The sequence below is a fragment of the Phoenix dactylifera genome, chromosome 13, assembly GCF_051530095.1.
Source record: "Phoenix dactylifera cultivar Ajwa chromosome 13, Ajwa_hap1_PhDact_Kaust_v1.1, whole genome shotgun sequence".
In the NCBI taxonomy this organism is placed as follows: domain Eukaryota; kingdom Viridiplantae; phylum Streptophyta; class Magnoliopsida; order Arecales; family Arecaceae; genus Phoenix; species Phoenix dactylifera.
Genome location: NC_143202.1, coordinates 2,572,071 through 2,644,159, shown reverse-complemented (window position 1 = coordinate 2,644,159; position 72,089 = coordinate 2,572,071). Strand labels below are relative to the sequence as shown.

Here is a 72,089-nt window from a genome sequence, read left to right as displayed (position 1 = left end):
TTCCATTTCAATACGGCCCAGCCATCTATTTATACTCTAATACTAGTAACGAAATGTGGAAAATAACTAAAATATCCTAAATCTTCTATCAAAATTACTAATAGAAGAAAACTATTTCACTGTGATTTTTGTTGAGAAAGATGTTAGATTTTTAGTTTTTACTCTGCTCTTTTTTTTAAAGGCATAAAGATATTATTAAAAAAAGATCTAGGACTAAAAGGCGGGGTACCCTATGGACTGGAGATGGATAAGTGCCCTTGGCACTCAGAGGTATCCTATTTTTTAATTTTATTGGGTGTATTCGTATCCATCAGGTATGATCCATCCGTCCTAGCAAAAAAAAAAAAAAAAAAAAAAAAAAAGACGACGACCATGACTAAGAGGCGGGGTTCATGTTGTAGATGGAGTGGGAAGGGAAAAGTCTGTCAATATATCGCTCTTGCTGATGCGGGCCAACTCCTCTTGAGGAATTGGAAGTATGAGACTAGACTCACTCTCCACAATTGGATGAATCGAGAGGAGGAATCTAATCGATCCAGACGCTTTCTTCCACTCATCTCCTCCTTTTTCCCACTCTCGTTCCGCCGCACCACTCGCCGCCTCCTTTCCGGCACCTCTCACCGTCCGCCGCCTCCTCCTCTTCTACCATATCCCTCTCACTCTCGGTCTCTCTCACGCACCCTCTTTCTCTCGCACCTTTCCCATTTCACACGTCCATGCTCTCCCTCTGTTCTCCTCTTCTTCTTCCTCTCCTTCTTCCCTTCTTCTTCTTCCACCTCTCTTCTCCACTCCCGGGGACTCGAGCGAGGCAGTAAAAAAAAAAAAAAACAAAAAAGAAAAGAGAGAAAAGAAAGAACAAAGAGAACTGAGAAGGGAAGGTTCTCTTTCTCTCTCTCCCATCCGGGTATTGGTATGGGTGCAAGGGTGTGTCACAGGGTGAAAAGGGGTTCTCTCACTTCAGCCAAAAAATAAAAAATAAAATAAAATCTCTTCTCCTTTTCCTTTTCTAACTAGACTTAGAGAAGCCTATATCGTGCCAACTCTCATCTCCCACCTACAATGGAATATAAAAAAAAAGATTAGTGGCTCAAATTCTCTGTTATTATGATAATTAGTGTAGAGATTGAGATTTTAGAATTTTAAAATTTTTTTAAAAAAATTTGGAAATTTTGGGAATTTTTATAAATTTATTCTAAAATATTATCGTGCCATTAATTTTATACCTTCATGTAATTTTGGACTACTAGGGCCCAAGGAACTTTAGTGAGGTGCTTAGATTATCGAATGGTTGATATTTTTGAGATAAGTAACATTTCCGCTTAATGTTAATTAATTAAAATTAATTAAATTTTTTTGTCATTAAATGATGCAAATTTATGATGGAAATTCAAATTTAGTAGTGAATAAAACCCGGTAAATATGATTAATTAATTGATGATGGCCATTCTATTATTAATTTGTATGATGATACCTGTTATGCTTGGATCAGATATGTAAAAGCCTGAACATTGCATATTTGATTGTACATTCTAAGTAGTTTAATAAAGGAAAGAAATGCTAAATATATATTTATATGTATCACATGACTCCCAGTCCTACCGTGTATGGGTCCAGACTTGATTGTATAGTGATCCCCGCCGCGGGGGTGATCGTGGTGATACCCTGCCACAAGGATATAGTGTGGCGACTCCAGCATGGGGGACATTGTGGTGACCTCACCATGGGGGTAATCATGGTAATACCTGAGTAGCAGAGGGATAAATGTGCCATAGTGAGGGTTGTAGAGTTAAAAAATTTAGGAACCCAAGTTCAAGTATATAAATATGAGTATGATCATAATATTAGACACGTATGGACTCTGATATGCTGTATTGATTTTTTTATGTCGATATGGATGGAAAAAATGGCATGTAATTTTGGTATGTGAGTAATATTGATAATAAATGCTATAAATTTTATTTGTAAAGATGTATCATATGTTATGTGATTTAATTGAATTGCATTATTAATATGGCTTAAACTAGTTTTATAAAGTGGAATTGTTACTTACTGAGTCATGAAGCTCATAATCTTCATTTGTGTTTTTCAGATTCAGGAATCTAATTTTGGGATCGAGTATCGGCATTTTGGGATATATATATAGAGGCAAGACCAGCTAGTAGTTGGTGGATTTACTCTTTGGATTGGTTGATATAATAATGTATTATATGTGGATTATGTATGAATGGTTTAAACACTGTAAGTTTTGGGATGTAAGCATAATAGTTATTTTTGATAAGCATCACTATAGGGGGTATGGAATATATTATTTCTTAAGTTATATTGAGTTGATTGATAGGTGGAATGCCTTGCATGCTTATACAGTCATAATTTTCTGTAAGTACGCAGTGACTATTCACACACCTCGAATTATGATTCTCGGGTTGGGGGCATAACAATTAGAGTGGTATCAGAGCATAGGTTTAATTTACAAAAAAATATTTAGGTCTTAGGAGATGACACATGTTAAGTGTGATGGGGTAGTCACTAGATGCTAGAATATAAGTTTTATCTATTATATTATAAGTGGTTAATAACTTTAAATCTTAGCTTATTGGAATCATGATAGGGAACTTTTGGTTGTTGTTTTAGTGTGGATTGGAAAATGGCACCCCATCGTGTTCAGAAGGTTGCCCATTGTTGCTGGAAATTGGACCCGGGGGTGACCGTGGACCGAGGAGGAGGAGCTTTGGCAGGTGGTACGGCGGCGGACGTCTTTCTCCGGAGGACCTGCAAGAAGCCGGTGGCCGGGGGTTCCAGCGCCGGCCCTCCGATGCTTAGGTTCGAGAGGGGTTTGGTTGTAGAGAAAAGTAGTAAAGAGAGTGAGTACCTAGAAAACTCTGGAGGAGGGAGAAGAAGAAGCCCCCTTGCCTCGAGATCTTCCTCCCTTTTTATAGGAGGGGGTGCAGGGGTTACCTGTGACTGGACGTATCCATGCGAATTAATGAGTTACCGTAGTGATTGGACATGATCGTGCGAATTAATGAGTTACCGTAGACGGTCCGAGATTTTGGGCTGGCTGGCGACCCATTAAGATTGTGTGTATTTAAAAGTTGACAGTCGTTGAGGCGAAGATCGTGGGATTTGACCCCGGATGAGGAGGAGGAGGACTTGATTTTTGGTGGAGTGGGTAGGCTTGCTTCTCTCTTTGATTGGGTCTTTCTTGGCCTTGAGGTCGTTCGGGCTTAACTTAGCCGAGATCAAGGTTGTGAACTCTGGGGTTGTTGGTGTTGGGATCGAGTGTTTTGAGGTCGGGCGCTTTGAGATCGGGTGCCTTGAGGTCGGGCGTGCTTCGAGGTCGGGCGCGCCTTGAGGTCGGGCGTGCCTCGTGGTCGGGCGCGCCTCGTGGTCGGGCGCGCCTTGAGGTCATGGGGATCCCGACCTTGGAGTACTGGTCCATCTGGAAGGAATGCCGACTGGACCTGAATCTGCGGAGGTGATACAGGAGGGGCCTCCACTCGTTGCAAACCTTGGACTGCTGCCGTTAGGGCTTGGACTTGTTGCACCAGTGTATTGAATTGCTCCGGTTGGACCTGAGGAGCTTGATCCGCCGGAGGCCTTAGTGGCGGGTTCTGGACTGAGTGACTAGGACTCGGTGCGCGATGCCGAGAGCCATTAGAGTTTTCTTTACTCCTTAGCCTCATGGTCATGACTCGGGCCCTTCCTCTAGCGCCAACTATTGCTGAAAATTAGACCCGGAGGTGACCGCAGACCGAGGAGGAGGAGCTCCGACAGGTGGTGCAGCGGTAGACGTCTTTCTCCGGGGGACCTGCAAGAAGCCGATGGTCGGGGGTTCCGACGCCGACCCTCCAATGCTTAAGTCAGAGGGAGGTTTGCTTGTGGAGAAAAGTAGTAAAGAGAGTGAGTACCCAGAGAACTCTGGAGGAGGGAGAAGAAGAAGCCCCCTTGCCTCGAGATCTTCCCCCCTTTTTATAGGAGGGGGTGTAGGGGTTACCTGTGACTGGACGTATCCATGCGAATTAATGAGTTACCATAGTGATTGGATGTGATCGTGCGAATTAATGAGTTACCGTAGACGGTCCGAGATTTTGGGCTGGCTGGTGACCCATTGAGATCATGTGCATTTAAACGTTGATAGTCATTGAGGCGGAGATCGCGGGATTTGACCCCGGATGAGGAGGAGGATGACTTGATTTTCGGTGGAGTGGGGAGGCCTGCTTCTCTCTTTGACTGGGTCTTCCTTGGCCTTGAGGTCGGTCGGGCTTAATTTAGTCGAGATCGAGGTTGTGAGCTTTGGGGTTGTTGGTGTTGTGATCGAGTGTTTTGAGGTCGGGTGCTCTGAGATCAGGCGCCTTGAGGTCGGGCGTGCTTCGAGGTCGGGCGTGCCTTGAGGTCGGGCGCCCTAAGGTCAGGCGCCGAGAGAGTATGCTCGTTGTCGTCACGTTCGTCATCAAGTACCGGCGATTTATCCACGTGCTTTGAGCGATCCATTTTTCCCCCAACACCCACATTGTTGATGACTCTTATATGGAGGAACCTTCAAATCAACAGGCTGATAGCACTAGTTAGCAAGAGGGTGTTGTAACCTCCACAGAAATATCTAGGCTGATCAAAAATAACAACCTACAATGCTCTGTTTTATGGACATTGTAGTTGGAATAATGCAACAGCAGTTACAATTTCGACAACATATGCAATAATAATTTTTGTAGCAACTACAACAGTTATTGCAACAAAAAGAATAGCAATCGGCTTGTGTAGATGCCCATCCTGTGAGGTGGGGAGGTATTTTCGAATTTAAGAAGGTGGCTCCACCAGCTTTTCGAGGTACTACTGAACCTTTGGAGGCTAAGATTTGGCTAGAGGAGATGGAGAAATCCTTGGCAATTATAAACTTTCTAGAAGAAGATAAAATATCCTATGCCTCCTACATGCTATAGGGAGAAATCTATGATTGGTGGAGGATGGTACAAACTAAACATGCCTATGAGATGGAACTCTTCACTTGAGAAAAAATCTGTAAGGTATTTTATGAAAATTATTTTCTTGCTAGTGTTAGAGCTCAGAAGGAACAAGAATCCATTGCACCGAACTAGAAGAATATGACTATAGCATAATATAAAGCTAAATTTAATGAACTTGCTAAGTTTGGCTCTAAGCTGGTAGAGAATAAGTAGACCTGAGCCTGCAAGTTCCAAACAGCCTTAAGAGTAGAGATCAGGTAAGGCTTGCACCTCTCTAGTTGGCTACCTATAGAGAAGTTGTAAATACATCTCTGATAGTAGAAAGAGAAATTGAGTAGAAATAGAGAGAAAGAGAAGGTAAGAGAAAGAAGTTTAGGCCAATGACTTTACAATGGGGACAAAGTTCAGCCAGTCAAGAAAAGTTATCCAAAAAATATAACTAATCAGTAGCAAAGGAGTTCTGACCGATGTTCACGATGTGGGAAAAGTCATTCAAAAATTTGTTGTCCTTGGAATACCTGTGCATATTTTAGATGTGGACAGAAGGGTCATAAAGTAGTGACCTATCCAATAATAACTCAGAGTGGGGCTGCTTTGATACCTTTTGTAGCCCAGTCAGCTCAAGCACCTATGAGCAGAACTACTTCTACTGTATAAAGTAGAAGAGAAAAATATTGAAGAAAGAAGCTTACGATACTAGTTATGTAGTCCATCTTAATAGCACCAAGCTATATCATAATGTAAACTTTTGTTGTATAGAAATATATATATATATATATATATATATATATATATATATATATATATATATATATATATATATATATATATTTCTATATGTTGTGGCTAACTCATTTCTCATATCTAAATTAGTTGGACAGTGGGAAAAAAGAAAGAAGAAGAATTGTTCTGCACACAAATAGTTTAGATGTGATATTGACATGTATGGTGTGAGCATTTTGGAACAAGAATGATTTTGGGATGTTCCAGTACTTAGTAGAATAGTTAATCAGAGTTGCATAGCAGAAGAGTGGTGAAATTATAACTCACAGGTTATATAAAAATTTTTGATACATACTTCTCTGATGTTAGCCCTAGAAGAAGATATTTATTCTGTATATGTTTATAATCCAGTTAGATTTTATCTTCGAAGTATATATATTGATGGTAATTTTGTATAGATAATTAATCTTCCTGTGGTGGTAATTGTAGAGGAATGTAGGTCATGGAGATATTATCAAAAGTTATTTTAACAGAAATAGCAGAAAAACTAAGACCATCTGAACCTATTTATGGACAAGAACGGCACAATGGGCAATATATAAGATCATTTGTTGATACTATGGTAAGCCAAGAGGAAGAACTCTATGAAGTTGTATAATTGTAGGGGCCTAGAGGGGTAGAACATCAGGAGTCTGAGAAAAAAACAACTACTTATGGTATTAAGAAACTTAAGAGACAATTCAATTTAGAAATTAAAAATGTGAATTTTAAGGACAAGAAATATTACATGTATATCAATGAGTTTATGCCGGTTATGAGGACCTACGATCAGAACATCAATAGCTAAGATGAGAATATGACATACTAATGAATAGATACTGAAATCAAATAAATGAGTGTACCCAATTACAACGAGAAGTAGAAAGATATAAAAAGATAAATGTTGAGTCCTCTCTTGGGGAGAATTTCATAAAGAAAGGGAGAGAAAGTGCACCGGGTGAAGGTATAACCTATTTTTATATAAATTAGGTAGTTATTTCACATGCATTATCTAAGTTATTAGTTTTGAGTTGTATGGAGATTTATATACTAAATGATTTAGTAGTATGATATATTTTGAATTATACTATTGAGAGCTCTTATAAGTTATCTAAATATCTTGAATAAAAGTTAATAAAGGTTCGAAACTATGACTTAACTCAAGGGTTTGACATATTAAAATTTATCTTTAATACACAGAACAACATTTTTAAGATAATATTTCGGATAGCATCTTATAGGATAGTCCAAAATGAGGTTAAACCCCTTGTTTTGGGAAGGTAATCGGAAAAAGAAGTGATAAGTAGATCCAATGGTACATCGATAGGGGAATGGATTTGGAAAATTCAGGTATTGTGATGTCTTCATTTTTGGAAGCTACAAGATTAAAAGAGACATAGTTTGTTTTGGCTATTTTTGATCTTCCGAATATAAATTTTGAGAATGAAATTCAATTAAGGAGAGAAAATGAGGCCCAGGCTCGGCAAGGCACACTATATGGCAGTGCCTTGCACGGGGAGTGAGAGAGGGACCACGTGGCCCTCTCCCTGGGCCAAGAGATGGGGCTCTCCATTTCCTCTTCCCTCCTGTGCCCACAGTCCTTACCTTCCGCCCGCGCCTTCTTCCACTCATCGCCTCCTTTCTCCCACCTCTCATTCCGCCGCACCACTCGCATCCTCGAGCACCTCTCCCCCTCGAGCTCCTTTCCAGCACCTCTCGCCATCCGCCGCCGCCTCCTCCTCTTCTACCATCTCCCTCTCACTCTCTGTCTCACTCACACTCCCTCTTTTGTCTTTTGCTCGCCCTTTTCCCATTTCCCATGTCCACGCTCTCCCTCTCTTATCTTCTTCTTCTTCCTCACCTTCTTACCTTCTTCTTCTTCTACCTCTCCTATCCACTCCCTCAAACTTAAGCAAGGTAGAAAAAAAAGGGGAAAAGAGAGAAAAGAAAGAAAAAAAGAGAAAAGAGAGGGGAAGGCTCTCTTTCTCTCTTTCTTCTCCATCCGGGTATTGGTATGGGTGTGAGGGTGTGTTAGAAGGTGAAAAAGGGATTCACTCTTTGAGCTCGACCTGCAGGGTTCTATATGGTGCCAGCTCTCATCTCCCACCTTGTGACAAGATATAGAAAAAGGTCAGTGACCCAAATCTCTTGTAATTATGATAATTAGTGTAGAGATTAGGAATTTAATATCAAAGTATTTCTCATCTAAATTTGAAATTTGAAAAGATGTCGTTATAATTTTATTTTTATTTTTTTACTCATGAAAATATTGGTCAATTTTTTTTGTCTGAACACAATTATTATAGAATTTACGGGACCATCGTACTCCCATCCTTAAATTGGTTATGGATATATAAATTTAGCTCGATAAGTGCACAAATAATGCAAGTTGATGCACATGCAAAAAGATTTTTTAAAATAACCACAAGGGTGCCATAGATATGACTTATATCATAGGTCTAGTCATATAAATAGTTTCTTGCCAAGAAAAGAAGAAAGAAAGAAAGAAATGAAAGAGAGAAAAAGGTGATCTACTTTGGTGAAAAATAAGAATAAAACGATTATTCTTGGAGAATTAATCCCTCATTCAAATACTTCAAGACCCTTGAATTGGAGCTTTTCCTAGTGGTCATGCTCCTCTTCTTAGCAACCAGAGGTTGTAGATTTAAATTGGGACCTACATAAATATAATTTAGGTGTAGCTTCCTCCCTTTCTTTCTGTTCATGCCTTCTCCTTCTCCGTCGGGGTCATAAGAGGGATGATAAGTCTATGGTTGGGCAAGTGATCGCGTAGGCATGCTGCATGTATTGGATAGCCAAAAAGGAGACAAAGAAAGAAAATAGTGATAGTAGTGTGAGTCTAGATGCCTTAACCTTCAACAACTTTTGCTACCTTAATATCCTTTGCTTGGAAAAGGAGGAGGTAGGATGTAGTTGGGGCTATGCTGCTCCAAGTAAACTAGAGTTCTATTAGGAAACTAAGGCATGGAATTTTGGAACTAGAGCATAGAATTTAAAGAGTAAAAGCAATGACCATTAAAGATAAAGATAAAGTCTGGTTGTTTGGCTAGCAAAAGGTCCTCCTTCACATTACATTCTACTATTTATATAAGATGACAAACAATATAGCAACCACCTACTTCCAGCGATAGCAGCTTACATCTGGTTTCTACTTCTAATGGTTTTAGTAACTGACACCAATTGCCCTCTACTACTCACATTGTCATAACGGCTAGATCCTGAATCATCTATCAGATCGATAGGGGGTTTCTGTATAGTTATGCTCAATTAATCTCAAGCCTATCATAGCTAGTTTTCATTCGACCTACCCATAATAGTTTACTATGGCTATCTCTTTCTTTACTGAGCTTATGGAATGATGTCTCATGTTAAGGTACTTTCCAGCCAACTAGGTCAGCTTCCCTATACTTTATTTGCTGTTTTACAATTGGTTATCCTTCGAGCGTTCACTTGAAGCCCAATCATCATTATTTTGCCCTAATCTTAGCACATGGCTGAATGTGCATGCATCCCTTAAATGTCACTATGAGTTCAGATGAGGTGTAAACACTCTATCATGTAAAAAACTAAAATAAAATTCAAGACCCAAGGCAAACTCTTACACCTAACTCAAGCTTCAACCTTTTGGGCGTAAAGGTGGATCACATGCCCACATTTGGAAAGGCTCTTTCCTAAGAAAAAATTGAGAGTTGTACTAGGAGAACCTCCATTTTTTTTCTAGATAGAGAGAAAAATAATTATATTAAATGATAATTTTGCACATCAAATACTTAGAAAACTGTCACAGATTCAATGGCCCAATCCGAGCACGTGGCAGAATTTTGTACTATTCTATTTTATTCTATTCTATTCTATTTTATCATCTATTTTATTATATGTATGCTATATTAAATTTTTTGAATAGTTAGAAAAGGAGAAAAAATTGTATTCCACGCATAGAGAGAGTTATATGCATATTGTTTGCTATTATAAAGCAGCAATGGAGATGGTTTTAGCCATGGATGTTAAAAGCACGACTGCTCTATTGAAGATAATGCACGTCTCTTTATCAATCTGTCATGAATTTTGGAGGTAGACACCGGTTGCCTTAAACTTGGTGCATGCATGGTAAACTAATTTTACTTTAATAGGAAATAATTATTTTCATGCTCATTAAAAACTGGCTTTCTTTGTAATATGTAATTGATTAGGCAATTAGTTGGCACGACCTCCAACTATATATATATATATATTTCGTACTTCCCTCCAGTATCTTCCAACGAGCTAATGAGCCTGTAGCCAAAATAGGTACAGCTTTTGGTTCTAATAGCATTCACGCATCTCAAAGTCTGCAAAGCAGCCATTCTCCTCCGCGCTCATCTTGATTGGTTCAATATCGCAGGCCAAGAAATCTCAGCCGTTCATCTATGCCACCTGCTCTATATATATAGAGGCGCCCTAGCCGCCTCGACGCCACGACTCTATTCTCGCCTTCGTCGCCGCTCCCGATGGGGCTCGCCGCGCTACCTCTTCTCGTTTCTTGCGCTTCTTCGCCTCCGCGAAGGGCGACGTCTTCCTCGGTCTCCCCTTGGGTGGATGGAATCCTCCACCACGTCTCGACATCAGGGTACGATCTCTCCTCCGATCGGTATTTATAAGGTAGGGTTAGGTTTGTATTAGGATTTCGATCTCTCTCTGTTTTTTCCCCCCTTACGTTTGATTTTGTTTTTTGGGTAGTGTACGCTACCTTCGGTTTTTTTTCTTTTTCTTGGAGGATGGATTCCTATAGAGATCTACTTGGATTTAAGTGATCCAGTTTCTTTTTCAGTGAAATTAATGTGGATTTTAGGGCTTCGTCAGCTCCGTACAGGGACGAGCGATGCTTTTTTCTTTTATTTTTTCATTGATGAGAGCTCGTCTAGGGTTATTACCTTTCCGTGGGTGAGTTTCTTTCTTTTAGAAGTCTCCTGTGTTTTTTAGGGTTATTTTGAAGTCGGTTGCTTGGTTTTAATTTGTAAGAGTGGAAATAATTTGGCTTTCTTCATGGATTAGGTAGATGTTCTGCATTGGGCGTTTGGGCAATGCACTGAAGCTCCACGTTGATACGGTTCTGAGATAGTGGTCCTGTTGCTCTCCTCCTTCAAGAAGCCATTATGCGGGAATTATTAATCTGTCCTAGGTACATCTTTTCTTAAGTTTCTAGACAATAATTTATAAGCACTTACGCTGGTGCAATTGATAGTTGAAATACACAAATGATTTGCATACTTTGGCATTCCTCTTTTCCGATTTATTTATATTACTAAAGTTTATAATTGTTTTAGATGTTCTGTTTTGCAATTGTTATTATGATGGTAGTTTCGAATGTTTTCAAACTTTAAAAGTGCATAAAAGTTGTGCACCAAGCATAGTGCTTGTGCAGTGAGGTTGTCATTTGCTAATTTGGTTGGTCTCCTTTTCACGACCATGCTACCTCCAGATTACTTGCATCTTTAAAATTTCCTTTGTAGACACTATACCATGTGTTTTTCATTGTTTTGATTTTACATTTGCTTGATGATGTGATGTGATTGGCGAATAAAAATTTGTGCATGTGCATATCTGGATCAAATGGTTTGGAGTAAATGAGCCACTGTCATATTTCATTCTGTTGTGAAAATGTTAGAGGAGGATGAGGGCATTTTTAATATGCCAATGTTTTGTTTCTATGTTTTGAACTTTTAATGCTGCTGTTTATGGGTTAGATAAACATTGAAGGGCATATATATGGCTAGAGGAAATGACATCATTTAGAGGCTTAGATTTTTTGATATCTCGTATTTCGAAGAGTGACAAGTTGCCCATGTGATGATACTTGCTTTGTCATATCATGATTCTTTCTATATAAGTTTTTCTTTCTTACACAAAAGACTAATAGTGGCATAATGTTCTTGTTTTAAATGTCTTAATTATATGTGATCACCTCGGGGGATTGCACCCTATCAATTACTAGCAAAAATAATATATATATATATATATATTTTGAATTTTTTTTTAATTTAATCAACTTTTTTTTTTAAATTTCAAATTTCGAATCACAGAATTCAAATTTTGAATTTAAAATTTTGAATTTAAATTCTGTTCGTCCCTTTCCTGTCTACCTAAAAATATGCTAGACAGATCGTTGTTAGAACCGACAAACAAAGTTTAAATTTAATTCTACTCTTACCTTTCCTACTCGAAGAATAGTGGTTGTAAGAGGTCGATCCACAGGGAGGCGATTTGAGTTGCTTAAAAATAAGAACGTTCACTCGGATTCAAAAGCGATTTTTGAATAATAGAAGAAAAACATTATATCGGGGATGATGATGGAATCTCTAGTCTACCGGAGAATGATTTTTAATTGAAATTAACTAGACGACATGTACTCAGATTCAAAAAGCATTTTTAATGAAAAATAAAGCTCTGGCATAAAATTAAAATGGATGAAACTAAGAGGATTGAAGCAAACATAAATTTCATAAAAGAAGATTTAATGTATTGCATAAAAGAAATTAAAATTTCAGCATAAATAAAATCTTAAAAGTAAAACACTCCACCAAAATAAAATTTTCTAAAGTTAAAACTTAAAACATTATTCTCAATTAAAACTTAAACTCAAAACACATTGCTCTTAATTAAAATAACAATAAACATAAAACATTGCCCTTAAAAATAAAACTAAACATGAAAAGAAAAAGAAAAAAAGAATAAAAAAAACAAAACAAAGCACTGGCTCTGTTTGAAAACAGAGCATCAACACTTCTTCTTCCTCCAACCGAGCCGAGCACCCCCTGTTCCTCCTCTGTTTCTTTGGCTCAACACCCCGCCGAGAGCTCCCTCCTCCCTTCTTCTTCTTTGGACTCCGCCGGCTCCTCCTACTCCCAGCTCTCCCCCTTCTCCTTGCCGACCTCCTTCCTTCTTATAGCCCGAAGGCTGGGAGAATCGCGGATCCGTGGACCGAGATCGACGGGATGATGGCATGGAAGCGGAAGGTGGGCGCTTGCTTCTTTGGGCCACGGATGCGGGATCGCCGGTGATTGCAGAAGAGGGGGCTGGGGCTTCCTTCTTCGGGTGCTTGACTGGAAGCGGGAGCTTGGATGCTAACGGCTTGGTGGATCGCGAAAGAGTAGATTCACGGAAGAGCTGGGATTTGGGACGGATGCCACGGGATGCTTGAAGATGGCGGCCTGATGCGGAAGGAAGGATCACGGGCTCGCTGGGAATCCGGAATGGGCGCACGTCTTGATGCATCGTGGGATCTTGGACACTTGGTTGAGAGGCGGGCTGGTGCGAGGAGCCGGACGCGATCGCTGGGATTCCGTTGCTGTGGCCGGAAGAGGAGGAAATGGGGATGCTGTGGCGTTGATGGGAGGCGGATCATCCGGGATCGTACGCGGAAGAGGAAGGATGCTGGGATCTTCCTTGCTTTGAGGGAGATGAATGCGGTGATCACGGCTTGCAAAGGGGGAAGGAGCTGGGGTGAATCGTGGTGATGGCTTGCTGATTTGGGAAGCTTGCAGACGTGGATGAGAGGTGGGGATGGCTGCTGATGGCGGCATACTCGGGCTGTTGGGCGGCGGAGGATTTGGAAGGGATGCACGGCATGGATGCGGTGGAGACGCGGTGAGGTTGCGGTACAGGATCGCTGGGATTTCCTTTGCCCTCGTGAGATGGAGCTGGGATACACCAATTTCCATCCAATTAGTCATCTAGGTAATAATAAAAAAATAGTGTGATATGAAATTTGGCTTGTGGACGGACGATTTTGGTTCGTCGCGGGTCATCTGTTCTGACTGGAGGTCAATTGCAAGTCTTTCAAATCATGGGTTATCCAGCACCTCATAGTTATGATATGGCCAAATTAGATTTGCCCAAAATTCTTTCCCAAAAGCACAAAGAATTTGGACCCGATTCGGATCCGAACCCGACTCGGACCCGACCCGATCTTCAACCGGGTCAGATCTGGGAAGGGATCCTTTTTTAGTCAAATTTGTACTTAATGTGCATTTTATCTCTAATTTATGAAAATCTGTGCCAAACCCAAATATAATATTAATCCAGTGAATTCATCATTATCGGTTAGCAATAATACTAATTTAGGTGACATGTAGGTCGCACTTTTGTGCTCTCATCACACCCCCCAACTAGCTTATTGCTAGTCTCTAGCAATTTAGTGTGAAAATGATAAAATGAGAGTGCAAAAGTGTAATTTATTATTTAAAAATAGTAAGATAAATACTCATTTTCGTAGAGCATTACGATTGCACTTAGCACGTGCAACAAGCCTTTAAACCCCTAGGTTACCCTAGTGGACGAGTGTTGTCTCGTGAGGGTTTGCAGTGAAGTTACCCACAAACTTCAATCCCATAATAAAATTTATTTTATGAAATGAAAGTCTAATTTCAAGTACATAACTGATAAGAATTTCAAAAGCACACAAGGTTTTAATTACTAAGTAGCCCAAATTCTAGGTTAGTATGCAATTTAAGTTGAAGTCATTAAGTTTTCCGTTAGGGAGTTGTAAAACTTATTTATACTTGAGTGCTCAGTGAAGTTTGGACCATGCACCAGCTAAGGTTTCGGATCTCCAAAATATCGCTAATATTAGTAGTTTCCAAGAATTGGTCGGACAAGACCTATTTGCTGATTCAAAATCATCTTTTCTGCAGGATTTCGAGAGTTGTGGATGTTTACTTTAATACCTCATGGGCTTTATCTGTAATATTCCAGTTTACTCGAATTTTTACAACGACGGCTTTCACACTATTGTCTTTCTTAAGGCCAATATACATTTTTTTTTCATCATTTTTTTTTTGTTTTTTTTGTTTTTTTTTGTTTTTGTTTTTTTTTTTCATTAAAGAGAAATGATAGTGTATATATTGTGCACTTTTACTCCTGTGATGATTCCTCCATGTAGCGAGCAATTAGTCGACAATTCTCATACCAGTTGGCATGAGGTGTCGGGCATCAAGACTCCCCTACGGACCTATGCTCAGGTTCCTCATCACAAGCCCGCTAACCTTTGACAATAGGTAGCCCTTTTCGATGTACCTGACTAAATCCACCATTTTTTTTTTTTTGGATCAGAAAAAAATGGTTCATCAGGATTCGAGGTTGCTACCATATTCTCAACACAATGTCGAACCTATACCTTAGAAAATGCAGGCCAGATGTGTTGTGAAATTCAAAGCACTAATTAGCTTACAACTCACTAAAAGGAACTTAATAAAAAGAACTCACTTTGCACTACTTCCAACTAGTCATTGGGCTCTTAGATTTTATATACCTTGTGTGTTGTATATATATTTTTTTTTTCAAAAATTTTAACTAAAAACTTTTTTTTTCTCTTTATAAAATGCGTAAAAATACCCCAAAACCTAAATCTAACATTGTCCTCAATGTTAAAAAAAATTTAAAGCAGTAAGAGGACAGAGGAGAGGTTACCTGATATGGGTGGGTAAATTGAAAATTGGAACAAAATCCCCCAAACCTGCATGTTAGTAATTTATTGAAATTTTTTTTTTCAAAAATATTTACATGTTGGGTTGCCTCCCAAAGAGCGCTAAGTTTTATGTCTTCAGCCAGACAAAATGTAAATCTCCTTTTTTTTTCAACCATTATCTAAGAATGGTTTTGGAAGAGTCCGATGAAGAACAGTCGGCTGATGACGATCTATGCTCCTAAGGGGAACAGAACTAAGAGGCGCATGCTTGACCCCTTCCTCGGAATGGGCAAGGTAAGCTTCTAAAGGGTCCTTATTATAAGTTTGTAAGAAAGTCTCCTGAACCAGACTTTCAATCATGTCAACTTCATTGATTTCTTTGTCATCTGGTGGTTGTTTACTTATGTTGAAGACATTAAGCTCGACTTTCATGTTGCCAAAAGATAACTTCAGCATCCCATTTCGACAGTTGATCACAGCATTTGCTGTGGCTAAGAAAGGTCTACCTAAAATTATAGGTGTGTGACTGTCTGGATGTATTGCAGGTTCAGTCTCAAGGATAACGAAGTCCACAGGATAGTAAAACTCATTTACTTTTACTATTACATCCTCTACAATCCCCTTGGGGTACTTCACTGTCCTATCTGCTAAGGAAAGGGTAATATTTGTAGGCTTTAATTCTCCCAAACCTAATTTTTGGTACACATAGTAGGGAAGTAGGTTTACACTGGCTCCTAAATCTAATAGAGCTCTTTGGATGATCGTCTCTCCTATTTTTATTTCAATAGTTGGGCAACCAGGGTCTTTGAATTTCAGGGCAATCTGTTGTTGAATGAGAGATGAGGCTTGTGCAGCCATAACAGCTTGCCTAGGAATACTTGTTTTTCTTTTGACCGTGGTGAGGTCTTTCAAGAATTTTGTATAGGAGGGAATTTGTCTTATGGCATCGAGAAAAGGTATATTTATTTGAACAGTTTTAAAGACTTCCATGATTTCATCAAAGTTAGATTGTTTCTTGGAGTCCTGAAGTCTACTGGGAAAGGGAACCTTGGGTTTGTATGTTTCTATAGGTTCTTCCCTTTTTTCCGGTTTGTCCTGTTCTTGACCCCTCTTCTGAATAGGGTTCTTATCGGATTCAGATTTATTTTCTTTTTCATTTTCAGTAAGTTGGACTTTATTGTCCACTTGCTTGCCAGACCTTAAAGTGGTAATTGCCTGGACTTCATAGGTCGGATTTCCATTAGAATTGATTTGATATTGACCTATCTGACCTTGATTTTGTTGTCTACTAGGGTTAGGCACTGGTTGACTAGGTAGTTCACCTTTCTTCCTATCCCCTAGAGAGTTAGCTATTTGGCTCAGACTAACCTCAAGTTTTGCAATTGCTTGCGCATGGAATTGGTTAGTCTGGGCTTGGGCTGTATTGGTCTGTTGTTGTTGTTTGATAAAATCTTGTTGTTGTTTCATCATATTAGCCATCATGGTTTCTAATTGTGAAGGTTGCTGTGGGATAGGGGCATTATAAGGCGGTACAGATGGAACCAAAGGTTGGTTCATTTGTGGTGGACCTATCCTGGGGAAGTTGTTTTGAAAACCTGGTGGACCACTTTGATGCTGAATAGGTTCATTTTGCTTGTATGAGAAATTTGGGTGGAACCTATTATCAGGGTGGTAAACTGGGCTGAACGAGTTGGGAGTGGGCTTCTTAAAGGCACTATATGAATTTAGAGCATTTGCTTGCTCGGCCTTTATGATGGGCAGATTAGAGCAGCACTCCACTAGATGCTCCGGACTGTTACACAAGACACACAAACTATATGACTCGTGTTCCACTTTCATGATGGGATTTGACTCTTTGTATGAACTCGAACTAGTAGAAACAGTAAAAGCATCAAACTTTTTACTTAAATTGTTCATCCCATTCACTAGGTTGGACATAACATTTTTGAGTTCTGGGTCTGTTTTCATTTTATAATTACCTGGTTTTCTAGACCCAAACTCATCTCTATTTACTTCCTCACCATAGCTACTCCAATTTTGGGCATTCTCGGCTAAGTCAACAAGAAATTCATAGGCTTGATCCGGGGTTTGGTTCATGAACCTACCCTTGTGCATGGACTCAATCATGTTTCTATGTGCCGGAGTTAGTCCTTTATAAAAGAAATGTACTAAATCAGCCTTGTCAAGCCCATGGTGCGGGCACTTGACTAACAGATCATGGAATCTTTCCCAAAGTTGGGAAAATTCCTCCTCAGATTTTCCTCTAAAAGTTCTGATGGCATCCTTAATTTTTTCAGTTTTTACCATGGGATAGAACTTAGCCATGAACTTCCTAGACAACTGTTCCCATGATGTGATGGAATTTGAAGCAAGGGAATACAGCCATGCAGCAGCACGATCTTCTAAAGTCATGGGAAACAATCTTAATTTAATACCCTCTTCATCTAAGTTTTGATTTCTAAATGTTTGACAGATTGTCAAAAACTTGTTTAGATGAATATAGGGTTGTTCACTCTCGAACCCATGAAACTTGGGTAACATGTTTATTGTTGCAGCCCGAATTTCAAATTGGGCTGCATTATTTATTGGCAATACTATACATGTAGGTGGACTAGCGGATGCAGGAGCGAATAATTCATTCAGGGTTCTAATATGTTCACCCATTGTAGAGATCGACGGTTGGTTTACAGTTCGCAGGTTATGATGAAAAGTTCTGTCAATCTCGGATCAAATGGGGTTAACTTATCCCTTAATGACCTTCTACCATGCATACATTTTCCACAACTTAATTAGACTCAATTTTTTTTTTTTTTTTAAACGAAATCCTAAAAGATAAGAAGAAGGGCTAGACCAAGATGACCACAATCAACACCACACAATAATTTGACCCTACTATTTTTAGAGCTAAGTGAGGTTTAGTAGCTTCTTATATCTAGTTGCATAGAGACTTATCAGGTTAAAAAAGTTCCTGAAATTCTCTCTAGATTAGACAGCTCCTAATCTCCCTTTCAGATTAAGCTTGAGCTTACCAGTTAAGTGATCCAGTAACCAGTGACCAGGAAAGTCCCGGGGTGTGCAGTGGTGCCAGAAGGGATACACCGATACCACAATATCCGTAACAGTTCTCACTGTTGTAAAACTTTCCTAGACATCACCAATTACTAAATCCTCACTGGAGTGGCTTTCAGCCGCTTCTTTCCAAGAGCCTAATTGAGCTCGAAAACCCTAAGGCCAACGTCTAATTTGATTTTAATTTAATTTGGCTTAGGATAAGTATGCAAGGTGGTGATTTTTGGGCTAAGGACATGTAATGACTTCCCGACCTTATCTTTTTAATGGGTTTTGCCCTTAATTACTTTATGCAAATGCTTAATACTAAATGCAGCAAATAATCAATGGTTTTTTTTTTTAAAAGTTTATGCAATGTCATTAGGTTGTACTGATTAAATGAGCAAGCAATTTTTTTTTATTTTTTTAATTTTTTTTTAATTTTATGTTGTTTTTTTTTTAATTTTTAATATAGGAATAACTTGAATGTAAACTAAAACTAATCCTTATGCGTCAGTCAATCTCCGAATGCCCGTTGAATAAGCTCTGGAGATTACTCCGTGAGGAGTCCCAATAGAGGTATGATCACCTCGGGGGATTGCACCCTATCAATTACTAGCAAAAATAATATATATATATATATATATTTTGAATTTTTTTTAATTTAATTAACTTTTCTTTTTAACTTTTTTTTTAAATTTCAAATTTCGAATCACAGAATTCAAATTTTGAATTTAAATTTTTGAATTTTTGAATTTTGGAAATTTTTTTCAATTTTTTTTACTTTTTTAGAAAACTTTAAATTTCGAATTTCAAATTTCAGAATAACTAATAAAAAAAACTTATAATAACTAATAATAACTACGAAATTACTAACTAAAAATAATCAAAATAAGAAAAATTAATAAAAATAAAAAACTTACTACCGGAGTGCGTTCACTCCGGGTATCCAAAATCCGATTTGATCTTCGTGATCGTTCTTGCTTCTCGATTTGCCTCCCCGGCAACGGCGCCAAAATTCTGTTCGTCCCTTTCCTGTCTACCTAAAAATATGCTAGACAGATCGTTGTTAGAACCGACAAACAAAGTTTAAATTTAATTCTACTCTTACCTTTCCTACTCGAAGAATAGTGGTTGTAAGAGGTCGATCCACAGGGAGGCGATTTGAGTTGCTTAAAAATAAGAACGTTCACTCGGATTCAAAAGCGATTTTTGAATAATAGAAGAAAAACATTATATCGGGGATGATGATGGAATCTCTAGTCTACCGGAGAATGATTTTTAATTGAAATTAACTAGACGACATGTACTCAGATTCAAAAAGCATTTTTAATGAAAAATAAAGCTCTGGCATAAAATTAAAATGGATGAAACTAAGAGGATTGAAGCAAACATAAATTTCATAAAAGAAGATTTAATGTATTGCATAAAAGAAATTAAAATTTCAGCATAAATAAAATCTTAAAAGTAAAACACTCCACCAAAATAAAATTTTCTAAAGTTAAAACTTAAAACATTATTCTCAATTAAAACTTAAACTCAAAACACATTGCTCTTAATTAAAATAACAATAAACATAAAACATTGCCCTTAAAAATAAAACTAAACATGAAAAGAAAAAGAAAAAAAGAATAAAAAAAACAAAACAAAGCACTGGCTCTGTTTGAAAACAGAGCATCAACACTTCTTCTTCCTCCAACCGAGCCGAGCACCCCCTGTTCCTCCTCTGTTTCTTTGGCTCAACACCCCGCCGAGAGCTCCCTCCTCCCTTCTTCTTCTTTGGACTCCGCCGGCTCCTCCTACTCCCAGCTCTCCCCCTTCTCCTTGCCGACCTCCTTCCTTCTTATAGCCCGAAGGCTGGGAGAATCGCGGATCCGTGGACCGAGATCGACGGGATGATGGCATGGAAGCGGAAGGTGGGCGCTTGCTTCTTTGGGCCACGGATGCGGGATCGCCGGTGATTGCGGAAGAGGGGGCTGGGGCTTCCTTCTTCGGGTGCTTGACTGGAAGCGGGAGCTTGGATGCTAACGGCTTGGTGGATCGCGAAAGAGTAGATTCACGGAAGAGCTGGGATTTGGGACGGATGCCACGGGATGCTTGAAGATGGCGGCCTGATGCGGAAGGAAGGATCACGGGCTCGCTGGGAATCCGGAATGGGCGCACGTCTTGATGCATCGTGGGATCTTGGACACTTGGTTGAGAGGCGGGCTGGTGCGAGGAGCCGGACGCGATCGCTGGGATTCCGTTGCTGTGGCCGGAAGAGGAGGAAATGGGGATGCTGTGGCGTTGATGGGAGGCGGATCATCCGGGATCGTACGCGGAAGAGGAAGGATGCTGGGATCTTCCTTGCTTTGAGGGAGATGAATGCGGTGATCACGGCTTGCAAAGGGGGAAGGAGCTGGGGTGAATCGTGGTGATGGCTTGCTGATTTGGGAAGCTTGCAGATGTGGATGAGAGGTGGGGATGGCTGCTGATGGCGGCATACTCGGGCTGTTGGGCGGCGGAGGATTTGGAAGGGATGCACGGCATGGATGCGGTGGAGACGCGGTGAGGTTGCGGTACAGGATCGCTGGGATTTCCTTTGCCCTCGTGAGATGGAGCTGGGATACACCAATTTCCATCCAATTAGTCATCTAGGTAATAATAAAAAAATAGTGTGATATGAAATTTGGCTTGTGGACGGACGATTTTGGTTCGTCGCGGGTCATCTGTTCTGACTGGAGGTCAATTGCAAGTCTTTCAAATCATGGGTTACCCAGCACCTCATAGTTATGATATGGCCAAATTAGATTTGCCCAAAATTCTTTCCCAAAAGCACAAAGAATTTGGACCCGATTCGGATCCGAACCCGACTCGGACCCGATCTTCAACCGGGTCAGATCTGGGAAGGGATCCTTTTTTAGTCAAATTTGTACTTAATGTGCATTTTATCTCTAATTTATGAAAATCTGTGCCAAACCCAAATATAATATTAATCCAGTGAATTTATCATTATCGGTTAGCAATAATACTAATTTAGGTGACATGTAGGTCGCACTTTTGTGCTCTCATCAATATGCATCCATGATGAATGAAAAAATAGGATTCGCTGAGAACTGACTCCTAAATGGTTTCATCAGTTGTGTATAAGGCTTAGTGTTGATTGGACATTGTAAATTTATCAAAATCCTGAGATGGATGGACATTGGGAAATTAAGGCACTAAATAATCTACCATAGATGAGCATAATTTTTTGAGTGATGTTAGACAAAAATTAGAAAGATTGCCTCTATTAGTTGAACTAATGAAGGATAACTTGTTTTATTTAAGATCAAGGCTATATGATCTCTTTCACATAGATTAAGGAGGCTATGTAAAGATAGGTGTGATAACTGTAGGGATGGGTGAAAAAGGAACTTGTTGGTATCGAGAAGTATGATGATTGTCTTTAGTTGGATAGATGCTAAGTTCTATTAGATATTGAAGACAAAGATAGTGATAAGTGACCCCAACTATGGATGGTTTGTTCATACAGGCTATAAGCATGGAAAGCATTTCTTTTAAAAATTGTAGCTTATAGTAGAAGTGTCATTTTCTTTCTTATTCTAGTCATGATTGAAATTAGTTTTGATCTCCTATTTCTCTGCAATATTCTTGTTTTTAGTTGAAAAATGGTATGCAGATTTGAACTCCTTTTTTAAATCAATGTATAAAGGGAGATGCCTATCTTTTTGTAGCATGAATTTCTTAATCAACTGTTCATCCAAATTGCATTTGAGACATCAAGATTTGTTGAGGATTTGCCTTCATCATCATCATCATCATCTTCTTCTTCTTCTTCTTCTTCTTCTTCTTCTTTCGCTTTGTTAGAGTTCACATTTTACATGCTAGAACTTTTATATTATTTGATTTGATGAGGATGAAGTTTACTTATAATGAAGCTCAATAGTGTGTGAAGCAACACTTGATAACATCCTCATATACCGTTGTTCATACGAGCAACACTTGAAGCATTTAGAAGAGGTGTTCTTTATACTAACAGAGAATCGGTTGTTTGTGAAGAAAGAAAAATGCCATTTTGGACAATTCAGGGTGCATTATCTTGGCCATGTGATCTCGGAGAATAGTGTGAAGGTTGATCCAAAAAAAGTTACTACTATGATCCAATGGCCTAAGCCACATTGTCTTAAGGCTTTAAGGGGATTCTTTGGACTTACAGGATATTACCGTAAGTTCATTCAAAAGTATGGTAAAATTGTTGCACCACTAACTCGTAGATCCATAGACATTCAGAAAACCCTTCTTGGAGGCATCAAGGCAAACATAATGCCTCTGGAGAATAGATTGCACACTCCTAACCTCTGTACTTCCATCTTCATCGTGCTTGAAAGGATAGTTGTCTTGATAACTTCACATTAATCGGAAGATGAGCAGACTGCTCTTTTTGGGACCCCTAAATCATTTTGTAGTGGTTTTCTTTTAGCCCTGTAGCACATTGACCTTGAGACAAAGTCTTCTACATCTCGTGACCTTGTCTCTGAATATTTTTAAGCTCTACTGACTTTCAGACCTGATGTCCTTTACGAATCTCTCAGCTAACTATGTTGAGGTCACATTGTGGTTGTGGAACTACTTTCCACAGCTATTCTTAGGGTTGAAGGTTTTTATTTGAAATATTTTCTCTTTTTGCATGATAGATGCATGTATCCATCCACAACCCTACTTGTAAACAGCTGTAACCATCTGTTTGTTATTCTTCTTGTAGGTGAAGTGAAAGCTCTCTTGAATATTATAGGCCCTGAGAACTTTCCTAAATACATTAGGAGTGCTAAATTCCATCCTAACTTCAAGCTTTATGACCCATTAAGTTTGCATTTTCATTGAATTCATGGTATCTTGCCTGCAAAAACCCTCTGCATCAGGCTCACTATTACCGTCAAGGATTCTAAGCTCATCACTACTACAATCAGACTTAGGCTCCTTGTCTTGAATCTCATCATATCCAAGAATGTCCTCTTTGACACTGTCTAGATTATTCAGACCACCTCCTCATCTTCTCCTTTATCACAAACCTATCCATATGCTCAAAAGATCATCATCAATATCATTGTCAGATTCCCTCAGGTCACTGAGGACAGTAGAATAGTCACTAGAACTCCCGATGTCATGGCATATCCCCTTATCAATAGGTATCTTCCCTTTGCCAGAAACTCCTTCGGAAGCTACATTCCTCATTTCATTTTTGGCTAACCAAATTTCTTCTACCTAGTTGTTCTAGCTTTAGGGGCAGGCCCTTGCAGCTTACCTCTCAGCAGACTTCTCAACCTTGCCACTTGTAATTCCTGGTTGCCATCCTTTGGTTCTCCTTGTGATGCTTGGTTTCTACCTTCAGGGTCTGCTTGTGATGCACTTTTGCTTTGGCTCCTCTCTTTAATAATGACTTCAACCGCCTCACATAAATAATCGACCTCTTCCTAAGTGAGCTCTCTATGTAGACTACCCTTCGTATGCTCGGCTCAGATGACAGAAATAGAGATACTTCCTCCTCTGCAACCTTAGTAGCTTTCATACCATATTTTATATATATATATATGCACTGTGTCATGTTTCTTGATGACCTCAACCACCTCTAATAGTTTTTTGTCACTTTCCAAGGATTTTAACCCAACTCAAAGGACTGCCTAGACTAGGTAGTGTAACGGGATGTAGTTAAAATGATCCAACCGCTTGGTTGTACTCTCCATTTTTGTAAAACCCGGTGGATTGGGCTCAGTTCACTTGACTGGCCCAACCATTATTAGCCCAGGGCTTCATGTACGACAAATGAGGAAGGATTAGGAGGAAAGCTCCGGCTGGGTGTCTTCTTCCTCTCCGATCGCGATGGTGATTGGAATCCCATCGCAATCCAAAGATCGGCTGGATAAGGTCGGGATTACCTATTTAAAGATCTTCGAGTTCATCCGAGATCCAGTCGTTGATTCCAAGCTCCTCCTCTGGACTTTCTTTCTTGATTTGTCACCGGAAGAAGCTGTCGGACCACCTCACCGGACTGAGGTAAGTGTTCCTCGTCTTCTTCTATTCCTCTCTTAGTATGTTAGCCATGATTCGCCATGGATCAGGGCTGGTGAATCACCGAAACTTCAATCCGAAATAGGCTGCCCTATTTTAGCCTCTCTTTTTTTCAGGTTTTGCTGCTGCTGGCTGCAGGGTTTGGCTGAGTTTTGGCGTCTATTGGGACCCCTGAGATCGTGCAGTTGTTGGCCTAGATGATCAGCCGTGATCTTGGCTGAGATTTGTGTGGATTGATTTTCCTCTCTTCTTGTGTGGATTGATTTTCCTCTCTTCTTCTTCTTTGCACTAGGCGGCCACTATTGCCGGCGATGACTATGATTGAGAGCCGACGTGGCTGCTATCGTCCGGGGCTGAGCTACCACGGGTTGCCACCTCATCTGATGAAGAGGAAAGGGAGAGATGGACTCTCCCTTGGTTTGAAAAAGAAGAAGAGAGTCTCTCTTCTTTCTCTCTTCTCTCTCTCCCTTTTTCTTTCCTCTCTTTCTTTATTTTTTTTCTATCTATTGGATTTTCTCTCTCTACTCTCTTTAGAGATGATAGATTCGGTAAGATACTTCTCTTCGTGATTTTGGATCAAGTCCGGTGAAGGGCTCTGATCCATATTTGACGGACATTATCAGATTTGGTCATGTCCGATCTCTATTAAACCATCTGTACCTTAGTTCGAATATAATCAGATGAGTTTTGTCTTGATTCAACCAAGCAGGGTGTCAGGCACTCTTGGTTGGTCAGCCCTATGAGGGTATTAGAATTAGAGTTTCTATTTTTGGAATGATTTTGATAAATTATGATGAAAATATATTTTTTAAATATCAAAATTTTAGAAGAAATTTTTGAAATTGATTGGACTAATACTTTAGATTCGCTCGTAGAGTAAGTAATGTTTCACTTTTTCTAAATTTATCAACAATATTAAATTATTATATTTATAAATTTTGAGTGGTATTATTCATAATGCATGAATTTGATGGATTGAATATTATTATGGAATATGTTATTTTGAAATATTATTACTATATATGATTATATTATAGATATGATTGATTGATTTTGACACTACATGATTTTAGAACTGAAATATAAAATCTAAAACTATTTGAATTTCAACCTGGCTTTGTTGAGGACCTCGCCAATGAGGGCTAATATGTTGGCACATGATTTGTTCCGAAGATTGTTTCTAAGATGAGTAGTGACATACCACTAGCAAATTAGCGATTCTGAAGGACGTTGTTGCAAGATGATACGCAGCTCACTGTAAAAAGATTAGTCGGTGTTATGATCTTACCATTGGATGATGTGGTCATAGCTTAGGATCGATAAGATGAATTGAATATTTAAAAGAATTTGAATCCATGAATATAATTTAATATTTTAAAAAAAATTTGATTCATATATTAGTACTATATATATACTTATTTTCTGCCAATTATTATTTATTCGATTGTCATGTTTTGTTTAGTTAAAGGGATCATTGCTTATTGGACTATCTATCTTGTTATACAATTTCTTATATTTTTTTATAGATCTAGAGAACTAGCCTAAGTGGGGTTTTCAATATGAAAGAGCGACTCGCAAAATTGTGGCATAGATTATCTTAGATTAGAATTTAATTAAATTGATGTATTACCTTAGAAAAATGTTAGAATTGTGAGATATTATTAGTTTATTTAGTTAATGAAATAAAGTTTTTCTATTATTAGTTCAATTGTTCCGCTGCATATTTATGATATCATGTTGAGATACTTTGCATGCTTTTGGAGAGAATTTGCTATGAGTATGTGGTGGTTGCAGCGACCACTGGCTAGTGATCTTGGGTCGGGAGCATGACAATTAATATGGTATCAGAGTGAAGTTGGCTCATAGCCTATGTGGACGAATTTGTATAAGATTTGGGCTATGAAAGATTTTTGTAGTACCTGATTGGAATATTCTTCGAGATTTGAATGAATTATGAATGAAACTAGTATGTATAAGAAAAATATGCTAGGTGATACTGCAAAAAGATTATTTTCTTATTGAAAAATTGATTTTATTTTGATGTTATAAAGCATTCATCTTGGTGGAATCATTAATAATTTTTATCACCATCTTGGGATCCAAATAAAAGATCGTATTTGTCTATCAGAGACTATGGTGTGTAATAAACTTTAATTCAAAGTTTGGGCTTATAGGTTGATTTAGGTATCTTTTGCCAATGGTGTTGAGGTTGCCAATAAAATCTAGTTTTGCGCGAAGAATTTGAATTTTTGAGACTTGCATGATTATTATAGAATATTTTTGATAATTTTGAAGATCTTGATGAAGGAAACTTTAAGAGAGATGACTGAGTCGATTTTACTCATTTGTGTTGATTTAAAGCCTTCTAACTTAGTGGAGCATTAAGAAAATTTTTGTAGTTATTTTACTTATAGGAGTTGGACTTGGAATCGTTTAGTTGAATTGATAAGAGAATTAAGATTTAGTTCATATTTGAATTATAGTAACTAGCCTATATAATGGTTTTGAATGGATCAATTGACTTGGGAGTTAATCTAGATGGATGAGTTCGAGTAAATTAGGGGACGAGAATCAAAGATTCCTTTTGGGGCTTAATCTGAAAATTGAAATTTTGGATCTCTTTAGTTTATAATACAAATACTATTTTGTCAAAAGTTATTGATGAATCCAAAAGATTTTGGTGGTTTGAATCAGAGTGCGCAACGAAAAAGTGGTGGTCTAAATTATATTTCTAAATTGGTCAGAAGTATTATCTCTTTAATTTGGCAAGTTTTAATAACAAATGACTTGATCTATTGTTTGGTATAGTAGGATTTTCTGGATAAATGAAAGGACAACATTTTCCTTTTTTTTTTGGATGTCGCGCTACTATCTTAGGTTCTCCAATTTCATATCGTCCTAAAGAAATTCTTAGCATCTTGAGACTAGAATTAATGGATCATCGATTTTTGATCTTGGATTTAGAATATTTTGGTGTAGATATCTTTTTTTCAAAATCTAAAACTTATACTTCTTCAATTAATATCAATCCTCTATTTAATTTAAAAAGATTGAGATGATCTATCGACCTTGAAGAATATTCTACTAGGGGTGGATTGGAGTTGTTTATGATCTAATTTTGTGATAGATCGGATAATCAAGAGTAGTTAATATTTTGACAAAGAAACAGATATTCTTATTCAGAATTAAAACATTGATTTTTGTTTTTACGAGAGAAGTTTGATTTAGATCATCTACAAAAAGAACTAAGTCTGGAGGTATTGGACCTTATTCTTATTCTTATGATAAGAACTAATGATAAAGTTGTATTGATAAATAGAATTATAAGAAACTTGAGGATGAAATTTGTGGATGAAATTTTTTTTTTGGAGGGGGGGGATGCAGAACGTAAATCCCGGTCGACTGGGCTTGATCCACTTAATTGGCCCAGCCATTATTAGCCTAGGTCTTCACGTACGACACATGTGAGGGAGGATTGGGTGGAAGAGTCCGACTGGGAGTCTTCTTCCTCGATTGTGATGGTGATCGAAAAACATGGCAATCTAAAGTCTGGCTGGATAAGGTCGAGATTGCCTATTTAAAGACCTCCTCCTCCTTCGAGTTGACTTGAGATCTAGTCGCCGATTCCAAGCTCCGACTTCGAATTTTCTTCCTTGATTTGTCACTAGAAGGAGCCGATAGACCACGTCGCCAGACCGAGGTAAGTGTTCCTCATCTTCTTCTCTTCCTTTGTTGGTATTTTAGTTGTGATTCGCCATGCATTTGGGCTGAGGAATTGTTGGAACTTCAATCTGAAACATGGTGCCTTATTTTGGCCCCATTTTCTTCCAAGTTTAGCCGCCGTCAGTCGCCGGGTTTGGCCGGGTTTTGGTGTCTATTTGGACCTCTAAGACCGTGTAATGCAGTTGTTGGCCTAGGTCATCGACCGTGATCTTGGTCGAGATTAATGTGGATTGATCTTCCTCTCTTCTTCATCTTGTTTTTATCGGTTGGCCACCGTTGCCGGCGATGACTGCTGCTAAGAACTATCGTGGCCACTATCCCCCCTGGGCTGAACCACCATGGGCTTCCACCCTCTCTGACCGAAGAGAGAATGGAGAGATGGATTCTCCCTTATTTTGGGGAAGAAGAAGAGGGTCTCTTCTTTCTTCTCTCTCCTTTTCTCTTTCCTCTCTTTGTTTTCCTTTTTCTTTACTAGACTTTCTCTCTTTAGAGATGATAGATCCAGTAAGATATTTCTCTCTGTGATTCTGAATCAAGCTTGATGAAGGGCTCTGATCCATATTCGATGGGTGGCACGCCGAACATTATTAGATTTGGTCACGTCTGATTTTTATTGAACCATCTGTACCCTTGTTTGAATATGATCAAATGAGTTTTGCCTTGATTAGACTAATAGGGTTGTCAAGTACTTTCGCTTGGTCACCCCTATGGGATTTCTATTTTTCGAATGACATTGATAAATTCTGATGGAAATATAATTTTTAAATTTTAGGATCATAGAAGACTTTTTTCAAATTGATTGGACTGATATTTTGGATTCGTTCGCATAGTAAGTAATGTTTCATTCTTTTTAAAATTATCAACAATCATTAAATTATTATATTCATGATTGGTTTGTGGTATTATTCATTATGCATGAATTTGATGGATATTATATTATTACAAAAATATGTTCTTTTAGAATATTATGACAATATATGAGCATATTATGGATATGATTGATTGATTTTGACATCATATGAATTTAGAATTGAAATATATAACTTAGAACTATTTGAATTTTGACCAGGCTATATTGAGGACTGCCAATGGGGGCTAATACGTTGGTACATGATTTGTCCTGAAGATTGTCTCCAAGATGATTAGCGACATACCACCAGAAGACCAGCGATCCTGAATGACTTTCTTGCAAGATGATGCGCAGGTCACTATAACATGATGCACAGCTCACCGCAAGAAGATTAGTCGGTGTTATAACCTTGCCGTAGGATGATGTAGTCATAGCTTAGGATCGATAAGATGGATTGAATATTTGAAAGAAGTTGAATCTATGAATCAAATTTAATATTTTAAGAAAGATTTGATTCGTATATCCGTACTGCATATATGCTTATTTTTTGCAAATTATTATCTATTCGATTGCCTAATTTTTTTTAGTTAAAGTGATCATTGCTTACTGGCCTGTTTAGCTCATTATACGATTTCTTATATTTTTTTATAGATTAAAATAACTAACCTGGGCTGAGTTTTTAATATAGGAGAGTGACTAGCAGAATTGTGGCATAGGATATTTTAGATTAGAATTTAATTAAATTGATGTGTTATCTTAGAATAATGTTAGAATTTTGAGACATTTTAAGTTGAGTTAGTTAATAAAATAAAGTTTGCTTGTTATTAGTTAAATTGCTTCACTACATATTTATGATATCACGATGAGATGCCTTGCATGCTCATGGGGAGAGTTCCTTATAAGTATGCGGCGGTTGCCGCGACCCCTGGTTTGTGATCTTGGGTTGGGGGCGTGATAATTAATAATGTAAAATTCAGTGGATTGGGAGAGTTCCTCTTTTGATTCCATTGCCATAGGTTGTCCGATTTGGTCGAGGATGCGGTCGCCTGTGGCCGCCGTCTGGTAGGTGGCTAGGCCACTGAGGCTACCACCCCTTGGAACCGCGGGGGGAAACGGGGGAAGGAAACGAAGAATGGGAAGAACTTCCTCATTCATGAAGAGAGAAGAGTGAATGGTTTCTCTCTCTTCTTCCCTCCTCTCTATTTCTCTCTTTTCTCTTTTTACAAAGTTTCTCTCTTTATCTGGACTTTCTCTCTCTAGGGTTGATTGGACCTCGTAAGTATGATTTTCAGTGATTTTTGATTGACCTAGATGAGTCTGGAGCTAGGGTTGTCGGGCGGCGTGTCAGCCCCCACCTTGGCTCTTGCCAAATATTGTTAGATTTAGTCATCCCTGATATTTATTGAACCATCAGTGCCTTAGTCCGAACATGATTCGATGAAATCATCTTGATCCGACTGACTCGAATGTTAGGCACTCCTATTTAGTCAGCCCTACGAAGGTGTTGAAACTTAGAATTTTTACTTTTAGAATAATTATAATAAAATTCTAATGAAAAGTAAAATTTTGGAATATGAAGCTCTTGGAAAATTTTTTAGAATTAATTGGATCAATTAGTTGGATTGCATTTGCAAGGTAACTAACGATTTGTCTCTTCTAGATTTTTCATTTATATAATATTATTTTAACATTAAAAATTGTTAATCGATTTATATGTGATTTATAAATTTATGAGATGGTGTTTTGAATGAAAATTAGATATGTAGCTCGAATAATATTTTTTGCACTATTGTTATATTGATTAGATTATGATATATATGTTATTTTGTAAAAAGAAACTTTGATATGTATCAGATTTGAACTCTTAGCCTGAATATGCTCTGAACTATGCCAATTGATGGTTATGCATTAGCACTCTTGACTATTATTGAGCTCATTAATTCTTCCGGCTCCATCATAGGTTATAAGTGCGGTATTCTAGCCTACTCCACAGGCTATAAGTGCGGTATTCTGTCCCACTCCGCGAACATAAGTATGGTATCTTGGCCCGCTTCACAAGGTATAAGTGTGGTATCTTGGCCCACTCGATAAGGTATAACTCCGGTATTCTGGTCCACTCCATTTCTAGCCTAGCCACGTGGTATAAATGTAGCCGTAGTGTAAGGCTGTTGAGTTGAATGTGATTTATTTTGAATTAGTTTTATGATTATACATACGATTATTTGAAAGATATAGATTTTAATGGATTTGTGTTTTGAAATATAATGGATTACGTGTTTATGTCGATTCATCGTAATTTGTATTTATATTTTATGTTATTATATGAATTATCTAGTTAAGGTACTCGTATTATATTTGAGAAGTGTTATGATTTGATTTGGATGAAGTATCCTCTACTTTTCGAACTATAACTACAAAAATTTAGTGGGCGAAATTTTTTTAGGGGGGAGAATGTAAGACCTAGTGGATCAAGCCTCTATTTGACTTGCCCAGCCAATTTTGGGGCCAAGATTCATGTGCGATGCACGTGAGGAAGGCAGGTAGGAAGATTCTGGCTGGAAGTCTTCTTCCTCCCCGATCGCGTCGGAGATCAAGAAGCTCATCATGATCCAAAGACCAACCGGATAAGGCTGGAATTGTCTATTTAAAGGCCTCCTCTTCCTTCGAGTTCTCTTAAGATCAAGACACCAATCCCATGCTCCTCTTTCAGATCTTCTTGATTGATTTGTCGAAGGAAGGAGCCGCCAAACCACGATCGAGCTCCATGTTTCCTTCTCTCTTTCTCTCTCGTGGTATTTTAGTTGTGAACCATCACGATTTGAGCCGACAAATTGCAAAGAAATCGTCCAAAATAGGGTGCCCTGTTTCAATATTCATCTTCTGATTTTGCCACCACCGGCTGCTAGGTTTGGTCAGAGTTGTGGTTGCTTGTGGCCACCATCTGGTAGGTCGCTGGTGTCACAACCCCCGCCCTGTTTCGGCGGGCCGCCGCGACGGTCCTAGGGTGCGGGTAGGCATAAGGCCACCAGCCACCACGTAGAACCCTACTACCTGCCAATCATCAATAAATCCTGAAAATTTTGGCATGATGCATGCACAAAATGGTCACCTTTTCTATATTGACCTATCAGGATTATCTCAATACATACAACAACACTACCTGTCAGAGCAACAATCACATAATCTGTCACATAATAACCTGGACAATATATAGCAATATATTTCACAGACACACAACTGATCTGCACACATATATATATATATATATACCTGCTTCCCAATCCTTCCATGATCAACCCATATCCACAACAGGATCTATAACTGTAACTATACACTATATATAACAGAAGGTTTATAATACACCAAAAGGTATAAACCTCTATCTATATTATACTATGGAGCGGCACAGCTAGCAGACAATCTCTAACCTGCTCCTCTCTATACAACACCTGCCCTGCAATCAAAAACACCAAACTGGGGAGTGAGTATATGAATACTCAGTGAGTGGAGTAGAGAGTACTATGCACATAAAACAAGATATAATCATAGCTCGAGGTGAAATCTCAAGAGCATATGAGCAGTCATCAATAACAGGGTGTACACAACTCAACATAAGAAATATGGAGTAAATCATCACAGTATCACCACAATCATAATCAACTCATCGGGAGCATATATAGAATAATCAAATAAACATGAATGATACATCATAAATATGCTCAATAGATTATAACACTGAAATATGCAAATCGGGATGTCAATATGCGAAGTCATTACTAGACAGCTGTCAGAAGGTGGGTCTTACGCCCTAAGCGAACCACAACAACTCTCTACTGTCACATGCATATGCAGGATAAGACACCATACTGATAATGTAAATGCTGGCCAATATTTAGAACAAAAATCCATAGAAACATCTCACATCTGTATACTAAACGGCACCTCGCGGGGTCTTACTTTGCTCGGTAGCAAGCCATATATAAGTCGCAGTACCGGCCGATCCTACGCCTAGGGCCGTGTCCCCCTAGGAAGAGACTGGGCTTCGCCCATCCAGAAGGCTACTATGTGCACATAGGCCAATGTCTAACCCCATCAACTATAGGTGTCCAGTAGATACTACCAAGCCATGCATAATGCCATAATGCACCCTCCCAATACTCTTCTAAAAAGGAGCATAATCAAGACTACCACTCACTCGACCATGACCCAATCATAACTAACATCAGGGTTGGGAGTGAGGAATCATGGGAGTGCAATGCAACTCAATATACCACTGAAAAGGGCTCTACAAATCTGTGAAATAGAAGAAATGAAATCAATTTACAAAAGAAGTCATTTGACAATTCGGAACCAATTTGACTACTCTTCTACCTCTTGTAATTCCTCTCAATGTTCCCTCAAATGCGTGTACAAAATAATCAAGCATGGAGAAACAAGATTATAGAGGAATCTACTACAATATCAATCAATATGCACAAGTAGAATCAATTTACAATTGGCGACATTCATGAAAATGAATTAAGAATGCTCATGGTGCAAAGTACATGACTCCCACTCACTTGCCAATCCGGCACGGTTCTGATACACCTTCAAAATCTATAGTAAGCAGTGGGAAACTTCTTCCTTTTGTCCCCTAACTTTTTGCCCAACTGTGACATACATTAATAATACATTTATTCTTGTATCAAGGCCCAATAACCTACGTATCAATTGTAAGCATAAAAGTTTTAGTTGACTCAACTCCCCCCCTTAATTAACATCTTTTCTTTTTCCCTTATTCTTATTAATTAATCCTCAATTTACATGAATCATGATGCAAGAGTATCCCACACACACCTTGGACTAATGCTATAGGGTCAAGGTGTGCGAAAGGATCGAATCCCTTCTAATCCAAAATTTTACTAAACCTTGAGTCGACCCCAACTTTGAGAGCTGATCCCTGCTTGAGTCGACCCCAACTTACCCTGAGTCGACCCCAAGCACAGAGCCAAAAATCCCCATTCTCTGGAATTTCCTGAGAGAATTGACCTACTAGACTTGGGTCGACTCCACTCAGCCCTGAGTTGACTCCGGCTTACTTTGAGTCGACCCAACACCATTTTTTTCATTTCTTCATCCGGATAAATAGTAACTCGGACTGACAGCGGGTTATTTCATCCCGATTTTGATCTACTTTCTAAATTCCAAATTTGATGAAATTTTTACCTAACATTTTACACTCATAGAGGTTTCCAAAATGGTAACATGCATCACCATCGGAGGCCGATTGACCCCCGAAATAATTCACCGAAGTTGAGACTTTGACACATTTTTTCCGCAGCCTCGAAAAAACTTGTCGAAATCCGATTTCCTCTCCTTTAACCACTTCTAACACTTTTATCTAACCTCTCTAGACCAAATCCATCCTTTGTATAGTCTAATTTCATTAGAAGACTATGTAGGGACGAAAATTTACCTTGTTGAAGTCCAACTTCCTAACTTTGGATCCCTTCTAAAACCCCTATCTATCCCCTTTTTCATCTTCAAACTTCTAAAACATTAGATAAAATCATTTACTCACCTCTTTTCTCTGAAAGATTGAAGCCTTTGCACCAAGAAAAAGAGACTACTCTTTTTTTTTCTTCTTCTTTTCTTCTTCTTCTCCCTTTTTCTTCTCTTCTTCTCTCTTTTCCTTCTCTTCTTCTCTCTTTTTTCTTTCTTCCACTGCCTGAGACCTTCCTCTCCTTCTCTATTTCATTCCACCGACACAGCACCCAAACCCACTATTTAAATCACATCATTTAAGCTAAATCTCCATTTTATCCTTGCCACTTCAATGCATCTACAATTATGCCATTATCTTTTGATTCCTTCTAATTTTACCTCTTATATCAATTTTTAAGGACTATTCTATCCTTCTTTATATAAAAAAAAAAAAAAATTGGGGTTGTTACAGCTGGGCCACCATGGCTGCTACCCCTTGGACCTGTGGGGGGAAGGGGGATGGGAAAGAAGGGGAAGAGGAACTTCCTCGTTAATGAAGAGAGGGGTTTCTCTCTTTTCTTCCTTCTTCTATCTATTTCTCTCACTTGTTTTCCTCTCTTCAAAGTTTTTCTCTTTATCTGTATTTTCTCTCTTTAGGGTTGATTGGACTCCATAAATACGATTCTTAATGATTTTGGATCGACCTAGATGAAGAGTCCTGATCTAGGGTCGTCAGGCAGCGTGTAAGCTCCCACTCTAGTTCTTGCCAAACACTGCTAAATTTCGCCATTCCGAATCTCTGTTGAACTAGTTGTGCCCTATTTCGAGCATGATTCTTTGAAATCACCTTAATCAGACCGACTTGGATGTCAGGTACTCCTGCTTAGTCAGCCTTGCGAGGGTGTTTGAATTTAGGATTTTTATTTCTAACATAATTATGACGACATTCTAATGAAAAGTATAATTTTGGAATAAGCTAAGAAGAATTTTCGGGATTAATTGGATCTATTAGTTGAATTGCATTTGTAAGGTAAGTAATAATTTGCCTTTTCTAAATTTTTTACTTATATAATATTATTTTTACATCAAATAAATTATTAATTGATTTATATTTGATTTATGAATTAATGAGATGGTGTTGTGAATGAAAAATAGATATGTAACTCGGAGTAATATTTTCTAGACTATTGTTATATTAATTGGATTATTATATGTATGTTATTGTGTAAAAAAACTTTGATATGTATCAAATTTGAACTTTCGGCTTGATTATGTTTTAAACTCTATCAATTGGAGGTTATGCATTGGCACTCTTACTGCTTCTGGCCCCACCACAGGATACAAGTATGGTATTCTAGCCCTCTTCGTAGGATATAAGTGCGATATTCTGACCCACTCTGCAGAGTATAAGTACGGTATTTTGGCTCACTTCGTAAGATATAAGTGCGGTATTCTGGTGCATTGCATAAGATATAAGTACGGTATTCTAGCCCATTTCGTAGCGTATAAGTGTAGTATTCTGACTCACTCTGTAGGGTATAAGTGTAGTTCAATTCTGGCCTAGCGACGGGGTATAAGTATGGACATATTTTAAGATTGTTAAGTTGAATGTGATTTATTTCGAATCAGGCTATGATTGCGTATACGAATATTTGAAAGATATGCATTTTAATGGATTTGTGTTTTGAAACAGAATTGATTGTCTTTATATCGATTCGTCGTAATTTGTATTTATATTTTATGTTATTATATGAGTTGTCTAATTAAGGTATTCATTACTTACTCGCTTATCTAGCTCATTAGTCAATTTTTTTCTATTTTTACAGGTCCAAAGAATTAGCTCGATTCGAGAATTTATCATGGGAGAGCATTTAGCGACAATATTTTGACATCTTTATTTATACTAGATTTTGTTTTAGAGTTGATGCAAGATTTTAGAATATTATTGGTTTTGTATGACTTTTAATTTTGTTATTTAATTAAAATTTGATTGTTACTATTTAAATTATTTTTGCTGCCTGATTATGATATCATGATGAGATGCCTTGCATGCTCATGAGGAGAGTTCTCTATGAATATGTGGCGGTCACTGTGACCGCCGGCTCACGTTCTCGAATCGTGGGCGTGATAATTAATAAAGTCCTCCTTGGACTCTATCGAAGACTAGCAAACCCTAGTCTTCGCCCTATATAAGCTCCCATCATCCTCCCCTGCTGGAGAACCAAGTTTAGTTGGAGGGTAGTCACCAGATTTTTTAGATTTTTTTCCTCCATCGCCAATTGCCATCCCGCCGTTGTCGCTGCCATTCGCTGCCGAGAAGCCAGGTAAGAATTCGACAATCTTTGGATAACTATTCTCTCCCTCCTTCGTGACCTTTGGAAGCTCGATGTCGGCCGGTAATCGTCGGATTTTTGGTCGAGAAGGGGCAAAGCCCTTGTTTCTTGTATTTTTGCAAAAACTGTCATGTTTTCTCTTGTTTCCAGCCAGTTCTGCCGCTAACTCTGGTCGCTGAGGCCTCCCTTTGTTCCTTCGCAGCGATCTGTACCCTTAGTTGGAGTTTTGATCGCTTTTGATTTATGATTTGAGGAGTTGAAATCTCTGTTTCTAATGATTTAGGCACTGCTAGTAGAGGTGGGCATTGGGCCGGGCCACCCATGGCTCGGCACGAAGCGGGTGCTACAGTAACGGGCCGTGCTAGGCACGGCTCATAAAAGGGGGCTGGGCTAGGTTAAGGATTTCTGGCCCGCGGGCCGAGTCCGGCACGGCCCATAAAGGCCTAGGCTGGCACGATTCGTGGGCCAAGCACAACACGGCCCGCGGGCCAGCCCGGAACGGCCCATAAGGGCCTGAACCGTTATGGGAGGAAAGGGGTATTTATAGGACTCCAATTTTTTCCCCAAAATACCCCTCAAATTAGCCGTTTTATTGCTGTTGGGAGGGGCAAAATAGGTAAAAAGCCACAAATAGCCGTTATGATCCAAAAAATAGCTGTTATGGGCCACCTATAACGACTTTTTTTTTGGACAGACGGGCCGTGCCAAGCATGGCCCGTCTCGTGCCGGGCCCGGCATGGCCCGCCACCCCACGGGCCTAGGGCCGTGCCGGGCTTAGCTTTTAGGTTAAGCGGGCCGTGCCTAACAGGCTGGGCCAGGCACGACCCGTTTGGTCTGTGGCCTGGTGGGCCCGGGCTCGGCCCGATGCCCATCTCTAACTGCCAGCCGCTAGTCGCCGCAGGCAGTTGACTGCTTGTTGGCTGGCCATAGTACTCTTTGAGTTCATGAACAAGGCATGTAAGTTGAAATTCGAATTGAATTAATTTTTGATCAAAATTTAAACAAGGGCATTGAACTAAACTGGGGGCTTTCCTCTCACTAGTTGATGTAAAAGAATTAATTCAACAATGCTTAAGCACTTAACAAGTTAAAAGTTTTAATTAATTTCAAAATGTTCTGGAGAGCCACTCTGAACCCAAACACCTAGCCATTCCAAATCTATAAAAGCAAATTAAACATTGGACAAGCATTTACACTAGGAAAATCAAAACATAATCGTGATCTATTGTCATTAATCTGATATCAAACTAGAATCTATATTTTTGATCAAAATCCCTTTAAAACACATAAGAAACAACAAAACAATTAACTAAACTACTCTCCATTGATTCTAATATCATCTTCATTGGAAAAATCAAAAAACAAGAAAAAGAAAACAATGAGATTAGAAGGCCATAAGATAAGAATGATAGGAGAGAGAGTGAAAGAGGGATAGTTGGTGTTGTTGTTGGGCTCTAGCTGCCAAGAGCATAGAGATGGATGGGTGAGGTTTTTTTTTTTGTTGTATAACGTCTGCTTATACTACTCTAGTGTAAGTACAATCAACAAAATCAAGAGAAAGAAAATGACAAAGCAGTGGAGAAATATCCCCTGGTGTGTCCAGAGGACCTCTCCGGAGTGCTAGGCTGCAAAGAAGGCGACCTAGTCAGCGGCTCTATTCGCCTTTTGGTATACATGCACGGCCTGAAAGGTGCTACAATTTCCCACCATCCAATGGATGTCGCAGAGCAGAGGGTTTTCATCCCCCCTCCACCCCTCATCGTGTATGTAGTCGATCACCGTGACTGAGTCTCCCGCAAAGAGGATATACTCAGTTCTCAATACTTGTCTCGGATAGGTGATGCCCTTCTATGCTGCCCTGAGCTTCGTCATTGCGGCTGTCAATCCAATGGTGCTTCACCCTCTAGCAACAATCAACCTTGAGATATGACTCCTGATCACAAAGCTAATACATGCTCTGTCTCCATCACTGGAAGTGCTATCATCGAAGTTTACTTTAAGATGGTCGGGGGGTGGGGGCTTCCAAGAGACAAGGACGATTCTGGGTGCTGTAACAGGAGAGTGGGGGTCCCAGATGTCCCTAACTATCCCATATGAGGTCGTTGTTGTAGCCTCAGCAGTTTGAAGAAGAGCTCTCTCCACTATACTCCTCGAGGGCACCCACTTGTCTTCAAAAATTCGGGCGTTCCTGTCCAACCATATATGATATGCCAAATAAGCACAGGTGATGCCCTACTCAATTATCCTCAGGCTCTGCATGGCTTCCCTCATCTGGCGTAGTAGATCATCAGCTGATGGGGGAGGTGTTTGTCACAATCTACTAACTTAAGTGAGCAAGGTGGAGAGAAGAGAGGGGGAAATAGATCGAGAGGGAGGGAGTGCGTTTGAGGGTGGCATGCATACACGGAGCGAGCCTGTTAGTGGTTGTTAGTGGTTGGTGGCTTATTGACAATTGGGTTAAATTGGATTAGATATGGATCAAATACTAGTATATCAAACCTATATTTGTTTTATTTGAATACGAATAGGGATGATAGTCAAGTGCAAAATTTTATATCCATATTTATTTTGAACAAATATAGATATAAATCAGATAATAGAATTATAGATATAAATATGAATATAAGTCGGATAATTAAACTTTATGAACATAGAATCAAAAAAAATTGCTAAGTGGAAGATAAATCAGGTTAATGACATGTTAATATGGTTATTTACTTTTTTTTTAAACTTCACAACTGATATGTAAAATTAAATAGTATTAAAGATATATCAGACATTCAGATAAGGATTGGAAGGTTGTCTATCTATATTTATATTTATTCTTTTTTATCAAATTTAGATACATATATGGATATTAGTTGAATGCTCTAATTTCTATCCATATTCGGATAGATTAGATGGATATTATTATGTCCGCTTTCACCTTTAATTCCTGGTCAACTATTTTCCATGTCTAGGGGAGCTGGAGAGGAGATTTGAGGTGGCACCTCTATTCAATTCCAATCAAGCTCTAGTCCCCCCTTTCGGACTCGGATTTCTTTATTTTACGAACTGGCTGGTTCGAACCCAGGATTGAACCACGGTTTTGAGCCGTTTTTGTTAAATCTACTAGTTTTTGATCTAATCTGGTTTCGGAGTGGTATCCGGATTGGTGGCGTGGGTGAGTTCAACCGGTTCAACTAGACTACCCGGTCTTGTTTCCAAAACGTTGGTTATAACCACCCGGCCTCGGCGCCTCCTGGCTCTAAAACCATTTTGTCAGTGCTGGAGGCGTTACTCCTTTTATTTCAGAAGCATTTAAAATCCGCACCCATGCTCACTCGCACCATTCACCACAAACTCGCTCTGGCCCCCGCTCTTTTGGTGTTCCATCTTTCTTACGCGATCTTATCCAGTGGCCGCGGTGCCGATTTCTCGCCGTGCTCCAATTCCGCGTCGAGTATCTTGCCGAGGAATTTACCTGCGCCGGAGCGCACCGAGCTACTTCCCCCGGCTCACCGCTGCCCAGGGTTCGAGCGCGCCCACGTGGCCTCCATCCGAAGCCGCTCCTCCTCCTCTTTCTCATCCCAGCCGTCCCTCTCCCCTATTTAAATCCACGGAGCTCCGCCCACGTTCGCCGGTTCGCCCCTCTCTTGCGGCCGTCATTAGAGATCGATCGTCCGGTCTGGTATAATCGCTTCCTCCCTTCTCCCGTGCTTTCTCTGGATTTGTTTTTAGGTATGGGGTTTTGGTTTCTTTTTGGATTAGGGTTTTTCTCTGTGGCGATTAGGGTTTCCTGAGCCAAATTTTTGGTTGTTCCCGTTGGAATCCAGAGTTTCGATCGTTGTTTGATTTGCTTTCGTTCATCCTCAGCTGCTTCCATGGCGAAGCCAGACAAGTTGAAGAACAAGAGACCCGCGGCTTCCGCTTCTGCGTCCACTGCCCCCTGGAAAAAGATTAAGAAGAAAAACAAGGGGCAAAAGATCAAAGATGCCACTGCGACTGATTCGGCGAATGCTGCGGCCTCTTTGCAGGACCCGGCGCCGGCCTCTGCCTCGACGGTTGCCCCGGCGGCGAAAGATGGCAGACAGGCTGAGGGGAAAAAGAAGGCTGAGGGGCAGAAAGGTGAAGAGAAAGCGGAAAGGCGGTCCGGATTCATCTTCATGTGCAGTGGGAAGACGAAGCCAGAGTGCTTCCGCTACCGGGTGTTCGGGCTGCCCAAGGGGAAGATAGAGCTGGTGGAGAAGATCCAGCCGGGGACAAGGCTGTTCCTCTACGATTTTGACCTGAAGCTTCTCTACGGGGTCTACAAGGCCACAACCAAGGGTGGGATGAACCTGGAACCACGAGCTTTTGGAGGGGGATTCCCGGCTCAGGTAATCAAGTTTTTTGATTTTTTTTTTTTCTTCTTCTTTTGTATATAATTGACTACTGCCTGTCATTTTACATTTTTAGAGGCCGCATCTTCTTCGCCAACTATTTGAGCTTGAGGGAAAGGAGGGAGAGAGAGAGAGAGAGAGTTATCTGACATGGGATCCAGAAATGTTTCCTCGTTAAGTTTCTAGTTTATGTAAAATTGACTAATGTTTCTTATTTTCACTCTGTTGAATGCAGCATCATTCTTTTACCAAAAAAAATGCAGCATGATTCCTGCCAGTTGTTTAAATTTGAGAGGAAGGAAATAAGTGTTTGGTTTGAATCATGACAGATACCTTAACTACTTGTATATTTGGTTGTTTCCTTGTAGGTCTTGTCAGAATTGTTTCTGTTTTGATGGTTCAAAGAAATGCAAATTAACGTGGGTTGGTTGAGCATTTGTTTATGGTAATGCCTTGGCATATATTTTAGGGGCTCATGGAAAATCATGGTCTTTATGTTATGATTGCTATCGGCTTTTTAGTTTGTACGTAATATCTAGTTATAATTTTGGTTGAACCATGACTAGTGCTGGTCCTATGAGCTCCTACCATTGCATTCCCTGAATTAAATTCCTTTTTATCGTTTCGACTAGCAAGCAATGTGTCATGACTATGGGAGTCTACTAGCATTTTTGCATCGACTAAAATTTTGTCATAACTAGTCGTGCTTGTTTAGATCCACAAGGTTGAATGGACTAATGCTGAATGGAATGATGTTTGGATGCTTAAATGCCAAACGAGCCTCAAGTTTGCCTCTATCATGTTATGTTGTTTAAGGGGATGTGGGCACTGTTATTTTGACATTTCAATTAGGCATTTCTTGGTTGTGGAATAAATATCAACAAATTAAGAAAAAGTTATCTGAAAGGGGTAGCAAATAAAATGCCTTTAATGTGCATTAGATTTCATGATAATTTGGATTTTATTACAAGGGTAAAATTGCCTTCTTTTTTTCGTATATTTAGGGGGGAGAGGAGCAAGTGAGTAATTGGAGGGATAATAAGTTTATGCCCAATTCCACACAATAAGCCTCTCTGATCCCAAGGTTGAAAGTGGCTTATGATGTGAGTGGACAAATATCCCTTGGGATGTCGTAACTAAGGAATAAGCCTATTCTGCAGTGCCAAAATGCTATTTGGCAGGAGAAGTGGATTAGTAGGGGGATCTCTCCCACTTATTTTGCAACCATTCAAGGCCTTAAGGAATTGCTTCGTATGGCTTATCATTTTAAGAAAACAATGATATATAAGTGCACAATCTTGATATTGATGCATTGGAGTGATTTTCATGTTTGGCATGTATTTAAAAGTTGGCAAGCTGATCTCCTAGGATTGCACTTCCAGAATTAGTTGCCAGTCTTGGAGAATTGGTCAGTTGATTTTTATGGGGCTGCTGCTTTTTATTATAGTTGTGGATGATATGGGATAAATCAATTGTATGATAAGTGATGAGGATGATTTGGGGCGGAACAAAGCTTTGGTGGACGAGGCCAGTCAAGGACTAAAGTCTCGGTATCGTTAAATATATACCTGTCTAGTCATGGGTTGGTATGGTACCAAGATGGGTTAGGATGTATGGGGATCGACCAAAATGACCACTAAAGAACAAAAAAGAAAAGGAAAAAAGAAAAGGAAAAAAGAAAAGGAAAAATTGTGCCCTAGGATACTAGGCTATCTCAAGTGTCGGGATCAAATTGTCCTTGTTCGTCTCTACCAATTGGGATGGCTGCACATCTCAGTCCATGTGGGAAGCAATGTTTTGGAGAAGCCGCAGCTACAATTCTCTCATGGATGTTGTGGGATGTGTCAGTGCCATCAGGATGTTAATTCTTGGATCCGATAGATTGGATCATCAAATGGAGGGAAAAGTAGAGATTTGGAGGGCATCCTGCTCATTGGTTGATAAGATTACCAATCCTTTGCCAAATACTCCTTTTGAGGCAATCATGTGTGATCAGATGTTGTATAATTCACATTAAGAAAATGACGGCAAAAAAAACAACTATCTTATCTAAAATGACCATATACAAACATGTGATTCTCCATCTTTTCTTTTTCCTTTTTCATGGGAATAATCTCAATTATGGGGCATTTATTTTTCGTGTCAAAAAGTGGACAATAGATCATCATTTAGTGCTAATCCTCATAGTAAGGGGAATGGAAGGCAAATCTATTGGAAGTATAGAGTTAATTATCTAACATTCGATCATTATTTGATAGGAAAATTAATCTTGCATCTGTTATTTTATTTCGTTTCTTGATATGGTGTTGCTTGATATCTTTACAATTACGAGAGATATTGGATCTAAAGTTTTGTAGGCTTTTAGATTGAGATATTTGATATCTCAATTTGTCTTAGTTTTGACCTTACTAGGACTCTGATTGATGTTTCGTGCTAAGTGGGTGCATGAAGGTTAAGGTGCCCAAAAAATAATGAACTAAAAATGAATAATAATCAAAAGCATAAACCTAAAATGATGGTTATAATCCAACAAATGTATCATAGAATATCGAACAAGATGTCGTGAGTTAGTGGTAATAACAAATTTGGCAATATCCAATACTAAGTCATAAATCAATCTCATTTTCTGTACATAAATTGGAACAAGTTGTTAAGATGGACGCCTGATGGGCTGTATAAGCAGCTGTTGTTGTTGTCTTTCAATCGTTGGAGATAACCAAGATACTAAACATTGAAAACCTTGCATCAAATGTCTATTTGGATTGTTTTAGGAATACGATGGGCAAGTGAGGTCGTGTTGGTGGATTAGCAAGAGAGGGATTTGTGGTTAGCTAGAGGGGGTTGAACTATTCATATGAGGCACACCAAATTTAAGATTTTAGTAGGTTTAAGCATGAATGTGCTTAGACATAGAGGAAATAAGACAAGATGTGCTTGTGGCATGGGAGTGTAAGGATGCTAGTGATGGGGCATGTACCTACCTTCGACTATTATGGACTCTTCTATATGTGCTAAGTATATTTTTTCAAAGATATTTATTGTGTAGTCGTTATATAATTAAATTTGGTGCTATAAGTTATCTTTTTCCATCATTAGCAAACATGACAACTTTTAAGAAGAGAGAGAGATGCACTTGGTAAAATCTTAGGGGTTTGGTGCTGAGGACTTGGGTTCAAGTCCTGCCCTTGTCATGATATCTTCCATCCTAGTTCTCACAAAAGAAAAAAAAATTCAAGAGATGCAATACGCATTTGGATAGGGATGCAAATTGTTGGGTCAGGGCCAAGGATTGCAGAATTTTCAGTGGGTCTGGCCTGAAGATCTGGTCTGAAGAGAGTAAAGGTTGGCCTGGAGCTGGCTTATTTGCTACTCTACATGTGGGTCAATAATCCAAGAGTTAGGTTTAAACTAAACTTTAGTTCGCTCGTGGAGGTCCTGTTTCTTCAGAGTTTTAGTCATAAAAAATCAAGAGGTAAATATAGCAAAAAAGAAGCCAAGAAAATTTCTTATACAACATATATGTAGGCTCTTTATTTTGTATAGCTTTCTATAACTTTGGCTGAAGTTAGTATTGCATATAGGTAAAATTTATAAAGTATACAGTATTTTCAGTTGTTTTGAAATTCCTTGCACTTAGCAATTATGAAATTCTTTGGTGCCTACCGCATTCAAATCTTTTATTTATCAGCTTTTTGGTAGAAGTTGTTCTCTTCTTCCTTATGTTTTTAAGGTTACGTGATATTTAATTAGATGCATTTAGTTATAGAATATTATATTTCATTTATTTTAAAAAATATCATTATTGTGAATGATGGTATCTTCTATTTACTTGTTTGCATTAGTCTTCATAGAGATTGTAGTAAGGGTCTTCTTGGAGGCTTTGGCCCACCAGCAGTTATATTTGTCAGCAGTGCCCTCTTTCACCTCAAGAAAAAGGAAACTATTGAAAATTGTCGCTATGTAGCCTATTTACTAAGAGAAGTAAAGAAATAATGCCAATATGATGGTGAACACCAAAATAAAACATTAGAAAAGCATGCATGGTCAGTTTTGGTTGAAATTGGCTGAAATCACTGAAATCATATAAAAACTACCATAAGTGATTGGAATTTGAAATTGGGTGTAGTGGCAGTTTGGCCGGACCAAACAGTTTCAGCTGAAGCTTAAAATCTTTTTTGAAGAGATTCAACATGGATTGATTTCCTATTTTCGACTGTTGTGAATTCTTTGATGAATGCTGTGTTTTCCGATTATGCTTATTAAATTATCATTATATATATTTTTAAATGAGAATAATTATCTTATTATATTATTTCGTTTAGATTACATGCTTTCGATCTGAGGGCAGAAAATGACAGATTAAACTTGCTTAACTTGTGTTTTATAATATTAACATTGTATAAAGTTTTGAGGAGAATAATTTTTATACAAATTTTTGATTTATATTAATTGGTTGTTACCATTTGAGGGAAACAATGATAGCCCAAACTCTCTTAACTCATGATTTCTAATATGGACATAGCAAAACATCTCTTTCTTAAATTTTCATAGAGTAGAATAAGTCATATCATTATTAACATGAATCTAATCCTTTGTGGTCAGGGTTTCCCTTAAAAAATTCTTGCCTGCACCTTTTTTTCTAATCCTTTGCATGGACACATATTTGAGAATCTGATATATGGACATATTGAAGTGTCTAATGAATAATGAGGGAAAAATATGGGTACATAGGAAAAAATATTTTTTTACTTCATTATGTCCTAATATGTTTTTTGAATGTTGTCTCAAAAAAATTAATTGTATTCATCATTAATGATTTTTAATATGAGTGTTTCTCATCCAAATTTTAAAATTAGATAAAGGATATATAAAGTAGAAAATGCATAAAGCTATTTCAATATCTGAATCCTAACAATAAAAGCTCATTTCTAACATAACTCATTGATGAAATGTCTTACTCTCCAATCTCTAAAAGCTCCAGATGGAGAACTTGATAATTATCTAAGTCAATGTGGATTGGATTAGGATCAAGCTGTAAATCAGAGAGGTTAGGCCAGATTGGATCATGGGTCAAATCGTGAATTCTAAAATTTTTCTAATATCTTCAAAAAATATTACAAGTATAAAAAATCTGAAAATTGAAAATGGGTCAATTATAAAGTAGATGAATGAAAAAGACCATAGAAATAAGAAGTTTAGTTTCCACCATCACGGATGCAAATATTGCTTGTTTGGTGAAACGAATGTTGTGTATACAACCTATCAATTAACTAAAAGTTTGAGGTAGGACATTCCTTTAAAAAAAGTCAGATTTTAGTAGATGGTTACAAAAATATGGAATTTCTTTTATCTTGATATTAATTTCATGAACTCCACATCTTTTGTTTCTTTGCTTTCTAAAAGTCTAAAACCCTAACAACCTTGCAAATTTTATGAGGTGGAACCTATTAGAGATAAAATAAGTATTTCTATGTGCCATATAGTCAAATAAAGAATATAAAATGGACTTATAATGGTTTTAATGTATATATTAATGGGATCAACTTGCTTCTCAAGAACGAAAAAAAAAACATGATTAAGTTGTATCTTATGATCCAAGGATAATATTGATGCATATCTGATCTAAAGAAGGAGATCCGGATTGTTTAGGGCCAGTTTAATCCACTTTTGTGCACTCCTATCTCGTGAACCAAATAATGAGGCCTGGAAACAATTTGGTAATGATTCATTGAATTGCAGGATCCCTTTCATGGATTCTAAGATTTTAACAACAATGGTCTAAACATGCAAGTTTCTAGGTGATATGAAAGAAAAGGCATCATTCTCTATTTTTGGTCATGGCTGGTTGTGATCCAAGTTGATAGAAGTCCTAAAGGAGAGATTTAGAAGGATGGGAGTAGTTAGTGTTGGAATTTTTTTCGTTGCTCATGGTGATCGCTAACATAATAAATCTAATTCTGGGGCTGTGTAATGTATGCATAACCATTTAACCATATCCCTAACTGAAATGCAGTGCCCTGGCTATTTAGCTTTTTTAATTCTCATTGCCAAAGGATTCCTATTTAGGTATATCTTTGATGTTACTTGTTTGCCGGACATTCCTTGTTCATGAATAATCAGTCTTCACACCGTTTATGTTGGTTGGATCCAAAAGTTGGGGGTTGATGTTAGGTATACAAATTGTCATAAGAAGCATGTCAAGCTATGAAGTGGACCATGTAGCATGTTATAAAATACATTATATTTTTAAATCTTTTGGGAAATCCACTTTTATTTTTGAGTGGAACATTTGTTATTGCTATTTTTTTTGAGTATTTCGTCCTTTTGAACATCTATTTTGCTAAGTTTGGACCCTTGATTCCTTAAGTACAAAAAATGCTAGTGGGTTATTTGCATGTTAGGTTGACAAATTGTCATAAGAAGCATGCTAAACTATGAAGTGGACCATGTAGCATGTTATGAAATACATATTATATTGAATTCTTTTGGATGAAATCTATGTTTCTTTCTGAGAGGAACTTTTGTTATTTCCATTTGTTTTGAGTATTTCCTATGTTTGAACATCTATTTTACTGAGTTTGGACTCTTAGTTCCTTAAGTACAAGTTGGTCATATGCTTTGTTTATCCAACACTTAATATACCCCAAAGTACCCACGTTGTTGCCTAAACATGAATATTGGTGTGATATTTGGACATGGCTCCATTAGAAGAAATTCTTAAGACAGTCAAAGGACTTGACGCTTAGACACACACCTGAACATGACACCCTAAAACCAAATTCCATGTAACATAGGTCTTGCCAAGTCTTTCGTGGTTGAAAATGGCTTAATTGTTATATCATGGCAAGATGATTGGTTAGTTAATAATGCTCTTAAGGATACGTTTCCTACTGTTGGTCATGTAATAGCGAAGAGGGATGTTTTTATAGCTGACTTGAACATATCTATTGTCAACTTACTTGGAATTTGGAGTTTCAAATCAAACGATGGATGGATAAAATAGGGATGCGGAATTTATTGAATCATAGTAATTTTCCGTCAAGAAGAGGACCATATCAACTGAAGTGGAGGTGGAATAGTTCTAGTTAGTTCTTGATGAAGAGGGTGCTATGAGAAGTTAAAAGGTTAAGCCGTTAAGGTGTTTCTGCTGTTACTAGTTAAGTGAAGGATTCTAACTGCAGAGAATTTATGAAAGATGAATGGTCTACCCCTCTAGCTGGTGTTCTTTGCAAATTATTTGATGGAACTATTGATCTCCTGTTTGTTATGTGTCAATTTTCTCTAAGTATCTGGATTCTATTTTTAGAAGTCTCCAAAGTTCATTAGATCCCTTTTGATTGTGACTTTGGAAGGACTGGTTGGACGTTAATATAAAAAAAGACTAGATATTAGGTCAGTTTGCTTTAACAGCCATTTGTTAGTGAATTTGGTTTGAGATGAATCAGATTGCTTTTTCTGGTATCAAAAAGGATGTACAGGAGGTTTTGGTGAAGATAGCTTTTCTTATCAAGGGTTAGACTAGCGAGGCATCTAAGTCTGTAAATCAGTGTTCACAGTCCTTCCAAGTCCAGGGTTTGGAGCCCCTTTTGTATCTGTTGGTTTATTGTTCCTCCTGTGGACTCTTGTTTTCTCCCTTATTTCACTGCTTTTTTTCTGTTTTTCCTCTCTCTCTCTCGTGTGTGTGCGTGCGCGCGCACGTGTATGTGTGTGTGCATCCATGTTTGACTGGTATCCTTCACTGGTTTTTGTACTTGTTTCATTTTCTTAATGAAAGTGCTCTGACAATTAAAAAAGAAAAAGAGAGAAGAAAAGAAAAGATATGCTAGTTGGCCTGGATTGAATGTTCTTACCTTATTTAACAAGTGTCTTTATGGATCAAATTATGATCTACTAATGTTTTAGGTAGTTTGTTAACTGTCTCATCCTAACAGTGACATCAGATCTGTCAATTGATAAAAACATGCTAATTATCCTAGTTTACTTTTGCAGGTGAAATTCAAGATCCATGAGGATTGCATACCTATACCTGAAACTCTTTTTAAACATGCTATACTTGAAAATTACAACTCAAAGGGCAAGTTTACACCAGAACTCAATTCAAAACAGGCAAGTTGAGATTCTGTATCCTGTGGCTTTGAAAGAAGAATCACCATCACCTATATTAGATTTTAAAGCAATTCAGCTACTAGTTTAATGTTTTGCCATCTTGCTACCCAAAATTCTTATTGTTTGAGATTGGGTTCAGGTCCAGAAATTGCTGTTATTGTTCCGCCCTATCAATTTACCACCTCAAGAAACACCTCCTCCCAAGTATGCGGAGGATCGGTACCCTGCACCTCCTGCCCGGTATGTGGAGGATCGACGCCTCCCACCTTCTGCTCCGTATGTTGAGGATCGGCTGCCACCACCTCCTGCCCAGTATGTTGAGGAACGGCTTCCGCCACCTGCTGTTCATTTGTCCCCTCTGGAGGATGCTTATAGAACTGTGTCACGTGTTCCACCTATTGAATACATTCAACAAGCGCCTGCTCCTGGAAATGATCCATATACACATTATGCACGTGCACCACGTGGCATCGAAGCTCGATATGTTCCATCATCTGTTCTGCCTCTAAATGATCCGTATTATCCGGCACCTCCAAATGATCCATATTATCCGGCACCTCTAAATGATCCGTATTATCCGGGACCTCCAACTGATCCGTATCAAGTTGAGAAGAGGCGATCTTACTATGGAGAAAATCCTATTCCATCTGAGCGGTATGTGTTTTATTGTTTCCAGCTGATCGTTTACATTTGTACTTGGGTAGCAGCAGGTTTGGATGTATCCTTTGTGGGATGGGAATAGGTCGGACATTCATCAAACCATTTCATGGCTTGATGTTGTGCCAGCCACGCATTGTGCATCAAAATGTGTGATATGCATGGTGAATTATCATCTATGCCATCACATGCATCTAGGTGGATTTGCCGATGGCAGTACATTAGACTATCAAATAGTCTGATAAGCACCAGAGCTAACCTGATCCTTCCTTTCCATCCCATTCTTGTGCAGTATGTATTGCTGTCCAGCATATAATCCTATATTATAAGATTCTTAACAACTTTTTGTGTGATCATATTACTATACCTTTTTTTTTTGTTGTATGATTCTTATGGGCATTCTTTTGGCTCAGTTATAGGGTGGTGCCTGAGATGATACCGAGGGATCCACTTCCTCCACTGACTAGGGACTTTAGAGCCCTTGCAGGGAGGGAAGCTGTGATGCTTCCCCGTGCAGATCGTGTGGATGATCTTTACTACCCTGAGCGAGTTGTTGGTCATGCTGCTGTAGATGTAACCCACCAACCAAGCCGTTGGGCGTCAAGCTATGAGGATCCAAACAGAGCACATGCTGTTAGTCTGGAGAGGCCAGTCGCTAACAGGGCTAATGTGGCAAACTTGCCTGTATCATCTTTTTATTCATTTTCTGGTGCTTCTGCATCTCGCTGACCATTGAGACCGTAATCTGACCGTATGTTGTCGCTCTGCACTACCAAGCTAACATCCTTATGTGTTCGCATGATTTGTATTTTGAAGAATTATAGCATTAAGTTTTTGCCTTAGAACAATCAGTACCATCTTTCCTCTGGTACAAATAGCAACTCTGGAAGAGCTTTTTATGAAGTTACATTTTATTTGCCAGCTGTGAAAGCCCTATAGTTTGTTCACATTTATGATTGTTTCATGCCTGTTTCTATCTTGGTTACCTGTTCTGGTTGTAGCTTTGGCTTCACCAGTCACATATGGAAAACTTTTCTAGTGGTGGCACTGCCACAATATTTCTCAGATAAGATACTTAAAAATGTAAATTGGGTGAAATGTTGCTTGTCTTGCAGGTTTTTCCAGATTGGTGACTATATCGGTCAGAACCCATCTCTTAAGATATTTTGTCACTGTTTAATGAGCTAATGTTGATCGATGACTTTATAGGAAGGTAGGCAGAATGTAATTTTTTTGCTAGCTTGATGTGCAAACAATAACAAGATTTGAGACAAAATTCTATTTAGGTATTTTTGTCAAAGAATTTGTGTCATCTTATAAGTTTTTATTCCTTTCAAGACATAGGTGCTGTCAGCGAGCCCATTCATGAATTTTCTTGCTTCTTGTGAAGAACTCTGCCGTGTGATGGACTCTCTATGTTTGACAATTCTCTTCTGATGGAAACTTTATTTCTTTTAACATTTTGCATGCATCTGAAACGTATTTTACGGTGTGCATGTTTTCCATGTCCTTGCTCAATAATTTGCTTTGGCATCATGCAGGACCTGGCAAAGTCTTCAACCTATGGCTTTTAATGCTCTTAGACGGGAAATCATAGTTGTTGGGGTAATGGTGAAGCGTGAATGGAGCTATATATACCATTTGAACGGTTCCTAGAGTTTGTAATGGCCAAAATTTCTGTAGCGAACTGAGATGTTACAGCGGCTTGCTATTACCATCCGTTATAGGAAAATAGAGAGATCAACAAGGGAATCACTTGATAAAATTTCTTTACATTTTATATTATTTTCCATCTATGCCTATATATATTTTGTAGACTATTAGTTATGATTAATTTTTTATTTCTTTACCATGAAAGTATCAGATGATGCCTGCCTACCTTGAAATATAGGGGGAACTGGATGATGGTTTCAGAGGCCATTGCTTGATTATTATTTACACCATAATGACCATTTGGAACAATAGTTGACATGGTCTTATGACTGAATTTATAAATTGTGACTTGGTTCTTCACCATAAACTTATAGGAGGGCTTGAAAGGTGAGGGGAATTAAATAGTTGGTCGGTCTGGCGTGGAACCAGTGAACCGGAGGTTGAAGTGGGGCCAAGAAGCTTGTAGTCGAGGTAGAACAATCAGGCAACTGCCCTCACAGGGAAGACCTCTGGAAACGCAAAAAGAAAGGGGGAATCAGTGGAAGTGGCGTAGCTCGTGTTTCCCTTTATTCGACCCCCAGGACTACTTGACCACTCATATGAGCCTTCGCTGGAATTTCCCTCTTAGAAAAACCTACTCCCACTCTAACTTTCCAGTGGGTTTGATTACACGTTGCTATAGTTGACCAGCCACGTCTCCGGGGTTACAAGTGTTTCTTGAAACCATGGTTCGAGTCTCTAAAGTGAAAGCCAATATTATGGCTCTGGAGGCCTGTCACCGGGGTGATAAGTGTTGCTTGAAACCATTGTTCAAGTCTCTAAAAGTGAAAGCCGATGTGATGATTATGGAGGCCTCTAGCTACATTGTGTATTCATGGGGCACATTTACATGTTTGTTGATAAATTGGGTATCTATATTAACAGCTGTTAAATAGTAGAGGTCATGACTTTTTTTTTTCCTTTTTTTTGGTACAACGGCTGCTCATATATAGGTGCAGCCAACTGAATCAAGAGCGAGAACCTGGCACAGCGGTGTAGGAATCCCCTGGTGTGTTCAGAGAACCTCTCAAGAGTGTTGTGAAGTATAGAAGGCAACCTAGTCTGCAGCCCTATTTGCCTCTCGATACACATGCACTGCCTGAAAGGCACTACAGTCTCCCATCATCTGGCGAATGTCGCAGAGTAGAGGGCTCCCATCCCCCTCCACCCCTTCTCTTGTATTCAACCGATCACCGTAGCCGAGTCAACCTCAAGGATGATGTGTTCCGCCCTCAGCCTCCGTCTTGTATAGGTATTGCCCTCCCATGCTGCCCTAAGCTCTACCCCTACAGCTGTCAGCCCATCGGTGCTTCGCCCTCCCACAGCAATCATCCGTGAATCATGACTCTTGATCACAAAACCCACGCCTACCGTCTCCATCACCGATAACACTATCATCAAAGTTCACCTTGAGATGGACAGGGAGCGGGGGCTCCCAAGAGACAAAGACGAGCATGGGCGCTATATCAACAGAGCAGGGGTCCTAGATGTCTCTAGCCATCCCAGATGAAGTCGCCGTAGTGGCCTAGGTGAACTCAACAGCCTGAAGCATGACTCTCTCCACTACACTCATCAAAAGCACCTGCCTGTCTTCAAAAACTTGAGTGTTCCTATCCATCCAAAAAATGTGATACGCCAAGTAGGCACATTTGATTCCCCACTCCATCGTCCTCGAGCTCTGCATGACCTCTCTCATCTGGCGTAGGAGGTCATTAGTAGATTAGATGGCCCAGGGCTTTGGAAACGCAACCTTGCTCCAGATCTGTGCTGCCTGCGGGCACCCAAGCAGAACATAACTGATGGACTCCTCCACATCTGGGCACCAACTACAACATGGGGTAATCCTGACGCCCCTCCCTGCCAACATGCTCCTGGTAGGTAGACAGCCCCATGCCACTTTCTATAGGAATAGGGCCACACAGGAGTAAACACGCATCCTCTAAATCCATCTTTTGTCCATCTTCCTGGCAACAACCCCACTCATAGCCGCTTGTAAGTCCGAAGCACGCACCCTGGATCTACCTATGGCAGCCCAAACCAAACTGTCCAACACCTCCCTCATAGGTAACAGAATGGTCAGAATTCTCTTCACCAGCTGCTCTCCAAAAGCCTCCCTAATCAGCGTCTCATTCCACTTGCTCCGGCCCATGACGATTAGATTGCTAACTTTGCAGCCCTCCAACCTTGTTGAATCGACTAGGGTCGATACTTGACATAGTGGCAGGTCGAGTACCTAGCTATCCTCCAGGACATTAATGGACCGGCCATCACCAACAGCCTACCTGACAGCAGCAAGCACCATCGGAGCATAAGAATAGATCTTCCTTCAAATGAAGGAGCACCGGCACTGAGGATGATAGTGTTATTTTGATGATTAACAAGTTATTATTTAAAGCATGCTATAAGTTAAATTGATACTTCATTTATAAGGTTATTACTCTCAGTACATATGCTTAAATTGAAAACATATATATGGTCTTGTTCATTTGAATGGATCTAACCTTGAGAATGCAGCAAAGTGTGAATTGAGTCGACCCATAGGTTGATTGGGACGACCCCGGCACTTAAAGGAATCATCTGGCACACTCCTGCAAAAAACAGCACAAATGAACAGTGAGTTGGGTCGACCCAAGGTAAGCATGAGTCGACCCAACCTCCAAAGAACCTCAAAATGCCAAGGAAAAATGCTCTCTGGAGTTACTGAGAGGGTCGACCCACACAGTGGTTGAGTCGACCCAAGCTTGAGTCGACCCAAACCCTGAGAGGGTCGACCCAAAGGCAAGACAGAAAGACAGACAGAAATCGGTTCTCTGGAATTACTGAGAGGGTCGACCCAAGAAGAAGTTGAGTCGACCCAAGTAAACTTTGAGTCGACCCAAACTCTGAGAGGGTCGACCCAAATTGAAGACAGAAAGACAGACAAAAATTGATCTTCTGGGAATACTGAGAGGGTCGACCCAAGAAGAAGTTGAGTCGACCCAAGCAGACTTTGAGTCGACCCAAAGAATGGTTGGGTCGACCCAACTGAAGGAAGTTTGAAATTCATGTTTCTGTGTTCTCTGAGAGGGTCGACCCAAGGAATGTTTGAGTCGACCCAAGGTCAAGTTGGGTCGACCCAAGGACAGGATGAGCCGACCCAACCACGGGCTGAACAGTAACGGCTAGTTCTGCAGATGTACTTTTTGTCCTTTCCAAGGCTTGTAACGGCTAGTTTTTCAAATCTGACGGATGGGGCTTGACCAAAGAAGGTGGGAGGCTATTTAAAGGGCACTATTCATCAGAGAGAAATATCTTTTGAGAGGTTTATCAAAGAATACACAAGAATACTAAAGAGCCCTAATCTCCTTCATCAAGAAGCTTCATCCAAGAATCAAAGGAAAGGATTGAGCACATTCAAAGAGGCATCAAGAGCTCCTTCCCCCATTGAAGAGTGAAGCTTCCTTGACAAAGAAGAGCAAAGCAACTTCAAAGCGATAACTTCCTTCTAAACTCTTCTTTGTTGTTCATATTGTCTTATATGCTCATTTAGGAGTTAAATCTTTTATTTTCATTTGCTTAAACACTTTGTAAAGGTTCGTTGGTTAGCCCGCAAAACCAACAAAGGTTTTTGGTGAACCCGTAAAACCAAAGTTGTATAGGTTCGTTGGTGAACCCGCGAAACCAACAAGGTTCTTGGTGAGCCCGCAAAACCAAGTGTATAGGTTCGTTGGTGAGCCCGTAAAACCAACTAGGTTTTTGGATTGTGAGCCCGGAAAACAATCCAACTGTAATCCGTGTGATTATAGTGAAATCCCAAGGGTACGCTTGGGGAGTGGACGTAGGTGCTAAGGAGAGCACCGAACCACTATATATTGTGGTGTTTGTATTGTGCTTGTGTCTCTATTTTCACTTGCTTTACCTTCTATTATTGCATTAGCTTAACTCACTCAAATAGCTTAAGAAAGCATCCACCACACTTAATTAAGAAAGTTTTTAAAAGCACCAAAAGTTTAAAAGAAACCAATTCACCCCCCCCTCTTGGATTGTCACCTTGGGCAACAAGTGGTATCAGAGCAAGGTGCTCTAATAGTGCTCATTGATCTAACCATCAAGAGTTAAAGATCATGGCAACCCAAGTGGGAGGTGCAATGAGTGAGGGGCAATCCACAAATAGACCACCTCTATTTAATGGCACAAACTATGCATATTGGAAAGCTAGAATGAGGATATTCATTCAAGCTTCAGATTATGAGGTATGGCAAATAATCACTAGAGGACCTCACACACCCACACTCAATGTAGAAGGCACTATCATTCCTAAACCAGAAATGGATTGGAATGAAAATGATAGAAGACTTGCACAATTAAATGCAAAAGCAATAAACATACTTTATTGCTCTTTAGATGTAAACGAATTCAATAGAATATCCACTTGCTTCACTGCCAAAGAAATTTGGGATAGACTTGAGGTCACACATGAAGGGACCAACCAAGTCAAGGAATCAAAGATAAACATATTAGTACATAAATATGAATTGTTTAAAATGGATTCTACCGAGTCCATAACTGATATGTTTACTCGTTTTACTGATATTATAAATGGGCTTAAAAGTTTAGGAAAATCTTATTCTAACTCTGATTTGGTGCGAAAAATTCTCAGGTCTCTACCAAGGAATTGGGAGGCCAAGGTAACCGCCATACAAGAAGCAAAGGACCTCAACGCACTGCAGCTAGAGGAGCTTCTAGGGTCACTCATGACCCATGAGTTGACCATGAGGCAAAACTCAGAAGATGAGGTCAAGAGAAGAAAGCCCATAGCACTAAAGACTACCACCCCTAGACAACAATCTGAATCAGAAGATTCAGATGATGATGAAGATATTGATGAGGAAGGGATGGCAGTGCTTGGGAGGAAATTCAGAAAATTCATGAGAGGTAAAAATAGATTCCATAGAAAGAAGCCCTTCTCTAAAGGAAATTCAAGCAAAGAGAGGGGTAAGGATAAAGAAAAGGGTAAGGATAAAGAAAAAGAGAAAGAAACCCCTATTTGCTATGAGTGTAATAAACCCGGGCATTACAAGATAGATTGCCCAGATATGAAGTGGATAGCAAGAAAATTGAAAAAGAAAAATTTTATGGCTGATTGGAGTGAGAGTGAGGAATCAAGTTCAGAGGATGAAGATCATCAAGACACGGCCCAAATATGTCATATGGCCAATGACGATGAGGTAGATTCTGAACTTGACTGTGATTTTACTGTTGATGAATTACATGATGCTTTCTTAGAACTCATGGAAGAACATAAGAAAGTAATTAATAGAAATAGAGCTCTAAAAGAAGAAAATCAATCTCTTATTAAAGATAAAATAAAATTGTCTAATAACTATGAAACGTTAAGTAGGAAATTTGAAAATGAAACCAAAAATCTAATTGCTGAAAATATTAAGTTAAAAGAAGATGCTGAAAAGTATAAATCCTTGGTAGATAAATTTACTCTTAGCTCTACTAAATTGAATTTGATACTTGATAGTCAAAGAGCTGTATATAATAAGGCTGGTTTAGGTTATAGAACAAATACAAAACAAAAACTCTTAAAGAATATTTTTGTGAAAGCTAAAAATGAAAATGTTACTTGTTATTGTTGCAATAAGATAGGACATAGAGCATATGAGTGTAACTTTAGAAAATCTAGTCAAAGCAAATCAAGTAATAAACAAAAGGTTAAGAAAGTTTGGGTTCCAAAAGGAACATGGAGTACTAACCCTAAAGGACCCAACTTAGTTTGGGTACCTAAAGTTTCATCTTGATCTTGATTGCAGGTGTGTCTTACAGCTGATAAAATGGAAAAACGATGGTATCTTGATAGTGGCTGTTCAAGACACATGACCGGTGACGAAGATCAGTTTGTCACTTTGGAACCAAAGAAAGGTGGAGTAGTTACCTATGGAGACAATGGTAAAGGTCATATCATTGGAAAGGGTAAAATTTTCATTGCTCCATCTATTTTTATAGAAAATGTTTTATTGGTTAAAGGTTTGAAACATAATCTTCTTAGTATAAGTCAATTTTGTGATAAAGGATTTAAAGTTACATTTGAAGCATCTGTATGCATTATCACAAATCCTAAGGATAATAGCATTGTACTTGTAGGACAAAGGCAAAGAAACATTTATTTAGTAGATCTTCATGAATTAGGTAAGAAAAATGGTTTATGTTTAATGACTAATGAAGAAAAGAAGAATGAAACTAGTTGGCTTTGGCATAGAAGACTAGGACATGCTAGTATGGAATTAATATCAAAACTAGTTAAGAAGGAATTAATAAAGGATGTGCCAAAATTGATTTTTGAAAAAGACAAAATATGTGGACCATGTTCATTAGGAAAACAAACTAGATCATCCTTTAAATCGAAGAATGTAGTATCAACAACTAGACCATTTGAACTCATACATATGGATTTATTCGGACCTACTAGAACTACAAGTCTAGGAGGAAAGAAATATGGACTAGTTAGTGTTGATGATTTTTCAAGGTATACATGGGTTTCATTTTTGGCACATAAAAATGAAGCATTTTCAGAATTCTTGAAATTATATAATAAAATAATAAATGAAAAGAAATTCACATTGGTAGCAATTCGAAGTGATCATGGCACGGAATTTGAAAATCAACACTTCGAGGAATTCTGCACTAATAACGGAATATCACATCAATTTTCAGCACCTAGAACGCCTCAACAAAATGGGGTTGTTGAAAGGAAAAATAGGACATTGGCAGAAATGGCACGCACAATATTGTGTGAGTCAAATCTTCCAAAGTACTTTTGGGCTGAAGCTATAAACACCTCTTGCCATATTTTAAATCGAGTTTTAATACGACCTATAACTAAGAAAACTCTTTATGAACTTTGGAAGAATAAGAAACCAACTGCAAAATATTTTAAAGTGTTTGGTTGTAGATGTTTTATCTTAAATAATGGCAAGGAGGACTTAAGTAAATTTGATGCCAAGTCAGATGAAGGTATCTTCTTAGGATACTCCACATCTAGCAAGGCATACAGAGTATTCAACAAAAGAACCTTAGTAGTGGAAGAGTCGGTAAATATCATATTTGATGAGTCTGATAGTGAGTCTGCTAGGAAAGAAAACTCTATTGATGATGATACAGGAATTATCGACTTTGAGAAGTTAAAAATTGATGACGCACCAAATCAAGATAAAGGAGAGGATTGCGTGCCACCACAACCCCAAGACGTGCCAAAAGAATGGAGGTATGTACATGGACATCCCCAAGACTTAATTATTGGTGATCCATCTCAAGGGGTAAGAACTCGATCCTCTCTTAGAAATTTAAATGATTATCTTGCTTTTGTTTCACAATTAGAACCTAAAACATATGAAGAAGCTGAAAAAGACACTAACTGGATAAATGCCATGCAAGAGGAATTAAATCAATTTAAAAGAAGTAATGTATGGACATTAACTGAAAGACCAAAGCATAATTCAGTAATTGGAACAAAATGGGTATTTAGAAATAAATTAGATGAAAATGGAGTAGTTACAAGAAATAAGGCTAGACTCGTAGCTAAGGGATATAATCAGGAAGAAGGAATAGATTATGATGAGACATTTGCTCCTGTAGCTAGATTAGAAGCTATTAGATTACTTCTAGCATTTGCTTGTTTTATGGACTTTAAGTTATATCAAATAGATGTGAAGAGTGCATTCTTAAATGGCATTATTGAGGAGGAAGTATATGTAGAACAACCTCCAGGATTTGAAAATCATGAATTGCCAAATCATGTGTTTAAATTACATAAGGCATTATATGGTTTAAAGCAAGCACCTAGGGCTTGGTATGATAGGCTAAGTAAATTTCTGATTGATAATGATTTCTGTAGAGGAAATGTAGATAAAACTCTATTTCTCAAGAAAAAGGACAAAAATCTATTAGTGGTACAAATATATGTAGATGACATAATCTTTGGTGCCACTAACGATACTCTATGCAAAGAATTTGCTAACTTAATGCATGGAGAATTTGAGATGAGTTTGATGGGAGAACTAAGTTTCTTTTTAGGATTACAAATCAAACAAACCAAAGAAGGGATTTTCATTCATCAAACTAAGTATACAAGGGAAATATTGAAGAAGTTTGGTAATGAAAATCATAAGGGAATTGGCACTCCAATGAATCCCACTAGTAAGCTAGACAAAGATGAAAAAGGGAAAAGTGTGGATATTAAGCTCTATAGAGGACTAATTGGATCCTTGCTCTACCTTACGGCTAGTAGACCCGACATTGTTTTTAGTGTAGGGATATGTGCTAGATATCAATCGGATCCTAAGGAGTCACATTTAAGTGCAGTTAAGAGGATCCTTAGATATTTAAGAGGAACCACCACCATTGGATTATGGTACTCGAGAGACTCATGTCTAGATTTGCTTGCATACTCAGATGCAGATTTTGCCGGATGCAAATTAGATAGAAAGAGCACAAGTGGCACATGCCAATTCTTAGGAAACAATTTAGTATCATGGTTTAGTAAAAAGCAGAATTCAGTAGCACTATTCACAGCCGAAGCTGAATACATAGCTGCTGGTAGTTGCTGTGCTCAAGTATTATGGCTCAAGCAACAACTAGAGGATTATGGAGTTAAACTAGATAATATTCCTATCAAGTGTGATAATACGAGTGCTATCAATCTCACTAAAAACCCAGTTCAGCACTCTAAGGCCAAACACATAGAAATAAGGTACCATTTCATTAGGGATCATGTGCAAAATGGAAATGTATGCATTGAGCATATATGCACGGAAAAACAATTGGCCGATATATTCACAAAACCACTGAGTGAAGATAGATTCTGTATGCTCAGAAGGGAATTAGGTATATGTGATCCTTTTATTGAATGAATATGGAAGGAAGTTAGTAGTCTCATGATACATTCCTCTAACTTCAAAAATCCCATGAAACATGAGTCAAACTTGTTATCTATAGATTCCTTACTCATGTATCATTGTTCCATAAAGAGCTTATAAGAATTGGAAGCAAGAAAAACTTTTTAGAAGCAAAAAGGAAGAGAAAACAAATTTCTGCACTTGGGTCGACCCAACCCAGAACATGGGTCGACCCAACGTTGAGTCGACCCAAGAAAATTCTTGAGTCGACCCAACGTCGGGACCCCACTGTTAAAAGGGGGCCCGAGAGCACATCTAGGGCACTGTTTGCCCTTTGTCTTCTTCCAAAAAGCTTGGTCCCCACTCTCCAATCTCCACCAAACTCCTCCAAACAGTAGATTTCTTTAAGATCTTGGAGAAATGGGTCCCAAACGAGCCGTAGCCAAAAGATCCGGAAGAGTGAGCCGAGTTCAACAAGAGGAAAGGCGCCCTACCGAGCCTTCTCCCGTGTCTCCACCACGTGAGGCACGTGCGGAGGTCCCTCCTCCTCCTTCCCCCTCAGTGCTTCTTGCAAGATTTGCGGGGAGGCCGGTTACTACCGGAAGAAGCACAGGGTATCATTGCCTTATGGCATGATACTTACACTGATCCTTCTTCCGGAAGATCCTTGCCTTATGGCTGCTTATCACCTTTCTCATTCGGAGTTTTTCAACCAAGAAGGATTTCGAATTTGGGAATGGATCCAAAGACAAGGATGGGAGTATCTTTGCTCCCTTGATGTGGTGATATACCCCGGATTAGTCCAAGAGTTCTACGCCTTCCTCAAAACTGGTATGGGAGGGCTTGTTTCAGATGTTAGAGGTGTTCGGATCCGGGTATCCGAGGAGAGCTTGAGTGAGCTACTACACCTACCTTGCACAGGAGCTACTCCGGAAAGATCAGATAACAAGATGAGAGCTCTTCAGCTGATCATGGAAAATGAGAACTTCGATTTCTCTCAGAAGGTAATAGCTAGTTCTCTTTCCGCCGAGATGAGGTTGTTGCTAAATATGATAAATAGAATTCTATTTCCGAAGACCGGTAGATTTGATCTCATCTCAGAGCGAGATCTTGCAGTTATGGAGTGCATGATTAGAGGGATTCCCCTAAATCTTCCGGCCATGATATTGAAGCAAATGAGAAAGGTGATAAGCAGCAACAGGGTATCATTGCCTTATGGCATGATACTTACACTGATCTTCCGTCAGCATGGATTACCTCTCGAGGAGGAAGCATTCAAGAATCTGCACCCCACAGACACGTACACTGCACGGTCACTCATACGCATGGGTTATGAGAAAGTGAACGGGCAGTGGATACATACTGGTGCAGGCATTCAGGGTGAGGCACCAGAGGGAGAGGCACCAGAGGGTGAGGATGAGGAGCCTATGGATCATCCTACTGCACCCTCAGAGGCTGGACCATCGTCATCTGCTCCTCCGACAGATACGGATGACTTCTGGAGCAGGATGACAGAGCTCATGACAGCTCAGGCGAGGACTATTACTGACGGGCTCACGAGCCGATTGGACGCCCGCTTGGATGTCATGTCTGCTGATATCAGTGATCTGAGGCAGCAGATTGGAGCACTCAGGAGAGAGAGAGAGACACATGGACCTTCTGTGCCACAGGCTGCTGAGTCAGAGATATCGGCACAGAGTCATCCAGCTCGACGTGCTCCACGCCAGACCCAGTCTCACCAGGCTCGACCTCCCCTCGCTACTTATGCTAGGCGGATGAGGACTAGATCCCAGCCATTAGATTCTCCCTAGGCTGATCTTAGCATCTATATTTAGAGCCTAGGCTAGAAATCTAGTTCTCAAATGTATCTTGCCTTTTCTTATATGTATCTTGCTTTTTTTCCTTATGTATCTTGCTTTTCCGTCATATCTTTAATTCTTGATTGAGGAACATTGTACTTATTTTGGGAATTAATGTATGAAAAATGTTCCTATTTTGATCAATGAAGTCTAAAGCTTTTTCGTTATTGCATCTTTTCCCATATCTATGTTTTTGATGATGACAAAAAGGGGGAGAAGAGAAGAGGAAAGAGTATATAAAAGAAGTTATGAAGGAAAGGGTAGTATATAAAGGGAGAAGAGGAAACAGTATATAAAGGAGTATATAAAGGAGAAGAGAAGGAAGAGTATAAAGGGGGAGACGAAAAGATAAAGTATTCACTCTAAGAAAAGAAAGAGTATTTCATTTATGAGAAAGAGTGAGTAAAGAAGTTATGAAAAGAAAAGAGAAATAAATGGGCTAAACAAATTGAAAATCATATAAGAAAGATTATATATCTAAGGGGGAGCAAGTTGTAACAATGAAATTGACTAAATCAAAAATTTCCATCAAAATTCAGAATTTGGCACATATAAATTCAGAATTTGGCACGCACCTCTCGCACCCCGATACATAAGCTGAAACTCACATTTTATCTCAAATTTTTGAAGTTTCATTGCTAATGAATTATAAATGAAAGGGGGAGCAATTCAAAAAGTCAAATTGGCAACATTTGAATGATATAGGGGGAGATTTCACTTATATATATGAAAAGCTGAAATTCTGAAATTCAATCCCTTTCATAAACTGGTTCTAAAGACAAGTATCAATAGGCTTATACTCTTTATTTTGTAATCATCAAAAAGGGGGAGATTGAGGATGATAGTGTTATTTTGATGATTAACAAGTTATTATTTAAAGCATGCTATAAGTTAAATTGATACTTCATTTATAAGGTTATTACTCTCAGTACATATGCTTAAATTGAAAACATATATATGGTCTTGTTCATTTGAATGGATCTAACCTTGAGAATGCAGCAAAGTGTGAATTGAGTCGACCCATAGGTTGATTGGGACGACCCCGGCACTTAAAGGAATCATCTGGCACACTCCTGCAAAAAACAGCACAAATGAACAGTGAGTTGGGTCGACCCAAGGTAAGCATGAGTCGACCCAACCTCCAAAGAACCTCAAAATGCCAAGGAAAAATGCTCTCTGGAGTTACTGAGAGGGTCGACCCACACAGTGGTTGAGTCGACCCAAGCTTGAGTCGACCCAAACCCTGAGAGGGTCGACCCAAAGGCAAGACAGAAAGACAGACAGAAATCGGTTCTCTGGAATTACTGAGAGGGTCGACCCAAGAAGAAGTTGAGTCGACCCAAGTAAACTTTGAGTCGACCCAAACTCTGAGAGGGTCGACCCAAATTGAAGACAGAAAGACAGACAAAAATTGATCTTCTGGGAATACTGAGAGGGTCGACCCAAGAAGAAGTTGAGTCGACCCAAGCAGACTTTGAGTCGACCCAAAGAATGGTTGGGTCGACCCAACTGAAGGAAGTTTGAAATTCATGTTTCTGTGTTCTCTGAGAGGGTCGACCCAAGGAATGTTTGAGTCGACCCAAGGTCAAGTTGGGTCGACCCAAGGACAGGATGAGCCGACCCAACCACGGGCTGAACAGTAACGGCTAGTTCTGCAGATGTACTTTTTGTCCTTTCCAAGGCTTGTAACGGCTAGTTTTTCAAATCTGACGGATGGGGCTTGACCAAAGAAGGTGGGAGGCTATTTAAAGGGCACTATTCATCAGAGAGAAATATCTTTTGAGAGGTTTATCAAAGAATACACAAGAATACTAAAGAGCCCTAATCTCCTTCATCAAGAAGCTTCATCCAAGAATCAAAGGAAAGGATTGAGCACATTCAAAGAGGCATCAAGAGCTCCTTCCCCCATTGAAGAGTGAAGCTTCCTTGACAAAGAAGAGCAAAGCAACTTCAAAGCGATAACTTCCTTCTAAACTCTTCTTTGTTGTTCATATTGTCTTATATGCTCATTTAGGAGTTAAATCTTTTATTTTCATTTGCTTAAACACTTTGTAAAGGTTCGTTGGTTAGCCCGCAAAACCAACAAAGGTTTTTGGTGAACCCGTAAAACCAAAGTTGTATAGGTTCGTTGGTGAACCCGCAAAACCAACAAGGTTCTTGGTGAGCCCGCAAAACCAAGTGTATAGGTTCGTTGGTGAGCCCGTAAAACCAACTAGGTTTTTGGATTGTGAGCCCGGAAAACAATCCAACTGTAATCCGTGTGATTATAGTGAAATCCCAAGGGTACGCTTGGGGAGTGGACGTAGGTGCTAAGGAGAGCACCGAACCACTATATATTGTGGTGTTTGTATTGTGCTTGTGTCTCTATTTTCACTTGCTTTACCTTCTATTATTGCATTAGCTTAACTCACTCAAATAGCTTAAGAAAGCATCCACCACACTTAATTAAGAAAGTTTTTAAAAGCACCAAAAGTTTAAAAGAAACCAATTCACCCCCCCCTCTTGGATTGTCACCTTGGGCAACAGGCACCCAGCTTGGAATTTCGTCACCATCGTGTGAGCAAATAGTCATCAGCAAATAGTAGGTATGACATCTAAGTAGATGCCGACCTCGGACTATACGCCTCCAGGGACTGGGTCTCCATAAAATGCTAGAGAGCTCTGGACAACACGTTCGAACATAAGATTTAGAGCAGTGAAGATAGTGGACACCCATGCTGCAACCCTACCGAGGACTCAAAAAAGTTTGTAGGTGTACTGTTGACCAATATGGCGAAGGAGGAAGAACTAACACACCCTATTATCCAGCCAATCCAATCTTCATAAAATTCATAACTCACCAACAAGTACTGCAAAAAATCCTAGCACATTTTGTCATAGGCCCTCTCCATGTCCAACTTGATTTCCATAAGGCTCCTCTGGCTTAGGGCTTTTTGGAGGTCATGCATAAACTCCTAGGCAATGAGAATATTGTTGGAGATGCACCGACCTCCAACGAAGGCTCCCTGCTTCGGGCTGATGAGTCTCGATAAGATGCATCTCAATCTGGCCACTAGTACCTTTGTTGTGACCTTTATATAAGGTGGTGCACAGATTGATAGGCCGGTAGTGGCATGGCTTTGTGGCATCCTATCTCTTTGGGATTAGATGACAAACGTCCTCTTCCAGTCTGCCGACATCACAACTGTGCTAAAGAACTACTGAATGGTCTCAACCACATCTCGTCTAATAACTAGCCAGTACCTCCTGAAGAAAATAGGGGGGAAGCTATCTAGCCCCAAGGCCTTATCCTCAGCTAGAGACCAAAAAGTCTCCTGGATCTCCTCAGTAGTGATCAGTCTAGTCAGCGCTGCATTCTCCTCCTCTAAGACCCTGGTCAATTGGGGCTGCACAACCTACGGGCTCCCACTCCCCACCTGATATGTCCATCTAGTATGAAAAATATGCTTAAAAATCGACCTGATGGCATCTAGGTCCTTTGTAATTTGACCATCAGCTCCCCAGCGACTCTGATCCTGTTCCTCTACCTTCGGATGATCGTCGACTAATGGAATAACTTGGTGTTCCGGTCTTCCTCCTTGATCCATTGTATTCTGGACTTCTGCTTCCATAGGACCTGCTGCCGAAGAGGAGAATCATGCAGAGATAGCTGGCTCCTAAGCTCCCCCATCTCCCCTTCAGTCAATCCCCCCTCTGCTCCTCTTTGGACTGTAGCTCAGCTATGACCTCCTCAACCTTCTCCATCTTCCTAAAGATATTTCCCACCCCTCTCGATTCCACTGCTGCAGCCTTTGCTTGGTAATCTCCAGCTTATGGGACACCTTATACATAGCTTCCCCCCGCACTAGCAGCCTCCATGCCTCCTGAACAATCTCCCATGATCTGGGGTATGATAACTAAAACTTCTCAAATTTAAACGAACAACAATAAGGAGCTAGGGCTAAAGTACTCACCAGTATTGGGCAATGGTCCAAATCAATGCGAGGGAGATGGCTCACCTAGTAGTCTGGAAAGCACTGGATCCAACTCGCCATGGCAAAACCTCTATCAAGCCTCTCCCAAACTCTAACATTCTCCTGTCGGTTGTTGCACCATGTGAATCTTGGACCGACAAAACTAAGGTTAATCAAGCCATTCCTGACAATGAAGTTTTGGAAATCTCTGATCTCCCTTTTATTAGTGAAGGTCTTTTCTCCCATTTTTTCCAGCGAGTTATCTATAACATTGAAATCCCCCGCCCCATCAAGGGTTGCCCTTGCTATGATAGCTTCATGACTTCCTCCCACAACACCCTCCTCTCTTTGAATTCCGTGCTGGCATACATAGTTGCTAGGACCCACGACACCCCATCACCCTCCAAAATCACCATAACTATCCATATCTCGTAGACATTGAACACATCTAGATTATAGTCTTCTTTCCTCCATGCGGCAATGATGCCGCCTGACAAACCTCGAGATTCTACAGCATAAGATCCCTACCCCCTCGGCAAGGACCTCCTATCCCGTTGCAAACTCCGCCTAGATAGCTAAATCTCAAAAAGGATGCAAACCTCTGAGCTGTGAAGTTATACCAACCTCCGAAAAGTTGAGGCGAAGGATGGCTTCCTAGCTCCTTGGCAATTCCATAGTAGTATTCTCATTCTTCTATTCCGAGATTGCAGCCCTCCTCCTTGGGCCCTACCCTCATCCTGCCAATTGACTTTCTCTCCCCCACATTGGCCTCCCTTGACTACAACAACACCCTTCTTAGATGTTGGAAGACCCACTCATGCTTGAACTAGTGTCCCCCTTCACTGTGGCACCCGCTTCGGCTCCAAGCATGCCAACCATGCCAAGAGTCCCTGCCTCCACCTTTTCTAGATTCCGGGGCAGCCATTCTTCCAAACTTGGTCCAAGCACTCCCCAATGATCTTGCTACCTATCTTCTTCTCTCCTGGTGGACTCATCTCTACCTTAGTCACTAAAATCGTCATGGTCGTTGTCGGAGGGAAGCCAGGGAGCCCATCACCAGACCTCAGCTCTTTTGCCTTGCCATCACCAACCGCACAAGGGGGCTGTGATGCTGACCTGGGCAACGGGGATGGGGAGGAGCTCCCACCTGTATCCGTTCGCATCCCCTCCTTGGCTCCGAATCCCATGCAATCCCCATCTGATCCGGAAGCCATCCTCCTCTAGATCGAGCTTCGAACCCCAGTCACAGAAGCTGAAGACGAGGCCTGGTCCATACCTGTCTTCTCCTTGTGGGCATCCAAATTGGCATGGCCCAAGCCTTTGCCTAGCCCAGACAACAACTCAAAACTCCACCCTCGGCGGCCCAAACGAGCTGGTTTCCTAAGGTGCGCCGCGCCTGGGCCAGGCCCGTGAATGTCCAGCCCAAGCTCCATCTTCCTCAGCCTAGGAGCCAAGCCCAACTTAGGCAAGCTTTGGGCTCTCTTCAGCAGGCCCGGGCTGGAGCACCCCGCTAGCCTGAAGGTGTTGGTCCATCCCCTGTTCATGCCATCTACCAAGCCTCCTAAATGGACTTGGGCCGCAGACTCACCCGACCCCGTGTTCACCCCGACAACTCGCCCAGGTCCACTCGCCACTACCCATATCGCTCCTAGACTACCCCCCACGGCTGCAGTTGCCGGCGATTTCCAGCGGGCGACTTTCGTTGGCTTCTGCCACCCCTCTAGGTCCTGTGGTGAAGTCGGTAGAGCCATCTTAGCCTCGTCTGGATTCTTCTCAGCCTTCTCAGGTGCCTGCCCTGCTGACTTACTAGCCAGCTCCTCAACCTTAATCCTTGCCTTGCCCCACATCGTAGCTGGCTTCGTCTTTGGCACGCGGATTCAGTTAGTGGTCAACCATGGGCCGAAGACATGGCAGCCGCCATCCCTGACGTCCAAAGCACCTAGCCCCCCCCCCACCTCAGCCCCCTCGCCTGGATCCAATGAAGCCGACCAACACTCCCCCTCTTCATCGAGGCCACAACTGCAGTATATTGTCAGCAGGCTTTCATAAACAAAAACATGACAGAATTTGTCGCTCAAGCCTCTGATAAACATGCTCGGCCGAAGAAGAAGACTTGCATCCACCTCTACCTTGACCCTTGTGTATCCCATCCTCCAACGTTCCTCGGTGAATCTGTCCACCACAATTGGTCTACCGCCCGCCGCTGCCACCTTCATGATCGAGTCCTTCTCCCAGAACTCCAATGGTAACCCGAGGAGCCGAACCCAAACCATAAACTTGTTGACCTTTTTCACCCCAAGGATGATGTTGGCTTGCCAATGCTCCATGGCCAAGAGCTGGCCAGCAACCAGCCATGGCCCATTTGCGATCGCCGCCTCCCGATCCTCCTCCCTCTTTAACCATATGACAAGGTGGTCCTCAGCCATTGGGAAAGCCTCGACCTCATAGTCGAGCTTCCCTTTCGAGCTCAACTCCCGACCAACCCATTTTGCAGGGATTCTTCTACCTAGACTCCCCATAATCACCATCATAGAGCTCCAACTTCGCCTCACCTTCTCCAGTCTCTCTAGCGAAACTTCCAGCACTCCGGTGAAGTATCTCTAGATGACCTCCAGTTTTGCTGCCGAGATCTTGTGGCTGGTCTATACTATCTGCCGCAATGGATCTTTGGCCACCTTCCCCCATGACAGAGTAGTCCTAGCCTCCCTCGGCATAGAGCTGACCTAGCCACCCCTTGGAGGCTTGGCTGCCTCCTTCTTCTTCCCGGCCCTACCGTCACCCATCTGCGGTTCACCAGACATTTGAGAAAATTTTCCACCCATCAGAGGCCACCAAAAATCCTATTAAGAGTGGGACTAGAAACCCTCAATTCAAGGGAAAAGGAAAGAGAAGAAAAGAGAGAGATAGAGAGAGAAGAGGAGAGAGGGAGAGGGAGGGGGGAGAGAGAGAGAGGCCAAAGCTTCCTTTGGTATGGCGGTGCATAATAGGGGCTCTGACCTTTAATTCTTTTTTAAAAAAATTTTAAGTGAAGGTTGGCAGTCGGAGGAGACATGGTTTGCTGTCAACTTCATTTAAAAAAATTCAAAGGAGGGACCGAAGCTCCAGTTTCATTTGGAAATAGAGGCTCTACCCCTATTACACAGCACTTGAAAAGAGGGAGCTCAAAAGCCCTCTCATCCTCTCTCTCTCACCCCTCCCTCTCCTTCTGTCTGCCTCTCTCTCTCTTTCTCTCCCTCCTACCCTCCTCTCTCTCTCTTTCTTTCTTTCATTATGCTGCTGCAGCTGGAGGAGATGGAGCTTGAAATCCCTCTCCCTCTCCCTCTCTTAGCCTCTCTCCCCCCTTTCCTCTCCTTCCCTCCCTCCATCTCTCTCTCTCTCTCTCTCTCTTTCTCTCTTTCTTTCTCCCTCTCTCCTTTCTTCTCTAGCTCTCCTTTGTTGGTACGCTGGGAGTCAGCACGACACAGTAAAATACCATACTGCCGAGCAACAGTTACAAATTCTTGAACCAAATCCACTGACTTTGTTTGATATTCTTACTAATCATCTGTTAGATATAATATCTTTTATCCAAACCTTATTTCAATTCACAAAACAATATTTTTCCTTATTAACAATAAAATCAATTTTGGTTCTACAACTAATAATCATTCTAACAATTGTTATTTCATTATTGAAAAACAATTTATCAAAAAATCAACTTGGAAATGATCAACCTGGAAATAATAATAGTTTCTCTATTATAACCATAAATGATGATTTTGAAGTACCATTATAATATTTGGAATATTATGTTTAGAAAACATTACTAGAACACCCTCTCAATTTAAAGTTATTTTAATTTAATACTTTTCAAGTTTAAAAAATTTCAATTTGGTTCTTGATGTTAGTTGAATGATTCAATGTACTTCCACTGATCATTTTCATTTACTTTGCTCATGGAATTGCATCATGTGATGATCATAAAAACTTTTAGAGCTAAAATATCCTTGATTAATTCATGATCCATGATGACCTACTTCTCTCTCCATATTCTACATTGCTTCAGAGCTACTTTTTGCATTTTCTTACCTTCAAAAAAGAAAAAAAAGAAACCAAAGTCAGCATTAAATCTAGAACTCCAAAGCTTTACACAAGCAACATTTCCATTTCCAGATCTCCACGACCATCTTTTGCTCGTGTCTCATCCTCCTCGCCTGTTGATCTAAGAGATTGATTTTATTGATTATAAAATAATTGAGTAGTTTACTAATGCTTGTGTGTTGTGGAATAGTTTAAGTTGCTTTTTAGGAAAGCCTTAGAAGCTTGAACGTTTAGAGATGCTTAGAGAAGCTCAAAGGATAAAATTTTCAAAGTTGGAGATAAGTATGAAGGTGTTCGGATTTTTCTGAAGTATGGAAGCTAACTCCAGTTGGCCAGGAGTCACCCATGGATGTCCATCAATCAAAATGACAAAGTTTAGCATTTTGGGTTTCAGGAGTCGACCCCAGGGGCATAAAGGTTGCCCTCCAAGCCGACTCTGACACTTAGGAGCTGTCTGACATATTTGGCACAGACTAGGAGTCGACCTAGGGATTGATCCTTGAATTAGGAGTTGACCCCTAGGTTGACTTTTGATGTGCCGCAGGCTAGAAATAGAGGTTGTATTGTTTTGGTCATTTCAAGACTCGACCTTGGGGTCAAACCCTAGATCAGGAGTTGACCTAGGGTTCACCCCTTTGTTTTTTTAGGCTTATAACGACTACTTTTTCAGCACATAGAAAGTGCATTTAATGCATCTCAACCACTCTCTAATAGTCTCCAATTGCTACTATCCACTCTTCAGCATCTCTTTTTCATAATAGGGCTTCCAAAAGATACATTGAAAGCAAAAAAAACCTCATTCATGGAGAAGCATTTAATACAAGTTTAACCACCACTTCAAGAGCATTAATTAAAGATCTCCACCTGAAGTATACATCAGAGAGGGTTTCTTCCAGAAAATCAAAAGGAACTTAATTGGTTTTTATTTCTACTCATTAAGGAGCATTTATTGGATTCACTATTCCTTTATTGTATCTTTTTATACTTATGGGTGACAAGTTTTAGGTATGTTGAAACTTGGGATAGGTTGATCCCTACCTTGAAATGAAGTGTATTGGGTTTGCTCGTGCCCAAAAAATGAGTGGCGAGCTTGAGATATGCTAGGATTCTTGGTTAGTAGTATCCGATGTTTGTAATCATTTACAAACAATTAATGGATTGAAATTTTGAAGTAGGGAGCATGGAGAGTGGATGTAGGTGCTGGGTTTGAAATCGAACTACTATAAATCTCTTATTTTTGTGGTGCCTTGATTGTTTGTATTATGTACCATTCTTTACATTATTTATTGTCTACATTTATCATTGTACATCACATATACCTTCGGAAATTAGTTTCTTACTGCACATAATCAATCAAATTTTTGAAAAAACCAGTTTACCCCCCCCCCCCCCTATTCGGTTGCTTCGTTGGGCCACATCACCCTTATAGCCATCACCTCTTTTGTCGCCACTCTCACCTACTCCCGTTGGCCTCAGCCCCACTGTCAGGCCCTAGTCCAAGCTCCACTACCCCGTTGTCATCATTTCCATCGACAGCTTTTGCTTTGGATACCGATTGAAAACCTAGACCCATACTCCAACATCTATCGCCTCGTCGCCAAGGGCACCAAGGTAGCGAAGGGTGTTTCCCAAAAGACAACCCAGGAGGGGGGGGGGGTGGATTGGGTTCTAATTAAAATTAGATTCTTTAATTTTATCTATTGAGGATTATGAAAGCTTTCTTGATTTTAAACAAATGTAATTAAGAAATCTATAAGAAAGCAGTAAAGAAGTAAAGCAAGATAAACCACAACACAAACACAATATTTTTATAATGGTTCGGAGCCAATCTTGCTCCTACGTCCACTC

The 72,089-nt window shown here is 39.7% G+C and overlaps 2 protein-coding genes and 1 long non-coding RNA gene across 3 annotated transcripts; 2 read left to right on the top strand and 1 right to left on the bottom strand.

The window, feature by feature from the left end:
• Positions 1–39,909: 39,909 nt before the first annotated feature.
• LOC103722355 (uncharacterized) lies at positions 39,910–50,699 on the top strand. Its single transcript, XM_008812882.6, has 5 exons — positions 39,910–40,374; positions 40,510–41,012; positions 49,005–49,121; positions 49,261–49,775; positions 50,192–50,699. The coding sequence occupies exons 2-5, from the start codon at positions 40,518–40,520 to the stop codon at positions 50,505–50,507; spliced, it is 1,443 nt and encodes a 480-aa protein (XP_008811104.2). The 5' UTR covers positions 39,910–40,374; positions 40,510–40,517; the 3' UTR covers positions 50,508–50,699.
• Positions 50,700–50,893: 194 nt separating this feature from the next.
• On the top strand, positions 50,894–51,543 carry LOC148700185 (uncharacterized). Its single transcript, XR_015972588.2, has 2 exons — positions 50,894–50,991; positions 51,320–51,543. It is a non-coding gene; the product is annotated as an uncharacterized LOC148700185 (long non-coding RNA).
• A 16,495-nt stretch (positions 51,544–68,038) lies between these two features.
• LOC148700184 (uncharacterized) lies at positions 68,039–68,680 on the bottom strand. Its single transcript, XM_088710127.2, has one exon. The coding sequence runs from the start codon at positions 68,678–68,680 to the stop codon at positions 68,039–68,041; it is 642 nt and encodes a 213-aa protein (XP_088566253.2).
• Positions 68,681–72,089: the final 3,409 nt, after the last annotated feature.

Excerpts from the sequence above, each read along its gene's own strand:
- LOC103722355 (XM_008812882.6), top strand. The coding sequence starts at position 40,518 with ATGGCGAAGCCAGACAAGTTGAAGAACAAGAGACCCGCGGCTTCCGCT. Across the intron at positions 41,013-49,004 it reads GAGGGGGATTCCCGGCTCAG|GTGAAATTCAAGATCCATGA; the intron begins GTAATCAAGTTT and ends TTACTTTTGCAG. Across the intron at positions 49,776-50,191 it reads AATCCTATTCCATCTGAGCG|TTATAGGGTGGTGCCTGAGA; the intron begins GTATGTGTTTTA and ends CTTTTGGCTCAG.
- LOC148700184 (XM_088710127.2), bottom strand. The coding sequence starts at position 68,680 with ATGGGGAGTCTAGGTAGAAGAATCCCTGCAAAATGGGTTGGTCGGGAG.